General features: G+C 40.2%; 2 long non-coding RNA genes across 3 annotated transcripts; one reads left to right on the top strand and one right to left on the bottom strand.

Annotated features, from left to right (window-relative positions):
- Positions 1-31,173: 31,173 nt before the first annotated feature.
- LOC136290532 (uncharacterized) lies at positions 31,174-36,635 on the top strand. 2 transcript variants are annotated; one of them, XR_010721182.1, is made up of 3 exons: positions 31,174-31,401; positions 32,738-34,379; positions 34,989-36,635. It is a non-coding gene; the product is annotated as an uncharacterized lncRNA (long non-coding RNA). The 2 variants fall into 2 exon arrangements; XR_010721183.1 differs by having other exon boundaries at positions 31,174-31,409.
- Positions 36,636-56,734: 20,099 nt separating this feature from the next.
- Positions 56,735-59,662, bottom strand: LOC136290531 (uncharacterized). Its single transcript, XR_010721181.1, has 3 exons — positions 59,431-59,662; positions 58,816-58,927; positions 56,735-58,691 (listed from the first exon to the last, which is right to left on the bottom strand). It is a non-coding gene; the product is annotated as an uncharacterized lncRNA (long non-coding RNA).
- Positions 59,663-72,089: the final 12,427 nt, after the last annotated feature.

Here is a 72,089-nt window from a genome sequence, read left to right as displayed (position 1 = left end):
ACTTTATTTTTTTTAACTATTAAATGACATCTATTCTAAAGGTGCTAATGTGCGAGGCCTAGTAAAATTTTCAGTCTTGATTTGCATCCAAAACATAAATAATCTCTAAGGTTTGATGCTCCGCCATAGTGAGTACCTTGTGAATGTGAAAGATGATCTCAGAAAATAAGATACAGGGGTGAGGTCTGACCAAAGCAAATCAACGGAGCAGGATGGAGTCAGGTTTTAAGCTGAGATCCCATCTCTCAGTGCTGCATCTGCCCACCTGGTGTTTAGCTACAAATTTGTAGTAAAAGATGTAATGAGGATGTGGCCTGATCTCAGCCTGTATTAAAAAAACCCCACCAAACCTTTATACAAATGAATAAGGTCTCTGTAAAATTTTTATCAGGGTTAGTTTTACTGATCCCCCTGAGTTCAATTTGGACCAATGCAGAATATCTAGCTCTAATATTCATATATCTGCAGTTTATTATTGAAAATTCACCAAGTTTTACCGTAAATATCTTCATCATTTCACATTTTTCTTCCCTGTCAGAATCTCTTTTCCATGTAGTGTTACTGCAAGGGCTGAGGTTCAAAGCAAAATACCAAGCCATGGGCCTTGCAGTAAAACTGTGCATGGTGACACTGATGGCCTGACGAGTGCTAAAGAAAATTGTCCTTCAGGAGAATTTCAGCACAGCCATAAAACTCCAGGACCAACATCTTTTTTACTGTGGCATTTGATGCTGTTTGCTCACTGTCCAGCTCTTCCAATTCTGTATTTATGTTCTAGGAGTCCTTGAAGGACGATCTTCCCTACTGCTTCATCTGATGTGCATTTGAAGAGTAGATTTGCTGTGATGGAACTTCTCAAAGTGAAATAGCAACTAGAGTTCTGAGGTGCTTCTTGTACTGAAGTAGTTCTTGTTCTTTCCTAAAGATTTACCCCAACCCTTCAGCTGCAGAGGTTAAAAGTACTAAATTAGAGTGAAAACCCCTGACAATCCCAGAAATTTTGGTTCTTAAGGGAAACAGTGTTTTCAAATTGTGTTCATGCTTTTAGAAGTTCAGTTCCGGCTTTAGTGCAGCTCTGATCACTTTGTAACTGAATCTTCTACCAAAATTATTTGAGACACTCAAGTGCTGTAATTTTTAAATAGTTTCTGTGTAATGACCACCTTGTTTTTCATTAATTACCTGAATTGCTATTTCTGGCCATTCATCTACAAGCCTTTCCAAGTATTAAACTCCTTCATCTATTGATTAATGTTATTAATTTTTCCATAACCTTGTAGATGAGTGCAATTTCATCAGTGTAATGTAAATCACCAGAGAGAGCTGCAGGGCTTGATTCCACACCACCAGTGTGCAATTACATCACTTTTTGCTCCTGCCTGGAGCGTGGCTTTTTCAAACAGAGGAGCCAAGGCCTGACCTGGCACCCAGAGTCTCCCTTGGGTGGCAGCCTGGTTGGCTGAAGGAAATTCGCACAGTGAAATAAATTTATCCAAGGTCAGAAACAGCCCAGTGGTGATTGGAATACCTAAAGTCTGGACATCAGGGTGTCATTACATTTGCTGTTACGAATGTACACACTTAAAAAATTAAAAGGCTACTGGTGCTGCTGTGATCAGTTAATCTGATTTTAATTTAAATTACCTAAACTGGACAAGAAATATGAAATAGAAATATGTCACACGTAGAGGAGACAAAGCACTGGGACCCTAGGGTATCTAGTGAGGAAACAGGAGTTTGGAAATGACTTACATTCCATGAAACGTGATTTTTCTGAAATGAAAAGGAACCCTAAGCACCTGCACTTTAAAATTCATTTTCATATTGAATACCTGAGCAATTTTTTTTCTGGTAATTTATTCTATGAGTATGATCAGAGGAAGAATATAAATAGATGAAATTATTATAATTTTCTTTCCCTATGAAAATCTTGGTGTAATAAAATGTATTGCAAAAGAAGCTACTGCATCAAGAGGCACATAGAGGAGTGTGTCAGAGCAAACTGATGCTGAACTTGGCAAGGATAGTTCCACACAGTGGTAATAGCACAAGGAAAAAGAAAAAACCAAATTGCATTTTAATTTGTCCATTATGCTTATCTGCTCACAGGGAACCATCATGAATTTTGTTCAAGGATACCCCTGAAATTTGTTCAAGGATACCCCTGAAATCCACTGTAATGGGGATACCTGTGAGCTGAATTTCAAGTGGTATACAGAGATGCAAGTTTAGGCTTATTTCTTTGAAAAAACAATACTTTTCTGAGGTAAAACAGCAATTATTGCTGTAAGTATCATTATAGTTTACCAATGCTTCATATTTATTTTCATATATACTCAGTACCACATTTCAGCAATAATAGGTAAACCATAACAAGTTTACCTATTTCAAGAAGCAGCACTTCCATTAATGACATTTATAAACTGGAGAACTTTATGGACATTTCTTTTTGAGATTTTAGATACAGCAAAATAAAGAATAAGCAGCTCTTTCCTTTAACTTCTCAAAATCTAATATATTTTCATCATAACCCCTTGTATTCATCTCTTCTGTAAACAATCCTACAATCTTTCAATCTCTTTTAATGAAATTTTTATTCCAGCACCCTGATCATTTTCATAACCAATTTCTGAACCTCGTGTGATTCTGTAATATACTTCAGGAAGTCCTTTTGTATTTTTTATGAGAGGTAGAATAATAGCTCCTTTCACTGTTCTAATCTGCCTTCCAGCCTCAAACTATTTGCAGTCCTCTCTACCTGCCCCTGATGTTTTATTCCCGTTTTGTTCCGCACATCCTCTCCTATATTTCTGAGCAGGAGATAGGATTTGCGTCAGCTATTGCTGATATCCCAAACTTTGACATCTCCATCTAAGCTGCTGTTCAAGCCAGAGCAGGATGTATAGATTTGTCTTTTGGAATTGTGTGAGGCTCATCTTAAAATGAAAAATATCTTGTGTGTGTGTTATCAGGAAAGGGGGATGAAGAATAGGAGCTGCTGGTGTTTAACTAGTGGCAGGCAGCAGAAAACCATTTGATAAATCCAACAAAACCTGATAGAATACTGACATTTTGAAGATTTCTTATATTTTGTTTCAAGTATTTCTCCCCAAGAGCTGAAGTTAAAAGCGCCCACAAGTGACCACCTCTCCCCTTCTCCAAGACATGGTCACCTCTATTTGCACCACAGATAAGTTTCTAGATGTTTGTTATTAAAATCTTCTGATGGTAAATACACAACTTTTCCCTTTTATCTGCTTAAATATATTCACCCCAAAGTTTCTACCTGTTGTTTGACCAAATCTTTCATTCTCCGTTTTTGTTTTTCATTACTGAGTGGCTACAAAAGATTCTGTCTTCACAGCAATCTTTCCAAAAATTAAAGATAAATACTGTTCTGCTTTTTGTGTCATCTCTACATTAACATATTGTAGAGACAAAAGAGCCCTGACATTCTCCTTATAAAATATAATTCAGTGGCTTGTTTGTCTTCTAGATATTTAGAAACAATTTGGTGGGGTTTTTTTCAGGTGTGTTACTGGGAATGAAAGTCAAAAAAGCTCAGTCTGTGTGATTCTATTTTCTCTTTTTCCCTGTTTTTCAGTACCTGGAGGGAGCCTACAAGAAAGATGGGGAGAGACTTTTTACAAGACCATGTTGTGGTCTTAGTTACAGTTCTTTCTGTAAACCAATTATTTAGTTTTCTTTACTTTTAGGGATGAATTGATTCACGCTTGTGTACACAGGTGCCAGCTCCCTCTGACACATTTGGGACAATAACAGAGAGGAGTCTACAAGAATTTAAAATGAGAAATTAAGATAAGATTGAAGATATTAATGTCCCAGAGGGAGTTAGCAGGAAATCTGGTCAAAGTCAGTGACAGGAATGGGGTAATATGGAAAGCACCTGTAAAAAACTCAGGACTCAAATTCTTTCAGGTCCGTGGGTTTTGGATCTACCTCTATGAAGAAAAGTACCCTAGTTCTGTCTCTGTCTTGGAGAAGATTGGTCCTGAATTGTCAGAAGGGTTAAATCCACTTCTGCTCAGTGGAATCAAATGAGAAGAAAAATAAGTCTGTTCATGTATTCAAGGCAGGGAGTAAGAAAAGCACTACAATTACAGTATCAGAAAATAATTTTGAAGAGCAAGGGGAACTCCTTCACCAATGTATTAAAGTATTCAGATATGTGTCTATACCTATCCTTTATAAAAGCCATTTGCCTTTAAAATATACATTCACTGATTATTCTTGAACATGTTTTTCTGATATTATTCTGCATCCCTTCAAGTATTTTATTAGTTACAATGAGGTGCTGCAGCACTTCAACATAATGGGAACTCAGGTGAAGACTCCAGGTGCTATTGTAAATATATGCAAAGGCATCCAGCAATGGCTGAGCCTAAAGAAAAAGCTTCCCATGGAAACAGGGCTAATTTAATTCAAGGTCGTAAGGAATGGTTGTATCCTGCAAGGATTAACTTTTCTTGCAAAAAAGTCTTTTAAGGTTGGAATAATGGTTATTATTTCATTGGTCATGTATCATCTCAGGTTCTTCAAGCTGTGTTCTCCTGTGATTCCATTCACAGCAATTTAAAAAAGATCCAAAATTGTGTCAGTCAGAACTTCCAAGGAGCTTACCCTGGGATTTCAGCATGGGGCAGCTGCAGAAAACCAAGTAGTTTAGAATGGTGTTAGTGATGTGAATCAAAATATTTTTAGGTAATAGAGGGGGAAAAAAGTGAAGAAATAGAAAGTTTTATGATCCAGAAAATAATGTGAATTTTTCAGTTTCTTAATTGGTGCTCAAAAACAAAAGGGACCAGTCCTGCTGGTATCAGCATAAGTCTGAATTTAGTGGGAGACAATGATTTTATGTCAACTTGTGGTTTTGGTCCACCTGATGCTTTTTATCACAGTAAAAAAGCCTGACCTAGAATGACTCTTCCAACAGGAAAATGTTAACAGCAGCAAGTAACTGATAAATTAATTACCTCTGTGATAATCTCACTGACTTTGGCTAACTGCTTGCTCAGAAGAGATGAAACTACAGAGGGAAGCAGTACATGGCCTTTACTGAATGATCTAGCAACGAAAAACAGACGCAGGGAATAATTTCATTGAGACACTTTTTAGAATTTATGTTGTGACTCAAAGAAGAACTAATTGCTGATGAATTTGTATCCAGAGCTGTCTTCTGCATTGTCAGGGCACTGACAGCACAAGAGTTTGTTCTGACAGCTGTTTTGGCTGTGCTTTGCATCTTAATCAAGAAGTTTTCAAAGACTTATAACAGCATTTGCCACATCCTCTCCTTTGCAAACATTAATTAATTAAGCAAAACACTTTCGAAACAACAGAAATTGCAAAGTCTACAGAACAAACATGGTGGGGGGTGAAGAGATGAACAGCAACAGTGAACAGACAAATTCTCCATGTCTGCCTGGAGCTGTGTTCTTGGCCCACCTAAATCTCAGTTCAGCTGTCCTGGGTGTGCCTCATGTGTTTTATAAGGATGTGAGGAGTCACGTAGGGGAAGTGTGTGATATGGATTATCCAGACTGAACTTTTCAACAATAACACTGTTAGCTTGGCCTTGTTAGACAGATAATTGCCTGATAAATTAAGGGTCTGTGCTGACCAGCTGCAGATTTTGTCAAATCAAAGGTGTTGGGGCCCAGCTTTTTTGCCTGTGTAGTTGAGTTAGTGAGCTTTAACTCACTGTTTTGGTATATTGTGCAGTAAATTGTAAAAGTAATGCCTACATTATACCTATTCTTGTAAAGGACCTTGAATGGCACCTCTAAATCTCAGTAGGCAAACACTTTAAACATCATAAAGCAGATATGGATGTGGAATCCCTTCCCTTCCCTTCCCTTCCCTTCCCTTCCCTTCCCTTCCCTTCCCTTCCCTTCCCTTCCCTTCCCTTCCCTTCCCTTCCCTTCCCTTCCCTTCCCTTCCCTTCCCTTCCCTTCCCTTCCCTTCCCTTCCCTTCCCTTCCCTTCCCTTCCCTTCCCTTCCCTTCCCTTCCCTTCCCTTCCCTTCCCTTCCCTCCCCTCCCCTCCCCTCCCCTCCCCTCCCCTCCCCTCCCCTCCCCTCCCCTCCCCTCCCCTCCCCTCCCCTCCCCTCCCCTCCCCTCCCCTCCCCTCCCCTCCCCTCCCCTCCCCTCCCCTCCCCTCCCCTCCCCTCCCCTCCCCTCCCCTCCCCTCCCCTCCCCTCCCCTCCCCTCCCCTCCCCTCCCCTCCCCTCCCCTCCCCTTCCCTTCCCTTCCCTTCCCTTCCCTTCCCTTCCCTTCCCTTCCCTTCCCTTCCCTTCCCTTCCCTTCCCTTCCCTTCCCTTCCCTTCCCTTCCCTTCCCTTCCCTTCCCTTCCCTTCCCTTCCCTTCCCTGCATTTTTGGAATAGGCTTGAAAAGGGAGTTTTGAAGGAATTTCGGTTTTATGAAACCTTTTTAATTCATGATGAAGTGCCTAAAACGTACCAGGGGAGGAAGAGAAGATTTGAGATCACTCTGTACCAGGTGATACCTGAAGATAGCTCATAACTCATTGCAAGTGTCAGTCATGTTGAAAGAATTGATTTAGAAGGGGTATCGCTTTTGTCTCTGATCCAGTCAAATTTATAAATCATATTTAGCTCTTTTAAAACTCCATCACCTTTCCTCAGTAAGGGCTTCCCACCCATTTTTCCACTGTGGATTGTATGGTGGGCATTTTTAAGATCACTTCTGTGTTCCCCCTTTCCCAGGTAGACACTGTCCTTCTGTCGTCGAATGGGAAAAATTACTCAAATATATTTTATTGTTTGTTATCTAAATGCTCCAAGTAGTGGCATGGCTAATTCATCTTCATGCTTCCCAACATGGCCACAGTCCTAAACTTCTATCTGGGGTTACACTCACACTTCAACATTCATATTTCATAACTTTGTGAGTTTGGTAAGACAGAGCCCACATCCAACAAACAAATTTCTTCTCTTCTCCACGTCCAGGTTCTTTCAAATAAGAAAGAAATTCAGTCCTAGGAAAAAAGCTTTCTCCTCCTTTGCCTGTCCAGTGTCAGAGGTGTAGTTCTGATGAACACTCATTACCATTTCCTTGCTTCTAGAAGCTCATCATCCATGAATTCCAGGTAGTGCTAAGAGCAATCAACAGATGAGCAGGGGAGAGGTGAGTTGTTCCTCACATATTGGAAAAGTTTTTTAAAATAAAAGTTTTCAGTATTTATCCCACTATCTTTTTTCATTGTTCTTGGTACATTTCCTGCCTGCCTTGTAGCCGAGTTTGATAATCTTCCTCTGGCCACTTGGAGCTGTGCTGCTGCCCAAAGGGTTTGAGCTTGGCATGGGTCTCTTTGGATTCTGAAGAATATTCAGCATCTTACTAGTTCTCTTATTTTAATGCATTCAAGTTGGTTTGTGATCTTCCCTAAAGACAACCCATCATTTCTAACTGCTGACCCTTTCAATTTTCATCAGGGAACCTTTCCACGTCCCTTTTTTAACTCAACTCTCATGGAATTCACCTGTTCCTTCCTAGAACATTAGTTACTAATGACCTTTTGATCCACATCCTTCTTTTCTCCTCCCCTCTTTCAGTAATATTTCAAAGTTAAATATGCCATGCAAGCTGATGTGGCAGCAAAGAAATGAGTCATCTCTTAGAACAAGGAATTTTTTTTCTAGTCTGTAGCAGGAATTTCCTTGAATTAAAAGAAAAGGTCAGAATTCAGTGAACAACAGGCAATGACAATGGAGTGAATAATCAATCTTGGTGCGCAGCAGAAGTGCGTGTGACTGGGATTTAAAGAGGGGGAAGAAGTTTGAAGAATTTTTTTTTTTTTTTAACAAATAATGCAGTAGAAACAAGTGTCTAAGAACTAACACCCTGAGCATGCTGTTAGCTTTATGTCTTGTTCTTTTGTTCACACACACATTCTGTCCTGGCTTTCAAAAGCTTTTTAGCCTCACTAACTTCATCCTCCTTTAATCTAATCTTTGTTTTTCTTGTCTCTTCATGGCAGACACTTTGCTCTACAGGTTTTTTTCCTGCTGAGGATCTTTGACTTTTACAAATAACGGCAGAAATAAATACTCTGAGTAAATGATATGTACAACAGACATATATGTGGGTTTGAGGAGTAGCCTGGCTGGAGATTACTGAAAACATTAAATGGATCCAAAAATATCTGTATCAAAACCACATCATCCCTTTCTGTCCTCTGTTCCAGAAAAACACCCAACTCTGAATCAAACCAAGCAGATTGAAACAGGGAAGAACAGGAGAAAAAGGCAATCCCTTGGATGAAATCCTGGTGCTGCTGCTGCAGCAAAAAAACCCAAATGATGAAGGCTCCTGAAGCTTTTCATTCTCACTCTAAATGGAGACAAAACATGCTGGGAATGGGCGTGTTATCCAGAGATTTCAGTGTCAGGTTTCTCTCTGTACAGACTTGTTTGCACACAGTGGGAAATAGCAAGAAGAGATTATTCAGGGCCATCAAGGACCCAACCAAAGTCCAAATTTGCCTTGGCACAAGTGCAGAGTGACATAAAGACACAGATCAGCTTGTTCTGCCCAGCCTAGAAAAACTCTGGCTGGGATGGATCAGCTGGAGGAGTGTGTGCCAACAGTGGGTGATGTAGGAGATGAAAATTTCCTTCTTAGGCTCTGTGATGATCCATAAAAAACATAGCTAGGAAAGGTATAGAAGTCCAAAGCATCCTGTTGAAAAGATCACGAAGGAAATCCTGAAAATAAATAAGAAAATACACACTTGGGCTTCTGGATAAGCAGCAGAGTAAGGACCCATTCTTTGCTTGGGTTTAAATGCCTCCAGGCCCCATTTGAGCTCACACAGCTCCAAATGCTGCTGTAGACTTTTATCTTTTGCTCTCTTGTAGAGATCAAAATTACTGAAACTGCAAGGTTTTTATAGAATTCAGAGCTGATTTACTGCAAAACTGGGAGGCCTGGCACAGCTGCCCAGGGCAATGTTGGAGGCCCCATCCCTGGAGGGATTTAAAAGCTGTGTGGATGTGGCACTTGGGGACACAGATCAGTGGTGGCCTCCGCAGTGCTGGGGGAATGGTTGGGATTGAGGATCTTAGAGGGTTTTCCTACTGATTCTGTGATTTCAGACAGTGATTTGGCTACACTGGGACATCAGGAGTGCAGTAGGTAAAATAAAATCCTACAGGAACTTTCCTTGTGCTTTCACTTCTGTATTCAAGTGGCAAGGTCTGAGCGTTAGAAATAAAGAAAGGCTCCTTTGTGCAGTATCAACCACTTAAGAAAATGATGCCCCCTTGCCAAAAGACCTTTGGGTCATTTTTTGGCCAAGATGTTGCAATCATTTAGATTGTGACTGTGCCTTTTTTTATCTGTTATACCTTAATGCCTTCACAGCAAGGCAAAGTCAGGCCTCTCTAGAATGGCATTTCCGGTAATATTCACATTTCTGCAAGTGATGTCTCTCCTGAGAGCCCCTCAATGGACATAACGTGCATATTAGAGATATTAAAAAAGGTGTGGAAACAGAATACTCAACATGTCCATTCTCCCAAGTACAAGTGAGAAACCTTGGCCTTTGACCATGTCAGGCTTTGTGTGTTTTCAGTGAGATGAAGTTTTGATTCTCTTGAGTTGAAAGAAATGGTCTAGCAAAGCTCTCAAGGCTGAGGAAAGACCATTTGTGTTTTGCAGTGACCATCTGAATGTGTGCCTTTAGTATTTTTTTTAGTGATTTAGACTGAAACCCTTTCAAGTCCAGGTTCTTCACCAGAGATACCTGAACTCTATGAAAATGGGCAAAACCTGCACCTTCCTGTTAATAAAAGAACTTCATCAAATGAAGTGAATTTCCTAAAACGATGTTCAAGCTTTAGGCAGAAAGACTCAACATCCTTTCTGAATTAGAAGGAATCTATGTCAATATGTCAATAAAAATATGTCAATTTAAGGGTATTGAAGTGAATCTAGTAGTTAGGCTCCAAAGAGCTGCACAACACTGTAGGACACGTTTATCTCCTGAGGGAGTTCTTCAGTGGCAAAGAAGAAATGGCATCTCTATGGGGGAAGACTTTCTGTGGAAACAAACTTTTAAAAGGTCTTGTGTAAGACAAGAATTGTACAAGAATTTGCAGCATTCCAGTGAATAAACAGGTGGAGGGAAGCCTGGTAAGGAATGAGGAAGAGGAACAGGCAAAACCATTTCAAATTAATGGCCAGGGGTTTATTAACAGCATCCTATGAGGCCTCAACAGCACAGGTGCAGTTTGGCAAGGGGGGAATATATCCTTGTGTGCAAAAGACTTCTCTGCATATGGGATCATAAAATCTGTAAAAAAGAAGAAAAAAATAAAAGGAAAAAAGACCTTCCTTGTTCCTCGTGTCATTCAAGAACTTGTGACAGTTTTTGTTGACAGGCACTCAGTGCCTGTCAGTCCTGTCAGAATTTTGTAGGGTGTAACAGATCATTTTATCTCTTTAAGGATCCAGCCAGAGGGCTGGAGAACCTATAATGTATCTTGCTTCCAAAGCAATAAAATAAATGACTGAAGGGCTTTTTAAATGCACCTCTAAAATAATGGAGTGAACCTTTTAAATCAGGTATGGCCCAAATACAAATTAATTTGGCAGATGGATAATCTCCAGCAAACCCTTACTAGGGCAGAGAATTCCCCTTTCCATCTGCAGTGCTTTTAAAACACCTTCAGAGCCAACCCTGAAATAGCAACTTGCAACCTGAAGGTTTCACTAATAAATCAAAATAGCAAAACCCAAAGAGGAAAAATTTGAATACCTAATTTCAGGTAAAATGACAAGGTTAAATGCCTTGCTGGCATTTAGATACTGTGCTGAGTGCATTTGAAATGCAGATTTATTGCTGGGAGTTTGAGAAGACAGCAATCCTAGGACAAAATTTATAGCCTGTCGTGGTAGAAATTACTTAAAGAAAAATGGATCATCTCTGGAAATCTCAAGAAAATATAGGGAAAAAAAATCAAGAGCTAAGAAAACAGTAAAGAGATTGAAGATGTGTGAAGGGGGAGATTTTAAAGTAAAAATTCGGATTTCATTTAAAAACAAATGAAGAGATTCTGAAGAGAGTTTGGGTGGCTTGTAAAACATAAAGAAGTTACAAACACAGAGACAGTCCTGGAAGTGTGTTATTCCATGAGAAGCCAAAAAAATGGTGTGCAGAGGAATAAAGACACCAGAGCAGTAGAAATATGAGTGTTCTTCAGAGCAACACTGACTAATTACACCAAAAAAGTGGGGAAAAGAACGTATCAAAAGTTCTGGATAAGCAGAAAAAGATCCCCCAGGACCTGTCCTCTTGACAAGAATGGAGATGGGCATTTATGGCCACAAAGGTCACACTCACAGGACTTACATTCAATTTCTTGCCCACCTGGACCTTCAGGGCCTATTTTGGAGAACAACTCCTAGTGTACATCAGGGATAATTGTCTTTTTAAGTACAATCAGTAAAAAGTGTATGTGCAACTGCAGAGCCCACACTGGAAAAGTGGAATGAACCTCCAGAGCTCCCAAGAATTTTTGAAGAAATTTGGCTATGCCATAAGAATAGTTCTGCAGGGCAAAAAAACAATGGCAAAATGCATTCTAATAATTGCATTTATGCAGTTTGATCTGCATAAATGAATATGCTGTGGCTTCCCATTCCCTTCTCCAGAGCCTCTGGCAAAATATAACAACAAAACCCTTCTCTGGCAAGAGTAAATTTTGTTTCTTTGTAACAGACTGTGAATCTTGAAGTTCAAGATCAGAGAAAATGTTATTGAAAAAGAAACTCCAAGCAACTCAAAACTCAAGGTCATTATGACTGACAGGCTGCTGGAGAGCCACTGACACTAAAGGATTTGACAGCCTTGCAAACGCATCTGACGATAGTTTTCTTTCTAAATTAGAAATTTGCTGGTAGGAATCCAACAGGGTCAGGAGATATTGCATTTCAAAGTTTAGATGCTTCTCACTTCTCATCAGGTTATCTTTGACATCGTGATTTGGTGCAGAACGTCCTCTTTGCTCCAGTTGAATCTCAATCAGGTGTCTCAGCTCCTACTCCTCAATATCCACCCCACCTCCGCCAGTGGCTGTGGTTCTCTTCTGACCCCACAAATCAGAGAACAGGATGGGAACAGTCTCCACGAGCCATTTTGAAATCCAGAACCCTTCATCTGCAGCCAGCAGTTGAGCATTCTTTCAAATTGAAAAAAAAACCAAAACAAAACCCAAAATAGAAAAATAAGGACTTGCAAAGGCACTGCTGAAATGGTGGTGATTTTCTGCTTAGTGCAGGGGCTGATCCTGGTTAGGGTAAATGTGAGGAATTCTCTCCCCAGCATTCAGGGGCACCACTGAACCACAAAATGCTGCAATTGGCTGGGAAAGTGGTCAGGGACAGCCCCAGCAGAGCTCTGCAGCAGCAGGTTTAAGAAGCAAGTTCCATGTGGGAAACAATAAATATTTTTAGTTATTTTGACAAATGAGGAGAAAACAGATTGTTGTTGTTTTTATTTTTTCCTGTGTGATCCCAAACATGATTTAGCTCATGTGATTTCCGTTCATTTTCTGTTTTCTGAATAATTTTCTGTTTCTCTACCAGACCTCACCATCGAAAGAGAGTTTGCCACTGTGAGTTTGCAGAGATATGAAGTAAAAGTGTGTTGGTTCTGCCCTGAGTACACTTAAAGTGATTCCTAGATTTTAACATGCCTTAGTTCCTGCGCTTTCAGTCCAGCAGTGAAATTTTCCTGTACAGAACATGAATATCTGAGCAAATGTTTCGTTTCAGTAGAATCTTCCCCAAAAAACCTCCATTGAATGCTTGGCTTGCATTCCTGTCACTTTTCTTTTCTTCATTGTAGGATTTCTTATGTGAATAGAAAACATTATGTAAAAACTGCACTAAACAGAGAATGGTCAAGCATTTACAAGGATTTTAGGGTTTATTGAGGCAGTGGTGAGTTGTGTGTTGGCTATACACTTGAACTGATCACAGGTGGGATGTACTAAGAAATCCTCTTAGAGAGACAAAAAGCATGGGTTCATGTTGGACCTGGAGTGAGAAAGGAGGATGTGTCAAGAACTGAACGTGCTGAATTAATAGTTTGACTCACATTGAATATTTTGCTCTATTTCAAGCAGGTCAGTCTCAGGAAAAATAAAAAAAAAACCCTACATAATTTGTGGAGGTGTCAATGTGCATGACATTTTAATAGCAGAAACAGCTATGGCCCCTTTTCATCTTAGACATCTGAACTCTTCCCACATCAAGTACTAAAGGGAAAATACTGAGGTTTTCAAAAGCCAGCAAGGTCTGTGCTGATCATAGTGATCCTGGGTGACGTTTTGCCTTCCACAACATGGCAGAGTGTGTGCTCCTTTCAAAGGAAATACTAAATGGAGAGCTGGGATGAATGTTAAAAGTCCAAAATGCTGTGTTCCTGGAAAAGCTGACTCTAGAATAACAGAGACGTTGGATGTTTTCAGCTCGATGGATTCATGCTTGTGCGCAGCTATCTGATAACATCACACCAATAAGTAGAGGCAGGACAGGGACATCCAGTATGTGTGATTCACTGCTACCTTGTCTCTATTTTCCCAAACACACATAAGGTTTGGAGGAGCATCGAGTGGTCTCCTAGGCCTCATGTCACCTCTGACACAGGAAGAAGGAGGGTTGAATCTGCTTCCAATGTGTTGGACAATACCTCGTCTATCAACCCCCTGAAACTCTCCTCTCAATCCCCTCTTTTCTAGACTAAAAAAAATCAGTTTTTCTAAACCTTTCTCTCAAAGTCATGCTTTTAAACCTCTTCTCATTTCAGTACATTTCTCTGAAAACCCACTCAAGTATAGCCAGAATTGTAATTGCAGTGCCCAAACCTGAAGGCAGAATTCCAGCTGAGGACATTGCTGTACAAATAGAGAAGAACAGTGACCCTATACCAATATAGTCCAGACTGGAATTCAACTTTTTTGACAAGGATCCATGCTTGTCTGTGTTCAGCCCCAAAGTGTGGGGAGGGGACCCCTCTAAAGGCCTTTTTTTTTTTTTTTTTTTTTTTTTTTTCCCCAGAGTTCCCCTTGATTCATTCTTAAACTACTTGGTATTTTCTTCGGTGGAATGATTCCACAAGGATTTCAGAATTTCTGTCAAAGTTACCAAGCTAAAATTCCAGTACTGTTGCCCGGAGTATTTTGAGGATTTTTTCCTAGCCCATTAGCTAGAAATGCTATCAGATTACGTTCTATCCCCATTGTCAAATCACCAATGAAAATATTAAAGCAGAGCAGATTCCACAGGACTTCAACCTGAAACATACTCCCATTTACAGATAACCAAAAGCATGTCCTTTTCTTCTGCCATAAGTATTTAGGGAACAATTTTCTGATTTATGAGTAAAAGTAGGCCATATTCCATAATTTCTGTGGAAAATGTTGTACCAGAGTATTATGAAACTTTTAAGATCTGTTTCCCCTTCTTCCTCTCCATTCACATAGGCTAAATTATCAGTCAGAGAGGGAAATTAGGATACTTTAACAGAATTTCTTCTTGACAGTTCCTCAGTGACCATATTTTTATCACCTCTCTATGACGTGCTTGTGAAATGTTTAATAATTTAATTCCACCATTTCCAGAAACAGAAACTCAGGGAGTTTGAGAGAGGTATTTCTGATTCTCTTTTTAAAGCACAGCCTTGCCATTCTCTTGAATCCCTTCCCCTCCCACCAACCAGGAGTTTTTTAAGAATAGCTTTTTACTGATTCTTTAAGTATCTGTACAAAACGGTGTCTTAAAGGCAGGATGAGAAAAGACTCTGAAATCCCAGTGTGTCCAAAACCAGAGATGAGATAAGCTTTGGGAGATTGGTTTCTATGTAAGTCTTATTTCGCATGGAGGCAAAATTAGGCTGTTAGTGTCAGGAAAGGTATAAATCTCTGAAGCAGCTGCAGAAATGGCTCAGGTTTCTGAAGATACGCGTGAGATGTTTCAGATGAAATTAAAAAAACGTAATGGAAGTATAAATAATAATAGAATGGCGTGATTCTATCGTAGTTATCTCAGAGCACTTCTGGAACAATTGAAAGGCAGCTGATGAGAAATGTTATTCTTTTCTCAAAGGAAAAAAGTCCTAAAAATGATTAATCACCTCACATGACCTTTTGAAAGTAAGTTTTGTGAACTGGGAAACTAGACATTTTTTTACAATTAATATCTGATTTTTTTGACATTTTTAATATTGCAGCTGGTTTAACATACACTGTTTGAAATTGACAAGTACCCTGAACTCCCCATAGACATCTTCTTGAGCATGTTACACACCAGAGCCGTACCTCCTTTTTATAATTCATTGTTTTGATTGGAATATAAATGAAACTTGAATTAAATGAAGGCACAAAACTTCATCTTTACCTCATTTCTTCATCCATTTGCCTGTCCAAGGCCAATGATAGCCTGTGGGCAGTGGCTGTTGCTCTGCTTTGGAGTCATGTTTCACTGAAGTTAGTATTTCCTGTATGATTTCCTTTTTTCTTGGACAAGCTCTACAACACACCACTTAAACCCATGGAGGAACAAAGCCTGGATAAAGGAAATTTTTACCTGAAAGCCAGTTCATGTATTGCTCATGTCCCCTACATCCATAGCTGATGCTGGAAGTGTGCAGGGATGGATTATCAAAGAGTTTAAGCATAATTAAATTATGAATTTTCCAACTATGAATAACGAGGTTAAATAATACTATAGAGCAAATGTATTTTGGAACCTTTTCTATTTAACTTCTGGGCTGCTTCTTTTAAAACCCCCTATTAGATATGATAGGTGGGTTCATTTAGTCAGTAACACTGCTCACCATCACTACAGTCTTTAACCTAAAATCTGAAGCACTTGAACTGAAATCGAAGCCTGTTCCAAAACTGAAGAATTACTTGTTTTCCAGCCTATGTGTTTATTTTATATAGAAGTGACTTATTAAAGTTAATAGTGCAATAAAAACCCCATTAAAGCATTTAGTGCACAAAGCCAGTCAGCACAGTATCCTTTTTAGGAGAGTTATGAATCAACATGTCAAGGAGCCCAGACAAATCTAGGAATTCTTTTCTTATAGCCTGCAGCCATGTGCTTTTTTGCTCTTTATTATAAATAACATTAAAGCGTGTGTTTGAGAAGACCCACCAAATATGTTTGAATGGCCTCTATAGCCCTGAGCAAGGAAAAGATCACATAGTCAAGAACTGAATATTCTGAGGATGATACACTTGGAATATTTTTTCTGCTCTATGAACTATTCCTTCCTAAAAATTCCAACAAAACCAACAAAGGAAAAAAGCCCCAAAATACACAAACCAGAAAGAGAAGGAAAGAAAAGACCTTGGTGCTTAGATCCTAAACGTTCTTTTTTTCCCCCCACAAGTGAGGGATGACGTTTATAAAAAGCATTTCCTGAAGTGAGTTGTCATTTCTCTTCCTTTTCCACAAAACCAGGCAAGCATTGCTGAAAAGGGAATACTTGCAGCTATTTTTTCTCCTCCTATGACAGGAGAAAAGTTTGTCAAGAACCAATACTGGAATATTCATCCTAGTCCATTTCTAAGTTAGAAAGTTAAGATTTGGCAAAGAATTTTCCTTGGGGTTTAGGGATCCCCCCCTCAATGTCAAATAGTGAAAAATATGCTTTTGCTAAAAAATTCCACTTTTCTAACCAAAATTTCCAAGCTCTAAAATGAATACAGAACCCATTCATTTCAGGTCCATATGATTGACACTGATATATTTCAGTTTGAAATGATCAGCTGACTTTTGTTGCAAGGCAGATGAAGATTCGTCAATAATCTTATGGGGATTGCTGCTCTCAGGAGCTGTTTTCCAGGATAACTTTATTATTCTCCCTTAAAATGAGCTTTAAAATGTGTTTTCTCCTGCAATGAGGAAGATTTCTGCCTGCTCCAAGCCCAACACCAGTAATTTGAACGCAAAGTGTTGAGCAATGATTGGAAAAAACCTTGATGGGTTGTGACAGATGGCACATGTAAGGATTTCAAGAGGATTTTTAGGATTTCAAGACTAAATTCTCTTGCTGAAAATATTCAAATACAGAAAACTGGGCTCATTGTGCAAAAGTAAGTGCTCTTGGTTGTGTTTTTTAGCTCTTGCAAAGCCACCTAAACGTGACTCCTGGCCTTAACTTGTCCCTCCTCACTGGGGCAAGTTCTCCACAGCAGACACCAAACCTCTGCCTTGCACTGAACTGTGCCTTTGCCAGACTCAAATGCAAACTAGGATGAACTCTCCTCATTCATCTTCTTAAAGCTTTGAGCATATTTTTAGATTAGCAAAGATGCTTTTCAAGAAATGTTAAAAACAGATAAGGAAAAAATAGGGAAACGGACAATCCTGAGGACTTTAGTTTTGTTTTATTCTCTTTGAAAATCTTGACCTAAATCCTAAAAGTTTTGCCAAAAAAACACACAAAAAAGATATTTGATCCCTACTAGTACAAGAGTTCTGACCTCCCAGTGAAAGAGCTGTTCTCCCTTATATGTGGGTGGAATATAAAGTTTTAATAAACTCTACCATTCTGAGTCATTCTAATCCTATTATCTCTCAATCCTTTTGCTGTTCTCTATGCATATACATCTGCAGAGGTTGGGCTGGATTTTTCCTCTACTCAAATCACCTCTGCTACTCTCCCACTGGGCAGAGCAATGAACTAAAATCAAGAGCTCTGCCCTCCCTGAGGCCACCTGGGACACACATCCCTATGCTTTCCATAGGGGCACCTGGAGGCCACCACATCTCCTCCCAGTTCTGCCTTTGTTTGGGGTAAAGAGTGGTGTCTGGAGAAGGTGCAAGAGGAAATTGTTCCCTGTGAGAGTGGGGAGGCCCTCAGGCACAGGGTGTCCAGAGAAGTTGTGGCTGCCCCTGGACCCCTGGAAGTGTCCAAGACCAGGCTGGACAGGGCTTGGAGAAACCAGGGCTAGTGGAAATTGTACCTGCCCATGGCAGGGGGTAGCACTGGATGAGCTTTAATGTCCCCTCCAACCCCAAACCATTCTGTGGAGATATGACATCATCTGCACATGAGGTGATCTCATCCTGTTCAATTTTACTTTAGTTGGGGTTTTTTTGTTTTCTTGGTTTGCGTTCTTCCCAGTTGTGAACGACTGGGAGGGGTCTGTTAATCTCACCCGGAATGCTGAAATCTTCCCAGAGAGAGATGTCTCGCTAGAGACAATCTTCCAGGTGTCTGGACAGTCCTCCAGCCACCAGGCAACCTCAGCAAGGCACAGCCAGGGGCTGCAAGTGATCAGCTCTTAGCAGTGATTTCAGCCTTGCCTTGTGAGGTTCTCCCAGGCTGACACAGAGACAGGGAGACAGGAGAGTCGTGTGGTGATTCCACAGGAGTAGCCTTTATTATCCAGCACCCTGCAAAGGGGGCCAGGGACACCAGCTCCCTTCTGAGCTGGGCAGAGGCTGGCGGATTTATGGTGGAAAGAGAGGGTGGTACCAAAGGGGAAAAACCAATGGGTTAGAAAGAATCTACATGGGTATATCAGAGCATGATGGGAACTTGCCATGACCAGAGAGAGAGCAGCCTCATTTAAGGGTTATCTCTCCTGGGAAGGCTTAAGATGAGCTTATCACATTCCATTCAAGGGATATCCCTCTAGGGCAGAGGCTTGGCAGGCTCATCTGCCTCCACACCCAGTGATCTGCTTCCCTGGCAAAAAACCATGAAACAGCAGAAGTAGAAAGTTTTGCATATTCACACTTGCAAGATGAAAAATAGCACTACCTGCTGTTGTATTCCTAACTTCAAATTTGCTCATATTATCAGAGATTAATTAACCTCCAGACTTTCACATTGTCATATGTTAGAAACAGTTCTGTTTGTTTTTTTTTTTTTTTTTTTTTTTTTCAGTCAGGCTATTTCAGTGCCCAATTCCCTTCCTAACTGTCTCATATCCCTTCAGATAAGTTGATGTCCTCATACAGTTGAGCACCACGATAATGAGCAACGCTGAAATGTCCATATGGAAAAGCTGAGTGAGACTTCACACCAGAAATCAATATTTAGAACACCCTCAAGTGGCAGGTTTGCAATTAGCACAGCAGCTTAAAAGATCAATTGCACATGTTTTGCCTTGTGGTAATTAGTCACCATGCTGTGGAAATTCTTAAGTGCATGACATGATATTATTAATTAGAAATGACAGAAAAATCTAGATAACTGATTTTGACTGTGTAGAATTATCTGTAAAAGCTGCAGGGCTGCTTCTATTTGTAGACCAGCCTGGGAAAAAGGGAAATATTTTATTTTTGTTTTGTTGCATAATAAATACCAACACATAATTTCATTAATGATGATTTTTAGCTTCTGGGAATCTATTAGATGTTGCTTTTATGGTATTTTTGACATGTATTAAGTTTCATACATTACTCCAGATTTGACTCTCTTGGTGTGTCTTGCTTCTAAGAAATATGTCCATCAGATTTATAACTTGCTTAAGAAACACTGCAACTTTGTTTTGAGTATTTCTAAAATATTTGCTGGGCACAAAACCCAAATAAATTAAATTAGGCAGAATGTATGAAAAGAATAAGAGGAAAAAATACTTTTTATTTTTTCCTCTAAACCTTCATTAACTTAATTTATTTGAAGCAATGCGGTTTTCCCTGAAATCAAACCTCACTGGGTCCCTGTAGATACTCATTTAGAAGCTCTCCTTTCCCAAAATTCTCACCATTCTTTTTGTCTTTTTTTAGGCTTTGAAGTGCCCATGCATTTCTGCAGCTCGAGTTTTGGGAGAGGTGGCTGGGATATTCCCAGTGCTTGAGAAAAGCAGGATGTGTTTCTTTTCACACCCTTCACTAGCAGCAGTGGTGGAGACACCTTGGTAAGAAGTATTTAAACCTGGCAAGAAGAATTAAAAACATCACTAAGTGAAAGAAGGGACAACTTCAGAGCAAAACTCCAACAGCTCTGAACTACTTTTCCTTTTGTGGATATTGATCTAAACAAGTTCCCTTCGCATTGTCTGTGGTCAAAATAACAGAGAATGAATACCAACAATTTCAAGGCTCATTTGAACAGCCATCCAGTCTCAGTGCTGGGATTTATTGACCTTTCCTTGATGGTTCAGGTAAAGCCACATCAGGGCTTCCAGGTGAAACAAGGAAGCTGGCTGATGGATCTCCTATGGAGATATATGGCTTTATTTCCATGCCTGCTTTCTTCTCTTGTGTCATAGAATGTATTAAAAGGAAATTGAAGGATTCCCTTCACTTCTCTGCTGTTCTCTTTTCTTTTTTTTGCTGCAAATGAGAGAAAATAAAGCAATTTAGAGGAAGTAAAGTTGTAAAATCCATTCTCAAAATGTGCCTGTTGTAAATCAATATTAAGGAAAATTGTGAAAAAGGCCTAAAAGCTCTGGGCCTTCCTTTCTGGTAAAAGTGTTGAGTGATAAAAGAGCCACTTCATGAACAGAAACTCTGTATGAAAATTGGAAAGATAAAACAGATTGATGCAAAGCCCCCCTTGAGTGTCTTCTCCAGGCTGACTCTTGATTTCTTTTTCCCATTCTTTGTTCCCTGTGTGTTTTCTACAGAACTTTGTAGCAAGGAATTTTTCATCTTGTTTCCATGCAGTTGATTATTCCCATTTAGGAACAGTATCTTTTCATTTCCTACATTGAACAACATCCTATTTAATTCAGACCATATCTTTAATTTCTCCAGATCATTCTGAATGTTATGCCTATCTTCCAAAATTCTCATGGGATCTGTGAGACCTCCTAGTTTATTACCTTTCACAAGCTAATTGCTTTTTCAAGTCCTAAAGGGATGCTGCTCCAGAGCTGCATTGCTCTGAAATGGAAAACCCTTTCTAATTTCCAACCTAAATATATTACTGGTCATGTTTGTTCTTGTCCCTTCCCTGTCTTAATTTCACTGGTGATTTCAGTTCTACCCCAATGCATTCATGGATGGCAATCAGATCTTCCATTCAGCTCATCACTTAATACACAAAATCCTCTTTGTTCTTCTCATGTTGAGATTTCCATTCCAGCTCCCTCCTCCCAGGCCTTCTGAAAGGCCCCTCCAGTTTGACTTATCTTGATCTGGAGTGAACAACTGCTAAAATTCAGAAGCTTTGTTCCTGTATTTCAGGTGCAATCAGCACTTTAATGTAGCCTTACATACACGCCCCTTTCTGAAATATCTGTGTCTATTTTTTAAAAATAAAACCAATTATTCTATATCTCACGGAGCTGATTATGAAAGTGAGTTTTCCCTGAGTTCACTTTTCAGTTAAATAGATCACTGCCTAAAATACTCCGAAATCCACGTAGATTCTGTTGGCTCAGGAGTGTAGTTTTTTGCATGAAAGCACAGACCAGGCTGGAAACTTGTAAAAGTCTTCCATACCTGTTCTGCTCGCATTGGCAAACACAAAATAAATTCCTCCTCATAGTGAGGCCCTGGCACAGGGTGCCCAGGGAAGCTGTGGCTGTCCCTGGATCCCTGCAAATGTCCAAGGCCGGGTTGGACAGGGCTTGGAGCCACCTGGGATGGTGGAAGGAACTCCTGCCTGTGGATGATCTTTAGGTCCTTTAAAACCCCTCCTGTGCTTCTGTAATTCTCTCATCCTACAACCCACTTCCAGTGGTTCAACCATAACTCCCCTGAGGCTGTTTTTGTCAAATTGTATTGCTTTTCTCCACTCAGACCTGCTCAATCCTCCTGTGTGTGGGAATAAAAACATCAGTAAGTGAAAGAAGAGACAACCTTTAAGAATCCAACAGCTCAAAGCTACTTTTCCTTTTATGGATATTGATCTAAACAAGTTCCCTCTGCATTGTCTGCGGTCAAAATAACAGAGAATGAATAGCAACAATTTCAAGGCTCATTTGAGCAGCCATCCAGTCTCAGTGCTGGGATTTATTGACCTTTCCTTGATGGTTCAGGTAAAGCCACATCAGGGTTTCCAGGTGAGACAGAAACAAGGAAGCTGGCTGATGAATCTCCTATGGAGATATATGGCTTTATTTTCATCCCTGCTTTCTTCTCTTGTGTCATAGAAAGTATTAAAAGAAAATTGAAGGATTCCCTTCTCCTCTCTGCTGTTGTGAGTTATCTTTTCTTTTTTTGCTGCAAAAGAGAGAAAATAAAGCAATTTTAAAGTTGTAAAATCCATTCAAAAATGTGCCTTTTTTTAGATTCATATTAAGGAAAATCTTTGAAAAAATCCTAAAACCCCTGAGCCCTTTTGTTGCTTGAGGGGGAAAAGAGCTACTTCACATACAGGAAATTTGCAAAAACATTGGAAAGGTGGAATAGATTGATGCAAAGCTCTCTTGACTAAGAGGGAAACATCAGCTACAGAAGTAAATTTTTAGTCAATCTGCTTTCTTGTTTGGCTCTGTACTGTTGATTTTTAAAAAGTAAAGAAACTCATTTCTACCAAAAATGAGTCACCAATATCTTGACCCATCTTGACCTTGCCTTCAGCTGTGACAAGATTTCTGCGACTGTTTCCCCCTAGTTGTGTTGTAGCTGTGTTGGGCATCAATAACTTTGTCTAATGATCTAATCTTTTTTGATTGAAGCCTAAAATAAGATTAACTCACCAAATGTCATTAATTCTCAGACAAAAAAAATGTGATAGCACTAAAGCTGAAAGTATAAGAAACAATTAGAAAAGCAGTAAAAAGTTAATAAGGATGTGTAATTCCAAAACTAAGCAAAATAAAACCAGAAAAGCGCACCTAGAAATACAAGGTATTAAGATGTAAAAAACAGATTTAAAAAACTCTTAAGTGTGACTCACAGTGGAATCAGGAAATAATTACGTAACTAAATGTATTAAAATTGGTGGTTTAAAGGGAAATAAACTTTAGCTTATTTTAACAAATATAGTTCCTCTACATGACATTGTATTTCCTATCTATAATGAGCATCCCAAACTTCTCTCAAGGGAGACAGCAAAGTCCAACCCTAGGTCAGTTTTTCCTTTGCAAATACCAAGCCAAGTTGAGTTCTATCTGTTCATCCTTGATCTGAAAGTTTTGATTGTCTGCCCACACAGATTTTTTAGTTTCTTGGTGAACAGTTGGTTGTTGTTTTGATAAAGGCACCCTTCACAACTTGGCAGGTGCCTAAAATATGCCAGGTGTGAAATTTGCTGTCAATGAATCACTCTAGAATTGCTCCAATTCCACAGATCCTGGTGGAATGCCCATTACCTAAATTTAAAGGACTATCAGCAGTTGCCTCTCAAGTGGCACAATTAGTAATCAAGTCAATGTTAACTGGGCAATTTTCAAAATGTCCCATTTTGCAGCCTTGCCTTCATAGTTTAATTTATTTTTTGAACTATTTCTTTGTTTACAGGCCTTGGGAAAACTAGTTTAAGTCAAAAGAACTGTTAGCATACACTGGTGATCTAGAAGTTTCTAGTAGTGTTCGAGAAAATAGAAATAACACATTTCTCCAGCAGTTGTAAGCAGCTTCTCCATATTTTGTGTGGAATTTCCTCTCTCCCCTAAGAAGTGTGGTGGATCACAGTTTCACCAGAGTGGGCTGGCACACCCACATGAAGAGTAAACTTCAGAGATTTCATCACCCACACCTCTCCATCTCAAGGACTGGCACATGGAAATGGGTTTGTGTTCAAGTACGGAAGTGGTATGTTCACTACTTTTTAATTTCTGGTGATGAGGGTGGAGGGGAATTGCCCTTTGATGTGAATGATCAGCTGTGACCGCATGAGCCAGCAAGAACTTCCCCAGAAATTTCATGAGTCTCTCTCTTCCAAGGGATTTTTTTCAAGCACATCTCATCTTTTTTTCCAAGTCTTCTTGTTTCAACTCAGGATCAGCCAAAGTTCCAGGTGTTCTCCAGACTTTCCTGGAGCATTCATTCCCAAGCCTTCAGTTCCTGCTTTCTGGAAGTTGCAGTTTTAAGTGAATTCATGGAAAAACTGCAGCTCCTTGAACACTTAAAGGTCTTAAGGCCAGTCAACCAGCAAAAGAAACAACAGTTGCCATGATGAAATTCAAGCCTTCAAATGTCAAGCTCAGTAAATCTCGAACAGTCTGAGATTTCCACAGCAGTGCTCTTCCTTACTGACAACCGCTGCCACCATTTCCTGTCAAAAATTGTAGATACTGCCAGATCAAAAAATGATGGTCTGGGTCATCCTTTGAGATGACTTTACACCCCCTCCTTTCCTTTCACCATTCTAGATCAATTCTGCCATTTTGATGGGCATTTTTAATGGCAGTGATTATCTGTTGACCAAAACCTTTCCCTTCCAACAGCTCGGAGACACTTTCATATATTACTAAGTCAAAACCCACACAACCCAAAGCTCTTGTTTCTTTCTTGGCATGTTGCAGAGTTAGCTGTAAGAGCTTTCTTATCTCAGTAGCTGAAGAGCACCAGAATCCCTCTGTGTCAGAAGTTAATGGGGCTTGTCTTTGTCAACCTTGTAGAAAGGATCCACACTACTATTTGAGCACTGCTTGTTTAGTGGGGATTTGCCTCTTGTTATTAATATATTTTATTTCTTCAGCACCATTTTTTCCAGGGTATTAGTACCCTTTAAAGTCATGACTGTGGTCAGAATATATTGAATGAACATGCTAAGACTGCTTTAAGTGTCCTCTTAAAATATTTTTTTTAAGATGTTTGTGTCCTGAATTTTTACCCATTTCTCCCATAACTGGCTGTAATTATACATTTGATTCCTGAGTTATCAATTACGTTGCTGCTTGAAAATAACCTTGGGCCTTGAAATGTTATTGCTTTCTCTGAATTTTAATTCTAGCTCATAACTTTCTTCATCTGATAATGAAGAAATTCTTTTCAGAGGCAATGGCATTGATTGTATACTGTTTTTTTAACATTTTAATCTCAAAATGTAAAATCTTTTTTGAACCATCTTCAGAATAAAATTTTGGAGAAAGAATATATGACCATATGTTTTTGGTATGAATAAGCTATTTTCTCTAGCAATGGAGGCCACAATTTCTGTGCAAACATTTTCACTTCTTAAAAAACCTTGTTAAACTAGATGTGGGTTTTTGTCCAAGTAATTTACCTGATCCTTCAGTTGAAAGGATCTTCACCCCTACAAAAAGTCTCTGTTTAAGAAGGTACCGGCAAACAATCTCAATTTTAAATTTAGCTTGAAATTTAGGGAGAAACAGCCTTGTTTGAAGACACTGTGAAAAGGCTTATTTGCCTCAGTGGCTCAGCTGTCTCTGGCCCAATCTCCCAACCTGCCTGGCCACTGCTGACAACACTGGCAAATCCTTTCCTGGGGTGTGTGCAGATGGTTCTGGAACCAGTTATGCCCTTTTGAGCCACGGTTTCAATTCAGAATCCTTTGATCAGTTCCAAGCAGCTGCTAAGGCCATTATCAGGGGAAGAAGAGTTATTCTTCATTTGGTGCAAGGTTTGATTCAGCCCCTGTACATAATCCAGATTTAATTATAGTCTATAAGCCTCACATATGCTCACAATTTAGTGGTGTCACACTAATGCACTGCCTTGCCTGGTGCTATTCATGTCTAAAGATGAGCTTTAGGTGCTGTTTTGCTGGGCAATATATAAAATGTCAGTGTAAGTGACTGTCCTTGTCTTAGAAATCTTCCTTAAATCAAAACAGAACATGTTGGAAAATAATCAACAGGAACAGCACAAGAAAATTCATATTAATAAAATTGTAATGCTGCAATGGACTCTCCCCGCTGAGTTTGTTTCCTTCTTCTCTGGGCACTTTGAGAGTTTGATTTAGAGGACAACAAGGTGATTGTGTGTATATTTACAGAGTTCTTCCTGCTCTTGAGGGCAGCGTGGGAGAAAGCATGACAACTCCTGGGAATTTTGAAGGGCAGGTCTGCGAGGGGGCAGCCAACCCTTCAGGAGTCAATCCCACCTATGAGTAACCAGCTGTGACTCATCAGAGGCTTTGGCTTCTTTTATTAAGGCTTTTCAAAGTCTCCACATCCTAAAAAACCATGTGGGCAACACACGAGTGTGATTAAGTCAGAGCAACACTCAGGCTCATGGGCTATTACAGGAAATAACAGCATTAATTCTCTTAAGTGCTTGTACACAGAAATAGTAAAGGAAGATGAACAACTTCAAGAGCTCGACAACCCCAGGTATAATGGCATTATAGCAACAACAACAAAACCCTGGTATCCCAGCACCAAACACCCTTTCTGTGTTTTCTGTGACTCTCAGAGTGCACAATGCTCCTTGCTGGCCTCACTATCCATCAACCAGATCCAAAGGCCGGCACTAAAGAAGCCACACCGACTTGAGCAGTGGCTGCATTTATTCTGTCTCCTTTCCACAAAATTGCTTTTTGGAGTCCCGGCATTAATTTTTAGTTTTGCCTGATTCCCAAAGCTTTAGGCTATCTTGTGCTGTAATTCCAGGCTTCTGTATCTTTGACATACAGAATTTGTTTGATCAGACAGTAACAACTACTCATCCCTGTACACTCACATCTCTCCTCAGAAAAATTCACCAATTCCTTCACATTTCAGCCCAGCGTTGGTTCAAAATAAATGTTCAAAATGCAAAAAGCACTCTGACAGGCACTCTGCTGTTTAGATGTGTGACACTTGCCAAAGTTTATAGCTTCGTACTATCTGCCATCCCCAGCACCCGTTCCTGGTTACAGCTCTCTCTGTTCCCTCACAAAAGATCATCTTCAGCATTTTCAGCTAATTTTGAATCACATAATAATAGAATCACAGAATGGTTTGGGTTATTCTTTTGACAAATCAATTATGATCACAGGATGTGTAAATCTCTGCTTTATTTCTGCCTAGAAATTAACAGGGGTGTTTTAGGGACCGGACTCAGTCTTCAAGACCAGGTTGGAAGGAGCTCTGAGCAGCCTGGTCTAGTGGAAAATGTCCCTGCCCATGGCAGGGGGTGGAATGAGATGAGCTTTAAGTGTCCCTTCCAACACAAGCCATTCTGTGATTCTGTGATGGGATATCATACGATTTTGGAAAACATAGGTGTTTTTAGAACTGAGGTTAAAAGATGACACGATTATATGATGTTTTTTTAAGTGTGGAGAAGTTGGAATTGAGAAGCCCAGCAGTAAATGTGTGAATATGCTGCTATCACACCAAATCTGTGGTCACAGATGCCAAGAACTTGAAACAACTCTCAGATTTGTTCTGGCATCTGGGACATCAGTATGTCTAATCAGTATTTTGATAGAAATATCTGTTTTCCTGTCATTTGTTAAAGAAGCTTCTGGAAAATGGGGAGTGCCACCATCTTACATGGTTGCAGTGCAGAAAAATTCTACAATGTCAGACCTGATGATTGAAGAAATGACATTAAAAGAATGGTTAAAGCTGTGTTCATGATACCATTAAAAGATTAAAAGATTTTGTTAAAACTGTGTTCATGATACCATTTCACTACTGAGTTAAAGTAGATTAGTACTTCTGAGACACTCTTGCCCATTTTCTCCCTGCCCTTATTATCTGAACTGCACATCTAACATGAGAACCATCTCCCTTTTTTCCTAGTGTGTTCTAGTTTTCCCTCTGTGAAGGTGGAATTCAATCCACCAGCAAAGCTGAGAAAATGTCTAAGAGCACTGAAACACCCACAACTTCAGTTCCATGCCTTCTAAACTAACACCTGAATTTCAGAACTGAGAATCTGCTGGAAAAATTTGGATCAAATTTGACTTGATTTGCTGAAAATCCTCTGGAAGCCCTGTCATATTTTTCAGAAAACGCGTGCTGTGCAGAGTAGACAGAGCCTGCAGACTCTCCTGAACCTCCTGCTTCAAGTTTTATCCCAGAAATAGCAAGATGTCCCTTATCCTTTCTCTACATTTACTTAGTCTCCAAAACAGACTTTGTTCACTTTGCTATTGGTTTCCAATAATAAGATTTGAATGGATAATGTGGGAGAAGTTCAGTATAAATTCTCAAGAGAGCTAGTTGATCATTTTGGAGTAAATTTAATTGGTGGAGAGTAGTTGCCACTGGTCTTTTCTAGCGTTTAAAGCTAATGCAACACAGACTGAAGATTCCAATAACAACTACTTCTTCCCTTCTGAGGAGTTTTGTCTACCCAAACTGACCACTAAGAACAACAGTTCAATTATTTGCCATTGAAAATGTTTATAAACTGGATTGGTTCCACAAGAGGGAATGTTTTTACGGAAGAACTTTCACTTAATTTCTGGAAGAAAGAGGTTTTATTTACAAGTGACCAGAAGAGTCAATATAAATAGGCAATATCAAAGTATTTTAAAAAAAACCCAAACATTTTCTCGTCTTAGTCTCTCAGCTGTCTTCTTCTCAGCCTTTTCCACAAAACATGAAAATCTGGATAGTTGGAATTTCAGCTTTGAAATCAGTCTCCTGCTGAAGGAAGGACACAGACTGTGTGTGAACATGAGCAGTGCAAACATCTACACCAGAGCTAATCACTCCAGGATTCCTGGCCATCTGCTGGGAATCAAGTAAGTCTCCCCAAATGAGCCTGCAAGATGAGTCAGCTCCTGATGCAGGTGTGTAAAGGAGGTCTGATGAGTCATGATTTAAAATTGTACATTTCTCTTTGAATACTTAGGAGAGCCTTGGATGTCTAGCTCACACTGGAAAGAAAAAACAAAAATAAAGGTTAGACTAAATTAATTCCATCTGGAGACTACTTTTTTTTTTTTTTTTTTTTTTTTTTTTTTTTTTATTCCCCTCATTTTTTTTAGCAGAGGTCTGTGGTACTGAGCTGCTTTTTGCCTTCAGTAACTTCCCAGTGGTCCATGTGTGATGAGAACATGTTACACAAGCTCATTGTTTCCTTACGTGTTTAAAGCACCATTCAGCCAGCCGAGACAAAAATAAAATTTGAAAAGGAAGAACAAATATAAGTTTGTAACCTAAAACCATCATAATTTAGGACATTTTTAGTAGACTATAATAATTTCTCTTATGAAAGAATCCTTTTTAATTATTTTAGTCCATTTATGTTGCTGGACAAGAAGAGGGGTCAACTGTCTCACTGCAGACATTCTAGACTTAAACAAAACCTATTTTTCCATGGTACCATCCCATGTCCCTTACAATGAAGAAGAAACACTGTAATCTGCAGATGTTCATTATGGCATTGAAAAAATAGACTTTTCTATTAATGTAATTATAGGATGATGGCACTGGGCAAATCAGGGAGATGTTTAGGATTCTCAGATCTTGAAAGCCACCAATTATGACCACAGGGATCTCTGTTAGGAAGAGTTACAAACTGGTAATTGCCTGTGAGCACAGAGGAGCCCGTGAAAGCTTTTCTGAAATGTTTGCCATGCTTTAAACTACTCTGTTACACAGCATTTACTGGAGTTTATTGCAAATTTCAGCATTGAAAAACAATTTTTCCCAGAGATGGCTTAGAGTTCGTTATGCTGAGCAATGGTGGGTTGTCAGAAATCCTAGGAACAGTCTTTTTTCCTGTTGAGGTTTTTTTGCAAGATGTAGAAGCTCTAAGCTTGTAATTTGTGTGTCTACCTGTATTGGTGAGTGAGTAATCCCAAAACTATCCCTAGCAAAGGACTCAGTTCCAGAGAGAGACTTTGAATTCAGGCTTCTTGAAGAAATGTGCAATATTCTACAGAAGACTCCTGACACTTCCACAGCAGCTGAGTTCCTGCCATTTTCAGGATGTGGCACTGCCTCCTCTAAACCCTGCTCTCTCAGATAACACTCATTTCACAAGATTTCACTGCTGCACTCTGGAGCAACCAAGCTGGAGTTCAAACAGAAGGGATCAATTGTCCATGAATGACACCACAGTGAGGGTTGGCATTGAAGAAGGGAACATAATGGGCAGGGATGATTGGAACTGACATTAAACCAATTGAATATGAGGTCCCTGAGCTAAAACCCTACCTTGGAAGTGTAAATTGCTCTGAGGGCTGACAAAGCAGCTCTGATCTTGCAGCTCAGAGCAGGGTAAGCACAGCTTTGGACAGCTGCTGCCATCTCAAGTCAGATACACCCCTGGCTTCTGTCAAGGCCCTGATTGTCTCAGTGTGAGATATCCTTCAGCTCTGAAAACTAAGCATTTGATTGGAAAATTGGCACAGGCAGTGCTGAGATCACAGAGCTGTGCTCTCTCTGAGCACATCCTTGCTCTCAGTGTCCTCTCACTCCCTAAATGGACCAATGTGACACCTGCTGCCATTGCATTGCTTATTCTATTTACAATGTTGATCCTTTCTTTTCTCTGTGTATCATCTTTCTGTAGAAATCACCTCTTTGCATTAAGGATTGTGCCTCCCACAGCATAACTTTAAATCTATTTAGTCCTTAGTATCATACTGAACAGGATCGGTAGAGCTCTGACCCTCAGGAAATCCATAACCCACTCCCTGATGAGATGGTTTCCTCCCTATGCTTGTGGAAGGAACCCTGAAGCTACAGGGGGAAAAAAAGAATTCATCAATCTTATTCACTGTAGGGAAAGACTAATTTTTATTCAGGACGTCTGTATATTATATTTGGAATGCATCAAGAAATTAAGACTCAGGCTAGGGAGGCCCTGGCACAGGTTATCCAGAGAAGCTGTGGCTGCCCCTGGATCTCTGGAAGTGTTCAAGGCCAGGCTGGATGGAGCTTGGAACAACCTGGGACAGTGGAAGTTGTCCCTGGCCATGGCAAGGGAGTGGAACTGGATGCTCTTTAAGGTCCCTTCCAATTCAACCCATTCTGTGCAGGATTTTGATCAGTAGTTCCCAAATACGTCACTTCGAGGTGATTCAACCCACACTGGCCTTCTGTGTGCAGCACAGGTGTTAATAAAGGCTGGAATGTCAACTCTGTCCATGAAAGCCAGGAGGGACAGGACAGCATCAGCTCAGTCAGCATCCACCTACCTTTAAAAACCCCATATGGGTTCCCTGGCAGGGAAGTTACAATGGAGGAAGGACCCAAAGTGCTCCTGTTTGCACCCAAGGAGCAGCTGTTCCCACTCCAATATCCCTCAGAAGTGAGAGGCTCAGCTGACAGAGCAGTTGCTTCACTAATTCAGGAACAACTGAAATAAAGAAGCCTTTATTCTTTTCTGCAGTTCACAAGGCAAATTGGCGTGCAAATTACTCCTCCTCCACTTGCTCGTTAGTAGAAGTTGTGAAAACCTTCACAGTTTAATTAGCAGTGCTCCTGAGTGCCTGGAAAAGAGACACCCAAACCCAAAAGGAAATATTTATCTCCCTGAGCTGTGCTTTGAGGTGCAAATGAGAAGAAAAACCATGTTTGACATTTTGAACAATTGAAGTACCACCAGCTCCAGGCATGATAATATTCCATACCTCAAAGAGGTATTTTCGTAAGTACTTATGGCTTGATATTACTTGGGTGAGATAAAATCCATTAAATATTTCATTTTGGTACTTCAGGCTGTGCTTTCTCTTCAGCCAAAAAAAAAAAAAAAAAAAAAAGAAAGAAAAAAAAGACCAACTGTCTAGAGTGATAGCTAAAAGACTTTATCATCTTTCAGTGGTTGTAGTATGAGTATTAAAATCATCACCCTGTGCAAGACTGAGAACTGCTGAAAAGCAGGACACTTATGAAATTAGTGGGCAGCATACTCTGAGCTCCAAAATGGATTTACCTGTTAATGCTTAGAATAATGAATAAATAAAACTGGAGGAAAGCTTGACATTGCATCTGAAAACAGCAGGGCAAGGACTAAAGATGTTGCTCCTCGAGTAAGGAATATTCTAAATATTTGAAGTGAAATGAAATTCCTCTTATTTTTCTCAAAGTGTTTGAGACTACATAAAGATAATTTTGCAGTTTCTCGATTACTTAAGGTATGAAGAAATAATGATACAGAGAGAGGTTTTGTAATTTGCCAGCTTAGAGAGCTACAGCTGCCATCTGCAGGGAATCAATAAGTTTTATTGAACCAATGAATAGAAGTATTTGGTGTTTTATCACGTGGTCTGCGACTAGAAATATTTTACATTTCTCATGTTTTACAAAAGGAGTCTTGGTGTCTCACAACTGTTCTCCCTTTTTCCAAGCATCAGGCTCACTAAATACATTATAAAAAAAAAAAAAGTATTTTTCTTGAAGTCCCTCTTTTACTGATTTTAACTGAGATAGACTCTGATCCATCTCAGAAACAGAAAATTTCTTCACCTTGATTTCAAAGGGATTTTCATCAAGGCTTCTGAATTGTTTTAACAGTAATTTCCCTGGCAAAATGTTATCAAAAAGATATTGAGTTTTCATTTTTTTCCCCCCACACACTGGCCTACTTGCAAATCAAATTCCTTTAACCTTGTTCCTCCTAGATCTCTTTTTTGTTAGCCATATCCAGTTTTTACAGATCAAGTTCATGGAAAATATAATGAAAAAGCATTATTGATAATGAATTTCAAACTGTACTTAGTTTAGGATTTAACAGATTTCCTTTAATTATTGCTTATTAGGGTTATCACAAAAATATACATATGCATACATATATGTATGTGTGATGATCTTTTTTCTTTAGAAAAACAGCTTTTCTCATCAATAAGCAATAATCCTACCAAATTCTGATTGTGTACCATGGGACACTTTTGATTTTTTGTAATTTTTTTTCTTGGAGTCTGACTTATATTTGCAGTAACAGCTGACTATAGCACTTCTTTGTTTCACATGCTCTAGACTTGGATTTCCATGTTTTTTAAGGCCAAAAAATGAACCTGCAGAAACCAATCAGATGCCAAAAGGCCTGAAGCTGGACAATGGCAAAACAACTCAAACTGACATTTTCTCTCCTGCTGAAATGATCACTGGAAGACAATGGACTGAAACCAGGAGATTTTCACTCTAAATCTGTTTCTGCCAAGTACTTGTTTGAAGGCTGTATAAATCTCCTTCAGCACTGAAAACCTTAACCAGAAACCTAATTTGAGGTCACTTTGATGGGAGATTTTGAAATTAATACCCCTTTCTTGAATAAAAATCTTTGGATGAAAGTAACTAATTATGATAATTAGTTACAATTATCTGATAATAATATAATGATATAGTTAACTGATAAATAATAATTAGAAAAGACTTAAATATACGAAACAAGTGATGCACAGCTCAGTTTCTCACCGTCCACTGACTGATGCCCCGACGTCCAGAGCAGCGTCTCTGCTTTGTTCTTTGAGGTGAATATCACCCTTTCTTGCCCCCTCATCACTTCTTAGACATGAAACCTGCACTTAGGATCTTCATAGGGCTCAATGACTCAATTTAGTTTTTGGTCCTGGTGCACTAGAAAAAACACACCTGGGATTGCATGGGATCCTCTTGGGTGCAGAATTTGGTCCTTCTTCATCATCAAGTTGCAGCTGGTTGGAAGTGAGGACTTTCAAACCAGGGCTGAAGAACAGAACTGCAGGTGCTTGGAAAAGTGTCTGCCTCACAAAGTGCACTTGTCACCACAAAATGACACTGAGTTGTAATATGTAGATGAGGAATCCTGATGGAATTGCTGCCTTTGATCACATTATCCCCAGCACAGACTGAAAATCAAGCTACAAGTCCTCCTGTACCATTAGCCAAGCTGTGTTCTGCTCTCTTAGAGACTTCAATGGGTGAAGGAATTAAGCTATCACCTGGGGTGTCCAAACATTTGGAGATCTCAAGAACAACAAAGCATTTAAAGCGTGTTACATTCTGTACTTCAGATCTTCAGAACAACACAATTATAGCTAATGCTGTGCCCTGCAATCTGTCAAGCCAAAGCCTTTCGTTCTGACGTATTGTTTGCACATTGTAATTTATTTTAGTGCTCTGTAGAGGTAAGAAATGAGGGAAGAAATCTAAAATATTCCTGCTGTCCTTCTCCTCCTCCTCTGAGAAACTCAGAGTAACTTGTCAAAAAGTGAAGGCTGGGAGGTTTTCTTAATTTAAATAAGTCGGTTTTCAAATGTTCCTAATTAGGGGATGTGCCTATTTTGTCAGCTGTGGCTGGTGCAGCCTGGATAACAGTGGGCAGTTTTGACACGATCTGTACAGTTTTTGCTATAATTAGACAGATGTGCAGAACATCCTTCAGAGTAGAAAATGACTAGTAAAATGCAGAATTCGCTGGCAGATCCTGGAGATCTTGCGCTGTCATCTGCAGACATCTCTTCTGTCCCTCAGGTAAGCTCACAGCTAAGTCTACAAGAGCAACACACCCCAAAAGTGACACATCCCTTCATGAGAGGAGAGACCATGGGCAATTCCACAGCCTTTGGTGGGTATGGAAAGTCTCAGAGCAAAAGAGAGACCTGGAGCTCCTGGAGCACGGCCAGTGGAGTCTGCAAAGGTGATGAAGGGACTGAAGCATCTCCGTGCCCAGGAAAGGCTGGGGGAGCTGGGGCTGCTCAGCCTCGAGAGGAGCCCCAGCTGAGAGGGGCTCTCAGCCCTGAGTGTCCCTGCGTGTCCCTGGGTGTCCCTGGGTGTCCCTGGGTGTCCCTGTGTGCATGGAGGGTCAGAGCAGGGCTCAGGCTCTGCTCCGCTGTGGAAACCCTTGAACCACACATGGAAACCTCCAGGGCTTTGCCCTGGAAGAACCTACCATAGAGTTTCCCCGCCTAGGCTGAAAGTGGTGCTCTGCAACACTATGTATGTGACCTACCTCAGTTTTGCTTTCCCCATTGGTCTGTGGGCTTTGCCCACCTCTGTTGTTCACATACGTCCCTAATTCTCATGGTTTCTCCCTTCTCTGTTTCCCCATTGGCTGTGGTATCCCTGGTGGCCTGCCCCATGTCCCCTGTAGGTCATTGCCCTTTGCCCTGCCCTCTGTACCACCCCTGTGCCCCCAGACCATTGGTTCCTGATCCCATACTTAACCCTGTGCACACTTTTGATCCTGCTCTTTTGTCCCTAATCCCTTTGGCATGGTAATAAACCCTCACTGGAATTCTTCCTACAGGAGGCCCTTCCTGTCTCTCCTTCGCCGAGCTGTCCGTGGGGTGTGTGTGTGCACGGACTGGAAATGGCTGTTCCTGTGGCCTACTCCGAGTGGCTTCTGAAGGAGACGCTTCGAGAACATAGAGGCATTTCACCACCCTGCCTCACTGCTACACTCCGGGGCCCAGCAATGGCACCAGAGCCACGGGCAGGGACTGAGCCCAGGGAGTTCCACCTGAACATGGGGAAGAACTTCACTGTGCAGTGACCAAGCACTGAACAGACTGTCCAGAGAGGCTGTGGAGTCTCCTCCCTGGGGATATTCCAGAGCGGCCTGGACACAATCCTGTGCCCTGTGCTCTGGGATGGCCCAGCCTGAGCAGGGAGGTGGCACCAGGTGACCCCACTGTGGGCCCTTCCAGCCTCACCCATCTAGGATTCTGTGAGATTTAGGCAGAGTCATGGATCAACTTGGACAAGATCTCGTTTCCCATTTGGGATTGACACCAAGTGGGATTGGGGATTAACTGGAATTTATGATATCTTGAACAGATTTGAAGGCTTGCAGCAAACCTATCATTTTAATTGCTCTGGTATTGAATTCATGGCAGCAGCCTGGAATTCCTGTGTGTGGTAGCAAAGACGTGCATGTTCTCTCTGATAGCTGGGCCAGGAGCTATTACCTAACTATCCACTAGGAAAATCATCAGTAGAAAAGAAAATTTCCCATCAGCAGCTTCACAAGTTTATAAAAAAACACAAGTTTATAAAAAAAAAAATTAGCTCTTGAGTTTATCTTCCACTTTGCATTAACTCTTATTAGATCTCCATCTTAGAATAAGAACATCACATTCTGCAGCACTCACCAGTTGCCTTAATTGTCTTTTCACTCAGGGAAGCTTTGGGATGAGCATAAGGGCACATGGCAGCTGTGGAAATCTGCTCATTAAGTGGGAGAGAGCAGAAACAAACAAAGCTCCCCTTTGGCATTTTGTGTTTGGGATCACTCACGCTGTTTCCATCTTCACTGGAGTGTATCTTGCTGAAAGGTTTTGCTCAAGACCATGAAGACACAAGACTAAAGTCATACTGATTGTGCACACAAGTAACTTAGAAATCTACCCTCATCTGTTCCATATGCTTCTTGCAAATGTGATTTATGTTCATTTTTTTTCTTGAGAGTAAAGATTTTCACTATTATGCAAAGATCTGTTCTTGTCTTTTATAGTCTGTGCAGCCTTTTCTGCATGAGTTCCTCACATGGTTAGAAAATCCACAATTTACAACTTGTAAAATAAACTGAGATACAAAATATGGTTTAAGAAAATGAGTGAACCAGAGTATAAAACTGCCACAGGCTACACTCCTACTCCAAAAGTAAGACTAAGTTTAAAAACAAGTCTAGGATCATTTTAACTTGCTCTAGCTGCTGCTAAGTCAGCACTACTGTGTGTAGTCAGAGGTCTCCTTAGCACGGCACAGCATACATTTGGTATTATCACATCATTAATTCTGTTTCCTATGTAAAATACTGCCCTTAGGAAGGGGCATTTGAAGCAGGCTGCAGGGTCAATACATTGCTTGAAAACTCAAGGAATTTTTCCAGTACACAAACCTGAACCATCAAAAAGTGACTGTATTTCCTACTTTTCATGTGTTGTGGATTGCATCCAGGTTGAAAAGGCTTGTTGTTGGTCTGAAAGCTTCCTTTTCCTAAATTCAGTTTTCTGAGCAGAAGTGTGAAACATTAATACGTTCATTGCAATAATGCTGGGTATGGATTGGAAGGAAGAAAATGAGGTGTTAGTGATGGCAAATCCAAAGGCTCTGAGGCACAGGTCTGAGTGTGACTGTGTAGGCAACACTGGTTCTCTTGAAGTCTGTCCAGAAATTTTAAAATAAATACGCTTTACATACCTACTCACAAATCTGTGAGACTTTGAGATTGCTACTGGAGTCAGAGAGGAATTTAACTCAAAAATTAATAAAGAGGACTTTAAAAACTACTGGTCAATCCACTTACACTAGATTACTTTTGTACAAGCCCTGTTTTATTCCTTATCTACTGTCTCTGTTTTATTACTTATCCAATTTTCCAGGGGTTTAACTTCAGGCCTGCTCTTAGACTTCACCTGACTCTGCAACTTCACCTTAACTGCAACTCTGTGTGCTGGAAAACAACTGCTGGAACAGGAGGTCACATACATCATCCACACGTTGCCTTTAAAAGCTTTCTTTGACTCCTTCTGTTCACATTTGAGGGAAAATCAGAGAAAATCAGGCCAACTAGAAGGTTAGTGTGAATTAAGGACATTCCTATTACTTTCTTGAGTTGTACTTGTCAATTTAAAGGCAGTTAAGACCTGAATATCTTCATTCATGCTCTGCTTTCAGTACTTTGTTCTGTTTTCTCCCAATGCCCAGGCTTTTCTTCTTCATCCAGCTGCCCTCACCTTTAACTACCTGAATGCTCTGCAGGGAGCCATGAAATTCATTGCAGAGTGATAAGTCACTCTGGGAAACCAACAAGGAAAATGATCTGGCTTTCACCTTCCAGGTCCAAAATTAGATGTATAAATTTGGAAGCTGATCTCCTTTTATTTTTTTGTTTGTTTATTTTTATTCCTACTGAAAACCCCTCTGGCAGGTAATTTATTTGGCCCTTCTAAGAGCAAAGTCTCTGGAGATGCCTGACTTCCTCCAGCAATTTTACAAGGAAGACTAACGTAAATAAATTCAAGGACCTCTCAGCTCAGTCCATAAATCTAGGCTGCAGTTGGACTCTTACTCCTTTTGTAAAAGACTTCTTCCATAAAGAAAATCTGTCTTGACAAAATGATGTAACATTGGAGCAAATAACAAAAAAAGGACATTCCAACATTCATTTAATTCCACTTTGTCAAGCCAAAGTAAGTTTGTGCTTCATCGAAAGTCTTTCAAATTGCTTTTATTAAAGTTGCTTTTATTCCAACTAACTTCATGGCTTTATGGCCATGAATATTCCAATTCCAATGGTTCACTTGTCATCATCTGGGCCACAGCATGTCCTTGTGCCCATGTCCTTCACCCCATTGCTGTGGGAAGAACAAGTTGGCTAAAACTGCCCTCAGACTCTGGAATCACGAAATCTCAGGTTGTGTGAGCATGCTGCAGGAATCGCTGTGCTGTCCAGGGGCAAGGCATGATGATGCTGTTTACACTGATTAATTATGCAGTGTGACTGAAGTCAATCAATACCACTCCCTGTGATTTATGCTCATTCAGACACTCTGACTCATGGCAGGGTCAGCAGTCTGACACTTTTCCACTGTGGAGAAATGCTGCTAATTTGGGATCTTTTCGTTGTGAAGATCCCCTGTTTTTGGAAAGGACACTTATACTAATCTCTTTTTTTTTTTTTTTCCCATCACAGATTTTACAGAGATTACAAAACCAGGTTCAGAAATCATTTGCCTTCTATAATCTAATAAATAGATAAATCAATAAACACTTTTATCTTCAGGTAAAAGTTTAATGAGGGAAGAAATAACAAGCAGGCTGAGAAGTGGGCAGCTGGAGAAGAGCCGATGAAGTTGTAGCTGATGATGTTTCCTTCCTTAAGTGAGTGCAAAGAACACACGTACAAAAGAGAGGCTAATTAGTCTCTCTTCAGTTGGAAAAATAACAGTGGAAAATCAAGCATAACTACACAGTAGCAAGCAGTGCTGTTGCCATTCTGGGATCTTTTTTCTCTATTTCAGACTGAGGAGTCTTGTGGAGCCAAGGAACCCCTCCTGAAATCAAGTCCAGAGGAGCCACGCCAGGATCACCAAAACAGCACTCAGTATTCAGCAAGTTATGTGCAAAGATGGCAAATTTCAGACCTCTAGAGCTGTGAAGGTTAAATAGGGAGATCATACACTGTGCTTTAAGAGGTGGAAACTCTTCATAAAAACCTGCGTTGACCAGAACTCTTCCTTTCCTCCTCCAGTCACTTCCAGACAAACTCCCTTCAGTTTCAAGGCTTAATTTGGTGCCTTTTCAGTGGTCTCAGAGAACAGAGCTGAGCTTGGTCTCATGAGGACACATTATTCGGCAGGAAATTTTCTTTCTTCTTGTGGCTTTCTGGGATTATCAGTCCATAGCAATCATAAGTGATTTTTCCTCAGATGGATGTCTGGCTTAGGAAGGTCTCTGGTGAGCCACTAATTAGATAGAACCGTTTCTGAAAGGAAGTCAGCATTAAGAGGTTGTGCTCTGTGGTGCTATTTAGGCGTCTACAGGGAAAACAACACATTCAGAAGCTCTTATCTTGGAGAAAATTACTTTTTTAAGAGACAGAGTAGTTCCTAAAAAAACATGCCCAATGAGGAAAGCCTGAAAGGACTGAAGCATTTTATCCCAAGCAAGAGAATATTGAAATACAAAGTCTGTAGTAGTCAGATACAGAAGAAAGTGTGTATCCAAGGGGGAGAGAGGAGAATGGGGAGATGTTTGGAGTCTGAGATTAAAAGATGGGAAGAGGAAGGCTGGAAAAGGTCAGGAAGAAGCTTTGCAATTTTCCCAGGATTCTGTCCTACCACAGAGATTGTCTGCATGAATGAGGTAGATCGAGCTCAAAGCAGAAATATTTCTTCTTATTTTTTTTTCTCTTTTAAAGGAAGAAATAAAAATAATAGCTCCATTCTGTCCATTGAACATATTTCCCATCGTCCTAGGTACAGACACAGTTCAGGGAAGGGCACTGGAGTCCTCCCCTGAGTGCATCAATAATGTGTCTATCAGTGAGAGGTGTCTCTGAGTAGCTTTGGGAACTTTAATGCACTGCTGACCTTTCAGCAAGCACAGGTTTTCCTTTAATGTGGTGTTAGTGTGGCCTCCTCTCTGATCTTCCCTCTGAAACTTCCAGGAAAACTCCCAGAGCACCCAGAAGCTCAGACAGATGTGTCCTGGCTGCACATCTGCCCACCCATAAGCCCAAAGGCTCTGTGACCTTCAGCTCTCACAGTGCTGCAGCAATCACAGGTCAAAGAGAAGAGTCAGAGCTGTGAAGCTGCCCCGTTTCCTCACATGACAATGCAGCTTTCAGGAATGGCTGAACATTGCACTGCAGGCTCTACGTCTCTGTAGATCACAGCAGCAAACTCTGAACCCCTAGCTGTAGCTGGGGCGGATTGCAAAAGGTGTCTCTGGTCAAGGGCAATGACTTGGGGACACAGAGCTGGTGTCCCCATGGCTGTGAGTGGGGTTCTTCTTTTAGTTGCAGCAGGTCCAAAGAAGTGCCACAGATATTATTAGAGGGATGAAACATGTGTCCTATTAGAAAAGACTGGAAGACCTGGGTGTGTTCACCTGGAGAAAAGAAGGCTCCAGGAACACCTTAGAGCTCCTGCCAGTGCCTGAAGAGGCTCCAGGAGAGCTGGCAAGGGACTTTGTACAAGGGTTGGAGGGTCAGGACAAAGAGGAATGGCTTTGCACTGGAAAGGAGTACATTTGGAATGGATATTAGGAAGGAATTGTTCCCTGTGAGGGTGGGGAGACCCTGGCACAGGTTTCCCAGAGAAGACGTGGCTGCCTCTGTATCCCTGGAAGTGTCCAAGGCCAGGTTGGACAGGGCTTGGAGCAACCTGGGCTAGTTGAAAATGTCCCTGGCCATGGCAGGAGGTGGAACAAGATGATCTTTAAGGTTCCTACCAACCCATCCAATTCTGTGGTTTTATGATTCTAAAACAGTGCAGACTTTCATGGCAGTGTGCCTAAATTGGGAGCAGAAGGCAGAGCTTCCAGTCTATCCATAACTTTTGCTTTTAATAATTGGGATAGGATAAAGCCTAGGAATCCTTTAAGGTCTCCAGGGAATTTTCCTGGAAGTAATGAAGTCCCTGCTCTGTGGCTGGTTCACTTTGATCTGTTGTCCAGTGTCCTTCCTTCCATCCTCACCCATCTTTGAAACCCTGACACCACTGTAAGATGCCATTTTGTTATTATTTCCTCCAGTGCTGAAAAGTGACTTTTACCCTCACTAGGAAAAGGTTTCTTTTCTTCAGGGACACCTTTCCTCAGTGTCAAGTCTTGCCAGTTGAACTGGTTTTGGAAGAGGAAGGTTCCTGTTTCTGTGAATTCAATCCAGCATGCTGGATTTGGAGATTAAGCACTGTAAATACCCAGTTTCCAGGCCTAAAGTCCAAGTTCAAATTCCTTCAAACATAAAGTTCCTGAAATACAAATAGGAAAAAAGGCCAAAATCCAAAAAGGAATCTTATGTTTGTCTGAAAACATGTTCCTTTGAAACTAGGAGGTTTCAAGTTTGACATTCCGGAATCAACAAATTTGAGTTGTTTTCACATATATTTTTTAAAATCTGAAAATGCATCAGATTTCTTCTGGCCCACAAGGACGATTCTTACTGACCAATGCCAAGCTCTGTGCTGAGTGGGAAGTATTTTTGTCAGGGATATTGCAGACGTGTCCCAGCTGATATGAGACTTTGTATATCTGTTGGATTAACTTGATCTGCTCCAAGGGGTGGCACTCTGGAAATCCATGTTCCAGGACTGCCAAGTTAAGGAGATCTTTCAAGTGCAGAAAACATCCATGTGCTCCTCATTTACTCCAGGTGGGGTCATCATCAATGCCTCCCTTGGGTAACACAATTGATAAAATGCAAAGCTGAAGGGGGTTGGAATATTTTTATTATTACTTCTTGAAGGCAAAGCTAAAAGGAGATAGAACTGATGAAATTTATATGCTGTTTGCTGCAGAGGAGAAAGGGAAAATAAGTGGATTTGCATGCTTTGACCTTGGCTAGAAGGGGTTTGGATATTTTAAGACAGCAAAGTTCAAAAAGTTCCTGTGAGCTGTGCCCATGAAGACAACCCCTCCTCCAGGAACCTCTTCCTGTCCTCCAGGACACCAGTGGATTAAAAGGAATATTTTGTGATAGAAGATTAATTCTTACTGTTTATTTTCTTTAGTCTTTTTATGAACTTCTAAAAAATTGTATTTTATCTCTTCTCCACATGAGAGCTCTGGACACTTGGAAGGTATTGGAGACTGGAGATAATCATAATAAACTAGCTTTGACCTTGGATCAAAAACTTGCCAAGGTGACAGAGAAGCACATCAATCAATTACAACTCATACACAAGATGCAAAGGGTAAAGTTGGTTAATATTGTAAGAATCCAGGACCAAAGAAGCTTACCAGTAATCACAGCCAGATCCACAGCTCTGTGTCAGCTGCGCTGTTCAGTACACTTTGATTTTTTAAAAAAACAACTAAAGGTGTGCAAACTCAGAATCACTGAAAACTCCTCCTGCAGGTATCCTGAATTTTCAGGCATCCAAGGACACTTGAGAAGCCTCCACCTGTAGGAATCAAAGCAAGGCACCAGGGATGAGAGGGAATTTGGGGCAAGGTAAGGTCCTGCTTTGTCAGAAGAATATTTCTGGGGTGTTTTTTGAGAGCTATTAATTTCTTTAGAGCAATTGTCATTGCCATTTGGCAGAGCAGCACCCCACTCAGCACCTGTAGGAGGAGAAAGAATAAAATATGTGGGATCTTTGTTTCTCATAGAGAGAGAACAAAGCGCAGAGACAGACAAGTTGGTGCCATCACTGTGGTGACAATGACAAAACAATGTCTTTTTCTGAGCTGATTTTACAAGATAATGTAAAGCTTTCAAAACAAAGCACTATAAGTGCTCCTGAAATACAAATAGAAGTGGTTTTCAACCTCTCCAGCCCTGCAAATTAATTCTTGCTATTTAAAATATGGCTGTGCTTAATGTTGCATATTTTCAGATCATGAGTTATGATTTGCTTTAAGTGGCTGCTGCATTTGCTCCCCTTTTGCTCCACAGAAGACAATTTTGGAATTCATTAACTTTTCATTCAGGGTCTGATAGGAACATTTGTACAGCATTCCAAAGGGTGCTTGGTTAGCTCTGAAGAGACCTAACCCAGGCCCTGAAGGGGTCTGTTTTTAATGGGATTTTAGAGGTGACATTAACAACAGGCTTGGAGCAATGAAGCACAGACATGACGAGGTGCTGCGATAAAATGTGCTTTCTTCAGGTTTCATTAATGTGTTTTGGCTCCACGGGTCCCTCCACAGCAGAAACTCTTCCCAACACACTCCTCTGCCTGAAGGAAAACTGTGACAGTGAGAAAAACCATCCTGCCCCACAGCATTTGGGGAAATTCGGACAACCATTTCTGACCCTTGGGCTGTGCATTTCTGTCACACTCTGCTTTCTGCTATGCTGCCACTACAAAGAGCCACTCACCAGCACCTCAGGAGATTTGGGATTCTTCTCAAAGGGCACTTGGCACAAGGCTGGTCTTGAAGGCCAGGTGTGCCCAAATTCCTACTGAATTACTGCTGGATTTGGGGTGGGAAGGAAGCCTGGAGCTCTCTAATCCAGCCTGCTCAAAGAAGGAAGAACTTGAAATTTGCATGCTTGGTAGCTCATGGCCAGAACCAGTTAAATTTTGAGCATCTTCAAGGTTCTCCCAGTATGGGTTGTAGTGTTCGGTCACTGCCATGGTGATGTCAAAACCCCCTCGTGCAACATTTACTCAGAATTTCAGTCCTCTGAATAGGAAATGGGACTTGCTTGGGCATTTTCCTTCATTTTGAGCAGCCTGTAGAAACATCAAACAGTCTGCACAGCAGAGAAAACATCAACCACTTTTATTATTAAGGCTCTTCTGAAAATAATAAATAAAGAAATTAGGTAAAACAGACTACAACAGAAGGACTTAAATGCAAATCTTGCCTTGCTACTCTTGCCTTTCAGAAGAGCAAGAAATTGATTCCTGGTTAGGATTTAGCCAATTCACCCATCACATTGATGCTTATTTTTTGGGGTTACTGAAAAAATCCCAAGAGACTTTGCCTTGGAAATCAACACAGTCAGAAAAACTTCCCCATCAATAAAAGTATTTGAAGAGCATTTAAGAGAATGTATTAATTTTATAAGAGAACTGAAAACCTGGTGTTGAAAAAAATCTATATCTCTTAATTTTTAATGTTCTGACTGTGTTTGCATTGGAACATCACTGAAAACAAAAAGATGAGAATAAATTCATGCTACCTCTGACCATTTAGTTCTGTATTTAGAAAGAAACCACCTTTTTGTACTCACATATTTTGTCTGCCTGCAGAACTATATGAATGTTTTCCATCTTGATAAATTTCAGGGGTGAGTTTTATGATGACTTCTGTGTTTAGAGCAGAATTTTAAAAGATATTTCTGGATGAACAGGTGTATTTATTATGAATAGTTCTCCTGCAGTTGCTCATCTACCTTCATCTTTAGCAGATTTGTCTGAAGTCACTGCAGGGAATATCTATTACAAAACTTCCTGTAATTTTAAAAACATTTATCATGGCAACAGCTCTTGAAGACAGGAGGGAGTTTTTCTCTCTGTTGGTTTCAAGAGAGTAATGAAGATGGGGCTTAGTAACCTACCAGGTGCTTTATTGGGATTGAGAAGGATTAAAAGCAGGATTCCCCTGTCCCGGCTTAACATCCTGATGACAAGAACAGTTTCCTCTGTGTACCAGAGAGGAGAAGTCTCTGCCCTCTGGCATGTCCATGTGTGCTGAGGATGAACAAGGATTAAAGGTTTCTGCTTTGGATCACAGTGATATCACAGTCATATACAGCAGGAAATCAAAGTATCTTTCTTGTGCTCATTGAAGAGCTGGTGGTGTATTTTGGTTGTTTTTTACAGGAGAATTCTTCCCTTCAATCTGCAAATTCACATTTTGGTGTCTGTGCCTTAAGTAGCATATACATATTCATCCTCACACCCTGTCTGCATCTTCTGCTGTGCCATATGTATTTAACTTACATGGCAGCTATGCATCAACTTTTTTTTTTTTTTTGTTCAGTTAAATAACAGCAAAATTCTCATTAGCGCAGGGGTTATAAGGTTTTAAAATGTCAAAAAACCAAGATGGAGTTGGTAATTGATTAGCCTGAGGTGGTGCAAAGCTTCACCCTCAACCACTCAATGTTTAGTGGATTTAAAGATGTATTGAGTTGTCTAGTGACCAAGGATAGAATTAATTCCGAAATTTCTTTTGGAGTTAATTGTCACTTACTCAGAAGTTTTTCTGTGAGAGAAGAATACTATTTGAAAATTAACTAAAAATACACTAAATATGGTGTCTGTAGAACTATTGCAGCTAATCTGACATAGATGTTTTAAATAAGCAAAGTTTTTTTGCTCATCAGTTCACCTACCTAAGCAATAAGTATCAAACCTGTAGCCTAGAAAGAGGTATTTTATGTAAAAATCAACTGCATTGCAGGTATGCATAAATAAATGAAAGGAACAGTAAAATGAAAGGAACATAAATGAAAGGAACAGTAAAACATGTTTTTAGCAACCCACTTGCAGTTTAGTAACATATGTCAGGCAGGGAATATGGACATATGTCAGGCAAGCAGAGAGTTTTGGAGGGAAACCAAAATCCTTGGTGATAATGGTTCTACTCCCTGTCCTGTGCTGAATTCCTGAAGGAAAGGGTGGGAAGAGCACCAGAACCACTGCCTGAGGCCTCCTGTGGTGTCTCAGAGATTGGGCAAAATGACAAGGAGACCATCTGAAAACACCAATTCATCACTAGGCTGAAATGTTTAGATCTGCTCAAAGGGATGGACTGTGGGGTTTTCTTTCCTATTGGAGAATTGCCAAAATGAACAGAAATTTATCATGAATAACGTGAGGTCTATTGGGTAATCTTTTACATAGATGCAAAACATCATGGCAACACTGCTGGTGTTGATCTAATTAAATGTTGGTGTTCCTCTGATGGTCTTTAATAAATTCTGTTATATGTATTTCATTCAGATAAACTCTGATTTTGTCATTTATGACCAGGAACACTCGACCAAGGCACTTCTGGACATGTACAGGAAAGAGATGCAGGAGAAGACCTGAAAATCACAACAGATGTGAAAATTATTCTAGAAGTACCAGTAATGCTCACATTAAAGGAATGGGAACAAACCGAGTCAAGCAAGAATTGTGTTTTTATAAAAGCACATGAACACAGCATCCTTCTTTTCTTTTCAAAGAACACATTGTAGGTGCAATTTTGCAACTAGGGAAAGGCAAAGGGAGGATTCCCTGGTTACCTAATCCTGGCATTTCTTATGTGCCTGTTTGTTGGAATTAGAGAATCACATCTTGCTTTTCTTCTTGCAGGAGCTCTGTGTCATTTCTGGCCTTGGTTGCACAGCACTCCCTAAAAGAGTTCATTCTTCACCTTCCTCCCTCTGCCTTTAGTGGTGCTCCTGCCTTCAGCACATGTGGTTCAAAATAATCAGCTTTTTAATGGATTTAATTGCCAGTCTCATTAATGCAGTGCTCTTTCTGTGAAACATAAATGTAGTTAATTTTTGCAACACCTTTTTGAGGTGAGCACAGGCTCCCTTAATTACTGGGCTTATTTTGATGAGAAACTGAAACACACCAATAGGAATCTACTAAATGTATCTACTGACTTGCATCCTCATTTTAGGACTTGTAATAAAAAGGAGATCAGAATAAAAGTCATGGTCTTGCCTAACCTTAAACTTTATAGAATTATAGAAACATTAAAGTTGTAATCAGACCATCAAGGCAAATCATCAACCCAGCACCACCGCCAGGTTTACCCCTAAAATATGTCCTCAACTGCTACATCCACACATTTTTTGAACACTTCCAGGGATGGTGACTCCACCACTGCCCTGGGAAGCCTGTTCCAATGCTTGACAACCCTTTCTTTGAAGAAATTTTTCGCTGATATCAAATCTAAGCCTCCCCTGGCACAACTTCAGGGCATTTCCTCTCCTCCTGCCACTTGTTTCCTGGGAGCAGAGACTGAAACCCAGCTGTCTAGAACCTTCTTGCAGGTAGTTGTGGAGGGTGAGCGTGTCCTCCTCAAGCCTCCTTTTCCCCAGGCTGAGCCCCCCACAGCTGCTCCTGGTGCTCCAGACTCTTTCCCAGCTCTGTTGCCCTAAATGTCTTTCTTGTAGCGAGGGACAAAGACTGGGGCTGCTCATTAAATCCTCCCTGGATATCTTTATATGGAAAATAGATTTCAGACAGATGCAAAAACTGTTTTTGAGGTAGCATGATACGGGCCAGTTCCACTCTGTATTTTGTAGGGGAGCAAGATGAGGGTCAGCTTCTTTGCCCAGGAACAAGTGAGAGGACAAGAGGGAATGACCTCAAGCTGTGCCAGGAGAGGTTCAGAGTGGGCATCACGAGGAATTTCTTCATGGAAATTGTAGTCACAGGGATTAGAAGGGGCTGCCCAAGGAGATGGTGGAGTCCCCGCCCCTGGAGGTGTCCAAGGAATGCCTGCACATGACGCTCAGTGCTCTGGGCTAGTGACAAGGTGGGGATCAGCCACAGGCTGGACTCGATGGCCTTGGAGGGCTTTTCCAACCTCAATAATTCTGTAATTCTGTGAAGAAAGAAACAAGTTTGCAGCTACCTGCCATGCCCCATGATTTCGACAACCCTCTTGGTCTGGTAGCTGCAGAATGAGATGTTTCTCATTTCATTCCCCATAAGGGGCTGTGGGTATGAAAGAATACTGGGCCTGCAGCTTTAAAGAAGCAGGTGGGGCCTGAGCAGACAAAAAAGGCTCAAAGAGTGGATGGCAGGGATTCCTGAGATGTACTCCTGACCCCCAGCCTGATGGATGCTGTGAACACAGATGTAAGTGGAGTCTGAGCAGGAGTTGTTCCCTGTCTGCCTCGCTGCACGCTGACCTGTGCTGCTTCTGCCCTGCCTCCAGCTGAGGGAGTAAAACCCAGCCAAAGCAAATCACACACACACATGCCAGCGTTATTTCTAGCCAGGTCTGGACAGAAGACTCTAGGCACGTTGCGTTCGTGTTCGGATTTGGTTGTTTATTATTTCTTATCTAAGTTACCGTCTCACAAGGTGTGAGCTCTGTCTAACAGGGCAGAAAAAATGGCCCCTTCTAACTCATTTCAAGGACTTTTAAACAATAAGCAAACCAATTAAAACCCAACACGTAAGTTATTTTTATTTATAACCTAATTAAAGATCACTCAATGTCCGCAATTAGAAAAGATCACCTGAACCCAAGAAGAAGGAGGAAGATGACAGTCAAGAAGAAGGACTCAGGCAACGCCCAAATCCCTCCATATTGTCCCTTATATATATATTACTATATTTTATATCCCAAAACCCCAAACTTTAAGTATTTCACCCTGTGACATTACACACTTCTGTACAAACTATACACCCACACTCCCAGTGCTATCACTCAGCTTTGGAAGCCATTCCCATGGCCTCAAGTCAAAGGCAGTACCCTCCTGAGGGTCAATGCCTGTCAGAATAGAAAACCTGATATTTTCAGCATCCAGGGTTCCAACACACACACATGGATGTGTCCCAGGTTGTACCGAGAGAAATTCAAATCCTGCTCAACTCACCCAGGAGACACAGAACTCTGAAGCATGAATATTCAATATTATCTTTATCTTAATGCTCAGCAGAAAAGACCCTGAACATTCTGAGGACAATGCAGGTGTATTTTGTCCCATTTCTAGTCCAAAGACCTCAGCTGATTGCTGAGGTTAATTTAAAAATGTGGATTGAAGTAATTATTCAGTCTTTGATTCAATAGTGATTAGGCAATGCTAGGCTTAAACTGAGATGTGTTCTGGAAGTGTCACAAACACAGCATAAAACAATTCTTAGAGTAACTTTTTCTTCTAATTCAATCTCAGCTTGAAGATCCCAAATGAATGGGGTGAAGACTTTAAATGGTGCATCCAGTTTGTGTGGCAAGGTTTTGGCAGAGGAGAGGCAGCAACTATGCCAACTGTCTCAGCGTAGGGCATGCTTTCCTCCCCTTGAATAATTTGTGTGACTTTCCTGAATGTTAAAATATGAATTCCTGACTGGATGTAGCATTCCAATCATGGCAATGTGTTTCTCAAAGGTAATAGGTACTTTTTGGTGTTAGTCAGTATTGGTTGTTAAAAGTGTATCCTTATATCTGTGCTTTCTGCTGTACTTATGCCTCCACCTTAATCACAAGGGAGGCCAAAAACCAGAAATCTGTGGGTAGCACAGGTTGTTTATCAGTTTTTTGCTGACAGACAGACCTGTTAATTATCTGTTCCTATTGAAGTTGGTGTGTGGAGAGCAACTGGCTTTCCATTTTTTTCCCAGTGAAAAATGGGGTTGTCTTTAACATCTACTGTATAATCTTGCTCCAGAATTACACCTTGCTGAGTAGGAATGCTACTGGCTTGATGTGGAGTGTGGGCTGCACTGAGGAGAGACAGGCGTGGACGTGGGATGAGGGCAGAGGCACTCACTGCTGGGACTCCTGCAGAGGGATAAAGGTAGGGCTCAGGGACTCTGTGGAGATGCTCCTCCAGTTGTTGGACAGCTGAAGGAGGAAAGCAGGAAGGATTAGATTCAAGGCCGGGCTGAATGGGGCTTGGAGCAACATGGTCTAGTAGAAGGTGTCCGTGCCCACGGCAGGAGGTGGAATGAGATGACCTTTAAAGTCCTTTTGAAAGCAAACCAGTCAAGGATCCTGTGATTCCTCTGTTGAGGTCTGGCGAGGGTGAAGAGATGATTTATGAAGCTGGAAGTGGAGAGAGTGCCAGCCTGTGGCTGTCCTGCATTGTCACACCTGCCCTGGGGGTGTGTTGTCCACCTGAACATCCAGCTGGCTAGTTCCAGACTTAAGACAAAGAATAAATCTGTAGGAATGCACCCCACACCCAAGGAGGTGTTTCCATATAGGGAAACACTAAAGACTCACCCCTTGCTGTTTCTCTATATGGTAAAGGACCCAGAAACTTCCTTGCTGTGGTGACAGCAATTGGCTCAATGCCAAGATAAAAACACTGATAGGTCTCTTTAGCTGTTCCTCAGAAATGTGGCTAGATTCTATTGGCAGCAAGCCAAATTGTCTGTCCTAAAGCATTACATACTTAAGAAGGAGCATAAAAGTGCTCAGGCCTTTTTGGGGGGTGTCTTATTCAGGTATCAGATGCCTCTCTGGCACCTGTGCATGGTTTTGTTCTTTTGTTTCTGTATCATTTGTTATTTTACCATTTATTAAAATCTTTGCTTTACAAAACACACCTAAGGAGCCGTCTGGCAATATTATTAAACCACTCTGGGAGGTTGCAAGTCAACCCTCAGACTTGATACATCTTCAGGGGCTCATTACACTCTGGCCAGTGTAAGACTCTGTCATGAATCAACACGTAAACACTGCAAAGGACTGGCAGCTCAGCCTTAGCTCTGCGAATTCAAACCCTCACCTGGCAGTGAAGGTGTAACTTCATCTCTATTGATGTGGTAATGGACACCCCTACTCACAGCAGCCTCCACTGTAGTATTTGGAGATCTAGAGGCACTGCGTGCAGAGCACCCAGCAGCTTTCTCAAAGCTACAGAAGTTCAACCTAAACCCAATGAAATGCCTTGAGAGCCCTGTGAAAGAAAGCATCACCTCCACAGCTGGAATGATGGTGGTGCCCAGGCTACACAGGATTCCTTGCAGGATCAGAAATGCTCCTGTAGTAACCTTAAATCCACTGAGAGGTGAGGTGGGAATTCTGTACGTCCTCCAAGAGAGCTATGATAAAAATCGACCAGCAAAATGTCTTTCTCAAATTGTCTTGCCACCTTGTAACAGAGCTCAGAGGTCTGGAGGACACCCTGGAGCCCAGGTTCCTCCTTTACAAGGGGCCACCCTGCTTCTAAGCCTGGATCATGTTCTTCCACCAGCAAAACAAACGACAATTTATTTGTACAAACCTTGTACAGTCATCCAAGTTTCCCCATTTCATAGCAGAGTTTACTGGGAAAAATCTATTTTATAGTTTTAGAAGCCTTAATTTAGGATCAGTGAGGAAACTCTTACCTAAACACAGAGTTTTAAGAACATATCTGCCATGTTATATTTGTGTCTCTGTTCCTATAATTAAAAAAAAGTATAATGAGCCACTAAACAAATTATTCTTGATGCTGACTGAAACAATTAACAATTATTATTTATAACATAAATAAGCTAGAGTGAATTATGTTTAGTTTTCTCTTCAGCTCTGTCCCCAACATTTGCATTTCACTTCTCTACCGGTATGTTTTGGCGCCTGCTTTATTTTTGTCAGCAAAATCAGTTATTTCTGACATTATTTCAGTGCCTTCAGGGCAGAATGCTGGAACTGAACAACTGTTGCTGTTCCCTCCACAACATTTTCCAAGCCCATATCAAGTTTCTCTGCTGTTACCCAGAGAAGTTATGGAAGCAGGGCCAGTGGAAGGAACGCACTGGTAGGGTTCACTTTGAGCTGAAAGCTATTTCATGCTGTGTATTCACAATTACCTCCATATTTATAGATTTCTGTGTGTCCAAAAATGGAGATCTGAATGTGTACTCTTGCTTCTTTCAAGAGTGAACAGTTTTTATGTTAACCAGAGAAGCCATGGCCAAGATTCTTTCCAGCAGTCTCTAAACACAGAAAAGTGATCTCTTCAGCCAGGTGTCCTGGGTCTGCACCACAGACCTTTATCCACTGCCTGTAGGCCTTCAAGGTTTTTTATGGTGGAGAAAATCAATTAATCTCTGTAGTCATTCACAGCATGGTGAAGGGACAGACACATAAAGCAAAGCTCTGACAGAACCACAGCTTGTGGTATGAATTTGTCATCTTACATCTCCAGTGCATGGCCTTGATTCCTGTCAATGTCTCTGTTAATTGAAACCTTCCTCAGAAAATGCTCTGCAGCCTGAGATTTCCAAGACTGTCCCAGTTCAAGGTTTCATTTCTGCTTGACACTCCCATCTTTGCTTTTCCTCTGCAGAAGTAATCCAAACCTGTTAATTCCTTTTGGATACAGAAAAGGAACAATCCCTAATAATATTATTTTCCTGTCGTTGATAGGGCAGACACAACACACAGAGTGACATGGTAAAATTTTCAGAAGGCTCAGAAGGCCCTTTATTATGGCCACATGCTGTCTTTTATACAGTTTTTACAAACCTTGAGGGCAACTTCTAATTGGTTAATAGCTTTCTTGTTAATTATTCTATTGGTTAGTAAAAGGTGTTTTACTTGTCCATCAAATCTATCTATTCTCAGATTGTTTAGATAGTTTATTGATTCTCATGGGACAAATCCCTTGTTATTACAGCTGAACTTATTTTTCAGCCTCAGAATAGATTGTTACATTAAAGGAACTTCTCATTCTCAAAATATCTTCATATGTGTACTTACAGATTGCTTGTTAGCAGCCCTTAGAAGAAATTATAAGCTAGCTTTTACCCTATTCCTACATTTTCCAGGATAAGGCTCAACTTACCTTGAAAATCCCAAGTATCAACAACCTCATTACACCTTGGAAGCATCAGGTGAACTGCAGATTTTTCTTTATATAGCCCTGTTTGTTTACTTTCTGCCCATCCTTGAGATGAGTCATTCTTAATGGTAAATATAAATACAATGGCAATCTTAAAGCTGCTTTTCCTTTGTCTGCAGTTCCCCCATTCATGCCCTTAATTGCAGCAATAACTTGAGCAAATCAGGAAAATGGGACTGAAAATAGGCACAGCATCAGCGCTGGCTGGAAAGAGAGGTCTTTATCCCTCACTTGAAGGTGTTGATTCCAAGAAATATTGAACTCCCTCAACTTTCCTTAACCCCACGGAGAATCAATGGATCTTTGCTCCCACCCAAGCAGGCAGCAGTGATTCCGTCTCATTGACACTTGGGTGTTCCTGGGAGGACTGGGAAGAGTCAGGGTGGAAGGGCTGGGGAGGTTTGATCTCTCCTCTGAACTCCAGAGCATTTATCACTCCAGATGAATTTGCCAATTACCCTTGGATATCTTGTAATGCTTCGTCTTTGCTCAGGGCAATCAGTGGACAGAACAGGCAGAGCTACCCTGAGCAGAGCATTTATCTTTATAACACTCAGTGTGGCAGCATTTAATTTATGAAAATGTCTTTCCAATTACTTTAATCTGTTTTAACTTGTTTCAACAGAGCGAGGAGAGTTGAAGTTTATAATATTGCAGATGGCTGTGTACAATACACATTTCTGATTCTTGAGTATTTTGTATATATTCAGAGAATCTTGAACACTGGAACTGAGGATGTTTGACCATCATAGCACCTTGTAGATCAGTATATAACATTTTATCTGCATGAGTTTCTCTCATATTCTGGTGACAGTTGAACTATTTTAATAATTTATTTTAAATTGTCCTCATGCTGGTTGATGTTCACTTAACAGAGCTCTTCATCTCACATCGTTAGTTGTATTTTCCAAATGCTATTTCTCTGAGCAATTTGAGATGAAGTAAGATGTTCTTTTCCCTTTATCTCTGTGAAGTTTATGCATCCTGGCTTTCCTATCTGGAATGATGGATCTGAGCACTGTTGAACACACTGCAATCTTGATATCATTATCCCTCAGTCCAATGTGTTGGGCCTTTTACCAAAGTTGTGGCTTTTGCTGTGGATAGCCCTGATTTGGAAAATTAATCTGTGATTTCAGGATATTGTAAAATGGATAGTAATGAATTTCCCTGGAATATGACTTTTTAGGAGTTAAGAAACTTACAAAGATGAAGGATCTGTTCCCACAAAAAAAATTTTGTATAATTTACGTAGTAAATCCTTCTTAAGTCAAAAAATATTAATAATTAGCATTACAAATTGCAGCAAAAATATGTCACTAATAATACAATACTTTTATTTCTAAAATATTACTGATATATTGACATTAAAATATAGTATATAATTAGTAATTGGATTAGCAAACAAATGTTGATTTATCAATACAGAGATAAGTTAGGTGAGGGTTGCTGTAGTAACTCATCTTTCTGATCTGTGGGCTGTGATCCATCTCATCAAACTCTTCATGTCTGTGATGTGTTTGGATGTGTCTGAGCTTGGATGGTCATTGCACAGCGGAGAGAAATGGACACTTCCAGGACATAATTCATTTCTGCCCGAGGAAGGAGTTATCAGTATAAGATTAAGTCTTTCCCAGTGGTCAGAATGTCCAGATCTAAGACTCAAATCCTGACATTTTCAGCGAGGACTAATCAATGACAGTCTCTTGGAAGACACAAACCAAATAAATTTCATATTGTCTGTCTGTACAATAACTCAGCAAAACACTTTCCATGTGGAAGCTTTTCCAAGCATTTCAATAGCTGATCTTTTTCCCTGTGATTGATGTTAGTTGTAAACTACATGAACATGCTCAGAATTGTTTAATGCAAATCAACTCCTAAACTGTTTTCACAGGATGATTTTGTCTGTTCCTTGCCGGAGAAGCTTGGAAAGTGCAGGGTTTAACTCCCTGTTGTCAAGCAGTAACTCTCCAAAATGCTGCAAAATAGTTGAAATCTGTCTTATTCACCACCAGGTTGTGGGTGATGGGATTGTGGGGCTTTGATACTGTGTTTGTGTTCATGTTTGGAAGAGGAAAGCAATTGATTATCCATTAATGAAATCATTAATCCCTCTTGGCAGGTTCTTATCAGCCAAATGCTGCCTCAGCTCATCTGGAAAGACAAGCCACACCATACTGAGGTCTTGCAAGTCCATTTGTAATAAACCCATGGTTTCCTGGAAATTACAGAAAATTATAGAAAATTAATCCAATGGGAAATGCAGCTAAACCACCCCTGCATAGTTTCTGATTTCCCCTACATGCCAGTGTTACTCCTTGTGAGCTGAATATGCACATTGAGAAGAATTTGGCCTCTGAGGGTATTGAGAAGGAGGTATAGCACTGTCTCTCCATAAATCTGCCCTTATCGCTGTGGTTTGCTATAACACCTCACTTTCCAGGAATATGAAATTTAAAATGTTCCAAGAAGTACAAAAATTCCCCGAAGCATGAAGTCACATTATTTCATTTCCCACAGGACTCACCACAGGGAATATGGAATGGCTTCAGCTTGGAACTAAATGTGTGTCCTGCAAACAACAGACAAAAATGCATCAGGAGCCTCTGCACATCATGTGTGAAGATGAAACTGCATCCAAATTTCTCCATTTCATAAACACACAATTCTATTGTGAAGTAAGGAAAATCTTCCTTTATTTCTAGTCCAATCTCTTTGTCGGCTTGAAGGAAAAGTTATCTATTGTGTGGATTCTCTGCTGTCAGACACCAAAGTTCCTGTGTGGAGCAAAATAATAACTCCACGGCAGTCACTGCATCAACCTTGAATATACTTTTTTTTCTTAGTGTTATGCCTTTATCAGATGGAAATTTTACACCTTTCTGTTGCTTGTTTTTTGTGCTCTGCTTAACATAAAAAGAAGAAAAGGACACATTCTTCCCTGTGAGGGTGGTGAGGCATTGGCACAGGTTGCCCAGAGAAATTGTGGATGCCACAATTGTGGATCCTTAGGAAGTGTCCAAGGCCAGGTTGGGTGGGGTTAGGAGCAACCTGGTATAGTAGAAGTTGTCCCTGCCTGTGGCATGTTTTTAGAACTGGATGGTCTTTGAGAACCCTCCCAACCAAAATTATTCTGTGATTCTATGAAAAAAGGAAAAATAAATCACAATTACAATCACAAATACGAAAAAACACAATTGGGTTTCACCTTGAGAAACTCTGGCAAAAATGCCCCCATCCAACCCCTATGCTAAATTAATTTCTTTGGCACAGCAAAGGAGAAGTCTGACTGTTGTAGAAAAGGGAAAGGAGCTTACATCTACAAGGTTTGGTGATAATGTTTGCATAATGAAAATATGTATCAGAGGCCAAAGGTTTAAGACAAGACCATACTGGAAATAATTCAGCATTGACCTGGTGGCACTGCAGCTTTGTCTTCACAGTCATGCCTCTGAGCACTATTGGAGGAAAAGGTTGCCACGGGCAATGAGACCTGACCATTCATTAAGTATTCTGATTTTCTATCTCTCCTTTAAACCTACAGCAGATCCACATTGTTAAATACTTGCTGCAGACCTGGCTTTACAAACATTTAGGATTCATTTTCAAGATTCTTAAAACGCTGTAAGTGTCTGATAGCCCATTAAACCAGATGTGTTGGGTTTTCTGCCTTGAACAGAATGTATATGGGATAACTTTTTCTTACTTGTTAAAAGAAAGAAACAATAAAAACAAATGAAGCAGTTTGAATAAGTAGTTTCAAATTCTTCTCTGAATTATTTTCTCCTGATGCGCATTACTTGATAACCTCCTACACCCTAAATTGTAATTGGATTTGGAATGAGGAGGAAAAAAACACTGCCTCCCCTCCAGGGCTGCTGTCCCCATTCCTCTGGGTGCCGTGGTAGGGATGGCGTTGAGTCCACATTATCAAGCTGAGTGAATTTTGGGCTGAAAACCAACATATTCAGCACCTGGGGTGTCTCTGTGCTGGGTGCATCCCCTTCTCTGGGACCTCAGACCTGTGAGGGCCAGAGGCTTTGATATGTTTTCCCTACACATATCTTTCATATATTTTCTCTTCCTTCCTGCTCTTCCAATACAAGTATTTCTGTGCACCACAGAGCTGGGGCTTCTCCCTCCATTTATTTCGTAGATTCTTTGGATCATTAGGGTAGGAAAGGTCACTGAGTCCGACCATCCCCTCATCAGCACCATGTTCACCACAAAACCACGTTCCCAAGTGCTACAGCCACATGCCTTGAACCCTTCCAGGGATGGTGATTTTTCCACTCCCCTGAACAGCCTGTTTCCAGAGGCTTCTGTACCTTCCAGAGAAGAATTCTTTCCTAAATTTCATCTAAGCCTCTCCAACCTGAGACCACTTCCTCTGGTCCTTGTCTGCTCCTGTGGTTTTTTTTCCTAAATATACTTAAGTCTGGTTTTGAAACTTCTCATTTTGGCTCCTGACTTTGTGAAAACAAGTTATGTTTTTGTATTTGTCCCTTGTGAAGGGTGATTAATAGCAGAAGGGTCATATTTATTACTTCATTGCTACTTTCCATAAATCTTACAGGTGATATTAATGTAATAATGCATAAACAGGCAATGAATTGACTTTGACTGGGAAAGGAATAATTCTGAGATCATAACCAAAAATAGCTATGTTTTTAGAGTAAGCTCATAACACCCATGTTTCTCTTTAGCATGATGCATAATCTCATTATATTAAACAAATTACAAAAAAAATCATAAAAATAGAAGGTAGAAGACATAATTATTGACTCCGTTTGGCCTGAAGGAATAAAACTCTGTTTCAGCCAAACAAGATAGCATCAAATTTTTATTCCTTGCATTTCATTACTTATGACTCATCTCTGGCCAATCCAATTATCATTCTAAATACTGCAACTGTTTTCAAAACTTATTTCACATCACTTTAGAAAACTTCCCCGGTACTATTTACCAAAATCAAACAAATAGTAAATTAAAACAAGATGTGCTAGCAATACACTGAGAAACTTAGGATTGAGAACTGTCCAGAGGAAAAAAATAAATGGAAACGCTATAATAAAGGAGAAAGTCCTATAGTCCTACTTAAAAACCAGGTGACAGCAACAGAATGTACTCTTCCTGCACAGAAGGCTTTGTTCTTTTTTAGGAAGAGGAAAATGAAAACATAATAGATTGAAAATGAGTTCAGTAGGAAGTCATTTGATGTTTTGGACAATTGTTGAAAACTGACTATTTTAGCTTGGTTTGAGGTATTTGGTAGCAGCTGCAAAGCTACAGCTCTAAAGTTGTCTTAACAATTTTGGGAGATTTTCCCTCAGTGAAGGTGAAGGTGAAGGTGGTGGCACATGGAAGCAGGAGCTTTGGCAGCAGCACTCCCGATCTTTTCATCACAGTCAATGTCCTAATCTTCCACTTCTTGAAGATCCTTAGGACGCATGCAATCCTTTTCTAGTTGTTTGGGTAGGAAGAGAAGGACATTTGGGCTCCCAATAACCAAATCTCAGCTTCTCCATCTTCTCTGTGCCAGAATTCTGAGAGAGAAACCTGCAACTCATGTCAGGGCTACTCTGCTTTCTGCTGCTCAAAGTTCTTTTCTAAAGAAACCTGTGAGCTAGTCCTTTGAAGATGAATATACCATCTGTATGATTATAATTTAGTTATTTCTGTCTTGTCTATTTGGGTTTTCTTTGCTTTCCTCCCTCCTATTTGTTTTTTACTGAACTCAGAGTTCAGTGTACAAAATATTTTCTTTTTGCATGAAGAATTAGTAGGTTTTATTTCAGCTTTTTCCCCAAGGTAGAAAATTCTCAGCTGCTGTTTCCCACAGGAAGAGCCCAGAGCATTAGACACAATTAATATATGTAAAAAAGGTACAAATTGGTTGATTGCACAGGAAACAAGGTTCTGGTTCAATGATGTGCATCCTACAAATCCAGTGAAGAGCTGAAGCGCTCAGAAGGAGCAGCGTCTTCATGCAACAACAGCACAGAGCCTCTGGTGATAACATAATTCAAGCTGTGGTTTAGTCCCAAAATCTCCTAGGAATCCATGCAAATTGTGAATGGAAAGTTTTAATTTGGATGCAGTTTTGAAGCCTTTTGAGGGGGAATGCAGACGTGCTTGAGCCAGGTCCAGGCTTTCCCAGAACGCAGGCAGGATTACACCTGGACTTGTTTTTCCATCTTCTTTTATCCATCAGACGTTTTTCTTTCCACAAAATAAGCTCTGCAGGATGTGGATTTACAGCTCCTTAGATCGCTTTGCAGGTCCTTAGATCCCTTTGCAGCTGGTATAGTCCTGAGGAAAACCCAAAACCAAATTTCTCTGAGTCCTGCAGAGCCTGGTAACCAAATTATGGCCCACCTTTTTTGCATTAAAAACTATGCACAAGAACAGATATTGCAAGGTGAAAAATTCATACCTAACTGATTTATAGAAACTCATTCCTCGCTCCCATCTCATGACACCTGTTTGAAACAGTATTTTGTGCAGCCAGCGAGAATTGGAAGCTCTTCATGACTTTTGCACCCTTGCTGTGAAATGGAAAAGATTTCAGATGCTTTGTAAACAGGAGAGAAACCCTTAGAGCATCCCACTCTGACACACTGTGAGTTTTATAATAATTAATTAACTGGATGAGCTTATAAATGTAACAATAATTGTGCCAAATGGGATGATCGCTCCGATTTCCCCTGAGTGTATTACCTGATTAACATTGATTTACTGTCCTGGGCTCTGTTGGATTAAATAAAGTTCTCACAAACACATCATATTTTAAGTAACTGCATTCACCCCCCTATTCTAAAGAAAACAAAAAAAAAGAAGAAGAAAAAAACAGCCATGAGTCATGTCTTTTATGCATTACCCCGAAAAGCTACAATCCAGGATTCTCATAAAGCTAAATAACATTTTGAGAGAAAATGTAAAATCTCATCAAAATCTTTTTCTGGGAGCTCTTCTGATAGCTCTTCTGAATGCTACCCCACACTGACTTTTGTTCCACTTGGCACACAAAGAAATTAAGTGTATTATTTACCAGACTTGTACAAGACAGTACTCCTGCAGAAAGAGCTGCATAGGGATAAACAGCAGTTTTAGTAGCACAAAACTGGCAAAAAGTGAAATCTGATTCCTTATGCAAATAAATGGCCCTCCAAATGACACAAATCACCGTGGAAAGAACATTTCTGACTTGAAAGAAAACAAGAGCAGGTTTAAAGTTCTTGTTTCTTAAAAAGTATTACTTCCCCTACATTTCAAATGCTGTAGAAGCCAGAAGCTTCTTGGGAAGGTCCCTAAACATTAACAAATATCTTTTCAGTAGTAACAGCTCTAAGTGCTTTCATTTGGCAATGATCACAGATAATTAAATCCCTCTGAGAATGAAGTTTAAAAAAGATCAAAGAGTAAAACTCTTTTGGAGAGGGGTGTGACACAGCAAGGCTGGTGTTAGTCCTCAGCTCCTGGCGCTCCTCTTTGCATCTTAATTCTCGGAGTATTGGGACTGGCAAGGGGGTGGTTGTTAGGAGCAAACCTGGTGAAATTCTCCTCCACATTTACACCCCCCTGCTCAGAGTCTGTACTCAGAATAAATCCCTCACCCTTCTGCAGTGCTCATCCCTCCTGAAATACTCTGCTTTTCTCTTGAAAGCTGCTGGCTTTGGCTTCCTCTGTTTTTTAATTTTTTTTTTTTTTTTGGTGAGCTCTCAGAAGCCCCCTAAAGAACAGATCCCCAGTGAGAAACAAATAAGCTGTTGTTCTGGTAATTAATATCCAAACTTTAACGTCTGGTCTTCCTGACCAGGGCACTAACAGGTTATTGAATGCTCTTGCCTCTGAAATGAGAAATAAACATCTCCACTTCCAATATTTTGGTGGGTGTTTATTTAAGCCAAATTATTCACAAAGGCTTTATGAGGTGGTAGATAGCAGAGAGGCTATGGTCTACTGATTTTTTTAAAAATTTTAATAAGGAAAGATTAAATTCTGTCGGTCAGAAAAAAATGAGTAATATCCTTCCCTCTATGGCACTTTCCATTATCTGAATGCATTTTCTTTCTGGGAACATGCTAATCTACTTTTAATTAATTTTTCCCCCCAGAAACATGGGTATTTTGAAAGAAATGTGTACCCAAAGTCTTAGGCTGGGTGACTCATGTTAGCTATGAAAATATCTGTACTTTATGGCGGCTTTATGAACCAGTAACGCTTAGCATTACCAATACTCTGCTTAGCATTCAAGTTTATCTCATATATTTGCTAGGCTGAGGGCCTTTTTGACCGACACTAAGTTAAAAATCAAATCTCCATAATGCTTAAACACCTGTATTAAGAAGCTTAGCTGAAGTTTATATACCTTTAGATTGCTTCAGTGCCTTAAAAATCTGTTTAAAGGAAGCCTTTTGGATTATCTCTTGATTATAATGTGTTTAGGCTGGGGTTTTTTGCTCTTTTTTCCCTCTCTCTACATTTTAAAGCTGCAGATAAAAGCAGAGTATTACTTTATATCCTGCTTTAAAACAAGCAGAGGGCAGTTGGTAAATTCTCTAAAACTGTGTTGCAAAGAAGAATAGTGCAAAATGTTGTGGTCATTTTCCTTAAATACTAAGCAGGATCAAACACTACCTTCACATTTTCTGTGGATATTTATGGAACAAGTGGTAGAGCACTTAAATTTTTAGTGCTTTGGGCTTCAGTGATGACCAGCCAACTGCACTGGCAGCAGATAATAGTTAGGGAAAGGGTGATGGGCAGTTGATTGTCTTGATCAGTGCATGTAGAAAAGAGACTTGCACAAAAACTCTTCCTGCAATCACAGAAACAGCTGTGTAACACAATTCTTTCTACATATTTACTGTATTTAGGGATTGTGATTTGGGCACACTTTAAGATACTAACAATGAATGATGCGCGAGTGGGACTGGACACCCTGTTAGGAAGACCTGAGCAAAGATCCCAGAAAAATGCAAGTGACTTTTTAAGTGGATTTTAATTTTGAAGTGAATTTCATCCTGGTAAAATCCAGGTGGGTTTTTAGCAGACAGAGAATGTGACTGCCTGTGCAAAAAAACAGAATTATAGAATAATTTAGGTTGGAAAAGGCCTCCAACACCATCGGGTCCCATGACAGTGATTGGTCCTTTAACCAAACCCCACCCTGTCAACTAAACCAGAGCATTTGAGAAGAATGATGCTATTAACCTAATGATACATTCAATTAATCTGCTTTTAGGAAAGTGGAGTAAAGCTGAGGGGAAAAAAAAAAGTCTGTTTCTTAAATAATGGTCTAAAATACAAGTTACTGCACTTTTTCAGTTTTGCATTACTGCTTAGGAACTCCATATAAATTTCCTTCTGGGCAGCAAGGGAAACAAAGAATAAAGGCAATCGTATTTTTTTGGGATGAATTTGGGATAGGCAGTCCTAAGGCAGAGAAAGATTTTCCTGTGTGGAATAATGTTTACAATAATCAAAGCATCTGAAATTAGGGCAGCTATCAGGCTTAAATCAAACCAAGTCTTATGCTGTGTAAAATGACCCCCACATGGCATATATTCATTCTATATTTTTTGTGAAGATTTTATGCTATAACAAACCTTCTTTTTGTTGTCTTCCTTTTTTTTTTTTTTTTTAAATTATTTTATTTTTGACCCCTTACTTTGATTGGACATTTTTGGGGTTTTTTTCCCCTTTTTTTTTAAAAAAAATATGATTTTTATGTTACCAGTAATGTCAGACTGGCCCATTCTATCACATAGGTTTGACAGCATGTCTAAACCACACCAAAACCTACCCTTGGATAAAAATATCCATCAACATAATTTTGCGTTTTGGGATGTTCTGACTGAACTGACAGTTGAACTTTTTGTCCAGGTGTGTTTCTAAAGGAATGGAAATTATTTATCTCCCCAGGATTTTTTAATTCAGTGTAAATTGAGTCTGATGTTATTATCTGGGGATCAGGTGAGAAGAAATCCAGTTGTGAAGGCATGAAAACTTCTTCATTTAGCAGGTTTGTGTGAGTCATCACCTTGCAACTGCTTCATGCATTCCCTTCACTGTAGGATTTTAATTGGCAAGATCCTCCCGTGCCTAATGATTGCAAATACTGGGTGTTATTTCTGTTTCCTCAGCCTCCTGAGCTAAATCTATCATCAAGGTCTTAATTACTTCCCATCCAAGCAATAGCTGCCATTTATCAGCACGATTTAAAGCTTTTCTCCTTGCACCCACCTGCTAATTTTTGCTGTTAAATAAACCCCTGACAAGCAGGAGTATGTCAGCTTGTGGCAAGGAAAGGGAGGTGTTGGGGTTTTTTGACTGCTGTATTAAAACCCCTGGGATAAATGTAAAGCAGCCCTTGGCAGCAGCATCTCAGTGTCTCCTGAGAGTTGGGGTTTTCAGGGACTGCCATACACAGTCTCAGGTCTCTGAGTGGGTTCATCTCGGTTTCTTTTTGTTTATTTTGCACACCCAAGTTGGTGAATCCCTCTCCAGAGTCCAACCTGCAGGTTACAGATTTTTCAGGGATGAAGGTAGGTTTCCCATTTCCAAAGGACTCTACATCCTGGCATATTGCCTGAAAAGTGAGCCCAGCCCCTGTCCTGAAAAACCATAATGACCACCTAGGCTTGAGCAGATCATTGGAATTCCACTGAAGAGTTGGGATTTAACCACTGCTAGGACTAGATAAGATTGCTTTAAGTTTTATCCCTGTTTTTTTTGGACATGGGATCAGTCATCTAAGAAGCTGAACCTAATATTTCTCTTTGGGAATTAAAATCAATGTTTTAGTAACAATCCCAAGGAAGCACCATTGTAAGACAGGAATTCCATTGCTCCTGATTAAAACAAGAACAAAGAGGTGGCCCTGCCACCAGCAACACCAGGACTTTATCAACACCTTCTTCTGCCATAAGAAAAGAATGAAAAAAAAAAACCCAATCCCAACAGCCCTTGAGGAGTAGAGAACTATTTTGCTTTTACATATATACTTCCAAGATAGTTCCATAAGCAAATTGAAGGTTCTTCCAAACTATGAATAAAGCAGAGTGCTCTCATATTTTAGTAATATCTGATTGCTTCTCTTTCAAGCTGTGACATAATAGAGAAATTAATTAAACCAAATGTCACTGTAGTCATATCTATAATGAATTTCAGTGCCCTAAAACACTCCAAAATTGACACAAGAGCACAAGAAATTGTACTAAAAGGCTATGGCATTTAGTAGGCACTTGATAAAGGGTAATGATATAAATCAGACCAACAGCTTTAGGTACTTGAAATAACCATTTATTTGTACATTGGTTTATTGTCTGGAGACCCTGACTGGGACTGTGCCCTGCTGGATGTGCTCTACAGAGAATCCTCCTCTCCTCTCCTCTCCTCTCCTCTCCTCTCCTCTCCTCTCCTCTCCTCTCCTCTCCTCTCCTCTCCTCTCCTCTCCTCCCCTCCCCTCCCCTCCCCTCCCCTCCCCTCCCCTCCCCTCCCCTCCCCTCCCCTCCCCCATACAATTCCCATATCCAATGTTAATTAATAACCTTATCCTATCGTAATTGGAGAGCTAATAACAAAAGAAATCAAGCAACAGTTGTGATAGAACATTGATTTCCCTTGCAGCTGCAGATTTGGGTGTTTCCCGTGTTTTACTTCTTTTTCTGGGGGTACTTTAGGTGCCTGGTTAATTGCCCCTATTTGCCCTATTTAACATGTTAAATATGGGAAATAAACATCACCAGCCTTTCTCTCCCTTTCTGAAAGCACACATCTCTCTGCCAGCCCCTCCCTGATGGGTAATGGTGGAGAGAAACCCAGACACAGCCTGAGGCTGTGGGGAGGTGTTGCAGTGTATCCTCACACCCAAACAAGTGTTTCCACAAAAGGAAAAGGGGGTTCAGTTTCACTTTTAAGGAAATGCACCAGAAACTTCTGTTTCCTTCACCGTGGTTGGCCCAGTGCCAGCACAGGGGCACCGGTTGGATTTTTGGGATGTTTCTCAAAACCTGCAGCTGTTTCTATTGGGCAGCAAGCCAAACAACCCTCCTAAAACATTAAGTACTTAAGAAGGAGCACAGAGGTGCTCAGGGATTTTTGAGGCGCCTTAGCCTGGTGGAAGGGCTTCCCTGCACCTGAGCACGGCTTCTGTTTTGTTTTTGTGTCACCTGAGCACGGCTTCTGTTTTGTTTTTGTGTCGTTTGTTATTTTGTCATTTATTAAAACCTTTTGATTTTCAAAGCACACCTGATCAGCTGTCTTGCAATTATTCTAAGCTATTCTGAGAAGTGCACCCTCAGAACTTGATACACCTTCATGAGGCTCCTTACATGCTGGCCTCATGTAAGATTGCAAAAAATGAGGTTCACTTTCTTGGTAAAATTTCAAAAGTTTAATAAAAAGGCAATTGGGAGACAGAAATAAAGCAAAATATTAATTATATGGCCGGGTGACTTGGCATTCAGCCAAGAGCACACCTGCTAATGAAAAGGCTCGCTCCTTAAAAGTACCAGCCTGTTGCATATTTATAAATTCACATGCATGATTCAAATGTTCCTCCTGAGTGTGAATTTCTCTGTTCAGCTGCAACTCCCCCCCAACCATTTTACTAATTTAGCGTTTGATTACTCCTTGTCCTTGGTGGCGGTTCTTGGTCATCTCATGTCCCATTTTCTGATTACAGAAGATCAGTAAATTCCTTCTTGGAGCTTTGGTTCACCACTATTTTCATCTGGATAATTCGGGAATGCGGGAGGACCCCCTCTATCTTCCAGTTTGGTGGTTCAGATGTTACAAAAACACTTTTTTACTTTTAACACTATGTTATAACCCAAAAAATATACATATTCATCATATCACCATTTCTAAACTCTGTTAAAAAGAATCTAGAAAAACCTTCCCACATTATACATATAGCATTCATTTCAATATTTGTGAAAAGTCAACTTTATAATATGCATTTATAACAAGATTGTTTCAGTGAGGAGTCTCAGTGTCCTCTTCCCATTTCTCATCTAAGAAAGGTCCTTTTGGACAATCTCTTTTTTCCAGCATCTCCAGCCGGCATCTACTTTTTGCTCTCTTGATGAAACAAAGAAAAGTAAATTGGTCATGTTCAATATCTTCCCTCTGAGCACATTGAAAATGTTAACAGAATCTGTGAGTTTGGCTAATCCAGCAAATTTACCAGGGGCTCCTTGCTTTCCTTGCCTGTCTAATTCTTCGTTCACTCCTTTGTGTTTATCCTCTCTGCAAAGCAGCTTTTGGAGAGCAGGGGCTCCTCCTGTGTCTGTGAGGGTTGTTTGGTACAGTGAACCTCAGGTTGTGTTCCTTCTTGCACTGCTCAGCAATTCCTGATGCCAGTATAACTTTAAGAGATTTGATGTTTTCTTGCTATTAAACAAATAACATGGAGCAACCCTAGCACAGTCTTTCACACCCCTCCTGGTTTATACCCACTTGTTTACAGCTCAACAAACTTCAGCTGAACTCCATCTGCCTGTTTTAAAAGGCATAAAAATGATGTATAAAAATACCTAAGCACCCTACACAAATTATCATAAACTGAAGCCCATATGGCAATTGTAAAAACAGAAATGTAAAAAGTTCAAGGCAGACAACTCAAGAAAAAACTACAAAAATATTTAGAGTCTTTTTGGGAAAAGTTCTTAAAAATGTAGCTGGTCTCCTTGACATAAAGTATAATGAAAATTCAGTTTCCAACTTAGTGAATGATAAAAAAGTCCCTTAACCTTATAACCCATCCTGATTAAAATAACCTTCGATTATATCTCATTGGTTAGTACAGAACAACACATACCACATAGAATGAGTAGAAATTCTCTTTTCCAAAAGCCTAAACTTATCCAGGTTGGTTTATATTCAATTGTTTCATTGTCCTTGAATTTTGAAGTACAAGGCTTTCAGAGCTGGGACATCGCAGTTGCACTCAGGGCTGTGAAAGACATTTTGAGTCAAGATAAGAGTGGAAGTCAGAGAACAAGCTGGAATGGAAATGCCAAGTGAGAAAAAGTGGATCTAATTTTCTTTTCAAATTGCTCAACTCGGAGAGTGACGGGAAAAGTTTCATGCTTAAACTCCTTTTGTTTTCTGAAAGTTTTCAGCATCTAACAGTCCTGGGTTACAGTGGAAATTCTCTTGCTTCTTTTAGCTGTGCTGTAATTTCCATGAGCGGCAGACAGCTTAGCAATGATACTTACCATGTCATGCAATGCTTCAAAGCCTTGCACAAAAACTGAGGAACAGTCTCGAAGATTAGGAAAAAAAAAATCACAGTTAAACACAGCTGCATTTTAGTTAATATTTTTAACTACATTTATTTACAAGAGGCATGTAATTAAAACTGGGAGGAGAGGATTCTGCTCTCACTGCAGGGTGCAGTTGTCAGTCAAACCATTTTTAGACCTTGGTCTGAGGCTGTGTCTACAAACACTTCAGATTGACAGGCGGGATGTAACAACCTATTTTTGAATAATAATGTGGGATTTGATTGGCAACTCAACAATGGCAGAATGCAGCCATTCATGCACCCTTTTTATACCTTTTTATACCTTTTTATTATCTGCTGCTGTACCACTCCCCTGTCGTGCACATCCCTGCTGTCAATAAAAATGGGCCTGGCGCTCAACTCTAAACAGCCAGCACAGTCCACGGGATCAGAACATGAAAATAAGAACATTAAAACCCAATAAAAAGTAAAATGCTGTAAAATGTAGTACTCTGACTGCATCCTGAGCAGTGTGACTGGTGTTTCCAGGTCCTTTACAAATACATCATTGGCAGTTTAACCCTGGCATTGAGTATAATTTCCAGGATGGCGCAAAAGAAGTCCATGGAGAGATGGGAGGGAAGGAATTTGAAATGTTCAGTAGTGGCCCAGTTCAAAGTATCTTGCTGGTCACATCACCTTGGTACATTGGATGCAGCATTTTGGATGACTCCAAACCCAAACGGTCCTGAGTTCCACACTGTAATGTTGGGATGCAAATCCCTCTGGGGCCCATTCACACATGCTCAGAAGTACTCAGAAATGTGAGGGCTGGATTAAAACCTTCAGAGAAACTAAAATACATAAATCCACACAGACATAAGGTAGAAATATAAGTTTAGTTTTTAATAAGTAGAGAATGTTTTAAGTGCCTTAAGCAAATAAAGAGCCTGTATTAGTTAGTAGGAAAAGCATTAAAGTCTAATTTAAAGTTCAGTAGCAGAGTTAACTAATCTCTAGACATAATAAAAACATAATGTAGCATTGGTAGCATTCCTAGATAGAAGAGATAGAACTATGTACATAGAATATGTGTAAGAAATTGCAACCACTTTCACACATCAATATTAGGCCTGGATAGGTCCAAGAGGACAGTAGCAGAATTTTGTTTGTAGCTGATTTGGTAAAAAAAGAATAAAAATGCACTGCTTTGAGACTGCTGGTTATCACGGATGGATGCTGCTGCTGCTGCTGCTGGGGCTGCTGCTGCTGATGCTGATGGAGGGGCTGCTGCTTCTGCTTGGGACATGGGGAATTTATGCCAAACAGCTTTGCATTATAGCACGAACTGTTATCCGTTGAACTCTTCACCTTTGAGAATGATCTTCTAGCAATGCAATAAATCACTTTTACAACATCCCAGTCTCTCTAGTCTTCTGTGAAGACCCTAGTAATCTCGACACTGTGACCTTGAATTCTTCATTTCCTCACAACAAAATGTTGCTTTGATTTACCAGGCAGCTTCTTCTCAGGTTTTATAAAGTTTAGAGAAGTCAAGCTTGTGGTGTATGTCTGTTCTACCATGGACAGAACATCTTCTTTCTTCATTCAACAGGTCTTTGCCTATATTGTAGTGATAGAGGTGTTTTCATGCATTTTGAAAAGCACTTCGTCAAACATCAGGCTTTACATCTTTGTCAGGTATCAGTGCTACAATTCACTTACCCGTGGCTTTTAATGGTAGTAGAGATCTCCTGGCTTGAAGTTTGGTTGTCTGGTACAAGTTATCCTTATAAACTTCACTCAGTTTCAACAGAGAGAGAGGCAGAATTGGAAACTAATTCATCCCATCCATCTCAGCTGGTTTCCTTGGAGGGATTAATTGGTCCTGTGTCTCTGGATATTGAGCAACAGCATCCTGCATGTGCACTCTGGGCATTTTTCTTCTTCAGTATCATCAGCTGATGATGACAAGAGGAAATTTTTAAACCAAGAACTTTTTGATCTCAACCCTGCTTTAAAATGTTGCTGTGTGGGCTTGTAGGAGCAATTGAATATGAACAAAAATGTCTGTAATGACATTTGGAGGCAAATGTATTTTAGCTTATTCAGCTCCCCATCTAAATCAGAATTTCTCAGATAAACAAAAATAATAAGTTCTCAAAAATAATAAATTTTCAGATAAATGAAACCAATAAATTCTTAACAACAGTAAGTTCCCAGATAAACAGTTCCCTGACAGCTGCCAGTAAAAGAACTTTCAAGAGATTTCTCAGGTGCTACCTCCTGACCTTTTCCATTCTCTTTTAGCCTCAAAAAGCAGTTTGATTTTTCTGCACAGTAACTATCTTTGTGACACTAATTTAAGGCAACTTTTGTCTCCAAGGACACTGAAAAGCCATTCCAGCTTCAGGTTACTTGAGAACTTGGACAATTCTTTTATCCAAGACCAACCCTGACTTCATTCACAGTCAATCTCAGTGTCCAGTTTGACTCAGTCCTTGATCTACAGACACCCCACGAGTTTCTGGTGGTGGAAAGAGGCTGACAGACTGTCAGGAACAGCAGTAAATAATGGGATGGGCAACTGCTTCATCTCTGCTGTTTCTGGGAGTGCTTTAGGAAGCCAAAAGAAGAAATGCACAGACAACAAATCCCAGAATTACATTTTTCAGGTTAGGTGTATGAAGAGAAGGAACAAGACCAATGTCTTTGGCTTTGTTTTTGTCTCTGCTCTGTTTTCAAGTGCAGAGAACTTGAACTTCTGTGCTGAAAATTCTCAGATTTTTACCTTTTCAGATAATGCCTATTAAAATTGTTTTGTTTTGTATTTCAATTTTATTGCCTTGCAGACAAGATGATGTAGTGGCCAAGGAGGGTAAGTAATTTTTCTTAAAACATGTTCAAAAACATCCCAGAGAGAATATTCCTGTCCTATCCCACTGCTATTAAATCACAGGTTATCTTAGAAACCTGAGTTCTGCCACGGGTGATGGAAAACATCAACTTTCTTTTCTACAAAGTGTTCAGTTTGTAAGAGCATTCACTTTTTTCTTCAATTCATCACTTGAATTCTTCTTCTACAGTAAATGTTGAGTTATATTTTCTAGGAAGACTGTAAAGCTCTGTTTAAAATGCAGGAAAAAAAGGTGATTAATGAACACTAACCACAGGCATAAAAAAAATGATCTCATTAGAATAAAGCGCCTAGATGTTTATCTTCAAAATTTTAGTCAGTTAAAAGAGGTTTGCTTTTATTCTTTTTAATTAATATATTCAGTACAAATGACTGATTTTTTTATCTCGGTAATAAAATTTTAGGCCAAAGGAAGATAATTCAGGCAAAATAATTAAATTTGATAAGTGTCAAGCAACTTAAAACTTCACTGGAATGTATCTATATTTGGTAACTTTCCCTCAGGAAATTCAGAATTTAGCATGGGAAATGGTGTTTTTCTAAATTCTTCAAGAGTTTAAATATAAGAAATAGCATTCCAGCAAACTGATCTCAGAAAATTCTGTGACTGTGTTATATACTTACACAAATCTGCTTACCCTTTTCATTTCCTGGCAATGCTCAGATTAGGAAGTGAAGACAAAACATTTTAATCACATCAACTTTAATTTCTGATAGACACACAGGTTTATAGTACAAGAGTGCTTTCACTTGTCTACTAAAATGAACTAACTGTGGCTTAAAGGGGATGGAGGGATTAAGAATTTTCACTAAAACTAATAAAGCCGACTGTGTTTACATGAAAAATATTACTGAAAAAATAATATGAACATGGTCTGGCAATTGTTATACATGCAGACTAAGAGCTTAATATTTCTGACATTAAAAAAAAAAAAAAATTCTTTAGCCCAAATAGTAGAAATCTCTGTTTTAATTTCAAGGCCTTCCGCTTCTGTAAAATCCATGAAGCAAAAAGACTTTTTGTCCACAAAGTGCTGCTTGAATTGAATTGTTTACCTAAAAAATCTGAAAGAGTGAATTATTCCTTTAAAGGTGTTCTGGTTCCTGTCAATGTGATGAGGTTTCATGCATAAATTATTTGGTGATCACTTTATCCTGGAGGCCTCAGCGTAGATGATTATGAAACTTCCTTTGCCTGTGCAGTTTTTTGGTTTTATTGCTTTCCTTCTCCTTATAAACCCAAACACTTTTTATCATAAGACCACATCCACTGTGATTTACATAGTGGGGTTTTATTTATGACCTCTAACATCATCGAGCCCAACCATTCCAAGGCCATCACTAACCCATGTCCCCAAGTGCGACATCTACAGGTCTATTAAATAAAAACGAAACAACTATCAAATAATGTTTACCCTAAAGTCTGTGAGTCTAAAATCATTGAGAAGGAAACAAATGATGCTCAGTTTTCATGGAAGCTTTTGTTGACCAGTGGATCAATGGCACAAGCATTTCTGATCAAAGGTATTTGAAAAAAAAAATCAGCTGAGATCACTGTTCTGGAGTCTGCTGTTTGACTTTACAGTTGATAAATAATTCCAGAAAGGTCTTTGTGCTGGGGTAGGGAGCTTGCAAATGAGCACTGACAAAACCTGGCGGTTTTGTTCCTGGCTGGGAGATTCGTTGCTTTTCATATGCACATCCTGGTGAAGCTGTGAAGTAACCAGCAGGTAGATACTAACCCTATTATTGTTCTGTTTTTCTGGTTATTCACTTCATCCCCCATCTGTCCTTATTTGTTCTTCTGCTGGAAAAACAACGTTCCTCTGGACTGTGTCGGAACTCGCTGTGCTCAGATGAGGAAGGCAAGCGAGCAGAGGCAGTAGGTGGTTTGTCCCCTCAGGCTGCCACTTTGATATTTTTCATATTATTCTTTTTCTGGTAGAAGAAACCAGGGAAGTTTTTGTGTGGATCCCCTGCCAGCCTGCCACAGGGCTTGCTTCTGTTTCAAGGAAGGAAATGGGTAATAAGTAGGACTGAAGTGTTGTAATGCTGCAGAATAACTTGCCTTGGTTGGAAGGATCATCCCCATTCTACCTTCAGAACTTCATGAGCTGTAATTTCTTGCAAGAGCAGGGTCCAGCACCTGGGCCAGGGCAATCCCAAGCACAAATACAGGTTTTGGGGAGAAGGGGCTTTTCCTGGGGAGAAGGATTTGGGGGTGTTGGTTGGTGAGAAGATCCCCCTGACCCAGCAGTGTGCATTCACAGCCCAGGAAACTCCCCACATCCTGGGGTCCACCCTCAGCAGCACAGGGAGCAGAGGGGGGAAGCAGGACTCAGAGAGAAAAGGTAGGGACATTAAACGTGGGACAAAGATTCCAGAACTGGTAAAATGGGAATGGGGTGAAATCACTATGGGAATATGCAAGGCTTTGTAAAGTACTGTGACTATAGAAAGTTTCTTGAGAGGATAGCAAAATATCTTATTTACCTGGCAATGAGGTCAAAGATACAATTTCTCTCTTTACACTTTTCAGGAAAACACCAGAGAATAT

Source organism: Chamaea fasciata, unplaced genomic scaffold (genome assembly GCF_029207755.1).
Source record: "Chamaea fasciata isolate MVZ Bird 193981 ecotype frontalis unplaced genomic scaffold, bChaFas1.0.hap1 SCAF_6, whole genome shotgun sequence".
Taxonomy (NCBI): domain Eukaryota; kingdom Metazoa; phylum Chordata; class Aves; order Passeriformes; family Sylviidae; genus Chamaea; species Chamaea fasciata.
Note: the sequence above shows the minus strand (reverse complement) of the source record. Positions and strands in the feature narration are given on the sequence as shown.